We start from the raw sequence: 69,937 nt of genomic DNA on the forward strand, positions 1-69,937 counted from the left end.
TAAATGCCCCCTCCATGATTTTTGTATCCTATGCTTTAAGTTTGCTGCTCCATGCCACTGCAAAGTGCAAACCGTTGCTTCATCAGGACATGCAACGCCATGATCATTGTCTCATCCTTTTACTCCAGTCTCGATGCATTGTACCATTTCATCCTTTAGCATAGGAAGTATTTACCCTTTACTGAAGACATCCTTAGTTTCAGTTCTCCATGCAGCAATATTGTATCCTTTAATATTAAAGCATTGTTCATTGACATATCATGTCTTCCATGCTCACATCTCATTTTCCAGTAGTCAGTGTCAACATGTGTGAATAGCACGTTTCCTTACATGAGCACATGGATCAAGTTCAGGCCAAATGGATTGCTCAATCTAGGGGTGCTTGGTAGGCAGGTTTAGGAGGCTGAAATGGGAATGAAATTTGTTTTATTCCCATTCCTGGTGCTTGGTAGACGGAATCGGAATCAAAATAAGGGTTTGATACTCTTGATTTCATAATCCCCCTCCCCCTAAGTTATCACTAAACCCATTCCTTCCTCTCTTATTTTTCGGACAGCCCGGCCCCCAGCTGTCCGAGCCTCTTCTCTGCCCCTCTTCTTCCCCACCCGCACGAGCCGCTTCCATCCTTCTCCTCCATTCTTCTTCTCCTCCTTCTCTTCCTCTCGGCTGCGCCCCCTTCTCCCCTATTCTTCTCGGCGCCTATTTCTCCTCCACTCTGCTCAGAAGCTGTTGCCATTAAAGCTGCTTCTTCCCCTTCCTCCTCCCTTTCTTTTCCCCCCTTCCCCTTCTCTTTCTCCTCCCAACTGAAGCTGCTCCCAACCGAAGCTTCCTCCTCCATCGAAGCTTCCTCCTCCCAACCAAAGTTGCTGCCATTGAAGCTGCAAGCTGCTTCTCCCCCTTCCTTCTCCTCCCTTTCTTCTCCCCCTTCCCCTTCTCTTCCTCCTCCCAACCGAAGCTGCTGCTATTGAAAGTAACTGCAATCTGTAAGTAAATCTTTTTATCTGAATGAATTATGATTTTTCCTAAGTGAATGAAAATTATGTTTAATTTGTCATCGATTGTTATGTGATGTAGATAAACATGGCTTGCATATCGTCGAAGTAGGATTCATCAAATAAAAAGTAGGGAGGACAAACGAATTGCACGTGTGGAATGGATGTTCAACCTTACAAAAGAGAGTGATAAAATAAGTATTAGTGAACTTCGAATGGATAGGAGAACATCCAGGATATTGTGTGATATGGTACAAGACATTGGGGGTTTAAAAGCCACAAAAATGCCACCATTGATGAAATTGTGGTCTTATTTGTCTTCGTGTTGGCACATCATAAAAAAAAATTGAATGATGAGTTTCTTTTTTAAACAAAATCGTGAGACAGTGAGTCATCATTTCAATCTATGTCTTCGAGCAATTTTACAACTGCACAACTATTGCTCAAAAAACCTGAATCAGTACGCGATGACTACGAAGAAGATAAATGGAAACTGTTCAAGGAAAGAATTTTAATATCCCCTATAATTCTTTAGTTTAATTGCATTTTTATTTCAATATATAATTCTTTAGTTTAATTACATTTTTTAACATCATAAAAATTATTATAGGATTGTTTAGATGCTTTAGACGATACTTTTATCCAAGTGACACCTCCTAAAGAAGAAAAACAACGTTATCACACAAGAAGAGGGGTTGCAACAAATGTGTTGAGAATGTGTTGCCCACAAATACAATTCATATATGTGTTACCTAGGTAGGAAGGTTCTGCTCATGATGGTCGGGTACTTCGTAATGCCATCAGTAGACCATTTGGTCTTAAAGTTCCTCAAAGTAAATAACAAATACTTTTTTCTTTGAAGTTGAAATTATGACGGAGTTTCAAATTTCTGGAATATTTGTATTTATTAATTTAATTATGCCCACGATAAGGTGCCAAAAATCTTAATGAATGGGAAGATCGTCATCCCAAGACAACCGAAGAATGTTTTAACATGAAGCACTCTAGAGCTAGGAATTTTATTGAGAGGTGTTTTGGATTGTTAAAGGGTCGTTGGAAAATCTTAGCTTCCTCTTCATTTTTTCCAATGCAAACCTAAGTTCGTATTGTGATTCTTGTTGTTTGTTTCATAACTTGATTTGTAAATTCATGAGCCATGATCCTCAGGAGTGTATCCTAGATGAAGATGAATAAAGTGAAGATGATGACAGTGAACACGAGACTGAAACGGATTACATACGGACAATTGCTCCAACTAATCAGTGGATTGCATTTAGGAAAGCCATGATCCTCAGGAATGTATCCCAGATGAAGATGAATAAAGTGAAGATGATGACAGTGAACACGAGATTGAAACGGCCTACATACGGACAATTGCTCCAACTAATCAGTGGACTGCATTTAGGAATAATTTAGCACTCCAAATGTTTAACAATTGGAAAAATGAAGCACTTGATATGGAATGACTTTCATTATTTTGATTATCTTGATAAATGTTTTGATTTTGCAAAATTATTGACAGAATTGTTTAATATGTGACGATGGTTTATTTTGAAGATAATTATTGTATTCTATTATGTCTCTTGTATGTTGAAAAAATACTCACCATATTGCGTTTTTTTTTATAAAAAGGTTTTGTCCATAAATTTGTGTGATTATTTTTGTATTTTACTTATAAAGGTAAAATGGGAATTTTAACTGATTCTCATTCCATAATTTAAGGCAAACCAAGCAACAGTAATGGAAATAATACCAATTCTAATATCTATACCAAGCACCATCAATTCAGCGCTCATTCCCAGTGCCATTAACCCCTCAATCAAAATCCATTACCATTCCTATTGTCGAATGTATACCAAACGGCACCCTAGAATTTGCCAGTTCATTTACAGGAATTTGTTGTAGCTTTAGCAAAAAAACTAGACAACATTGGAAAACTAACCTTGCAGACATGAAAGCCATGCCGACAAATACAGCTTGGACAGCTTTTTTGTGGCCTGCATATTCAAATGCTAGAGGTAGCATTTCATGCAACGTGAGGAAAGCCATGACCCCGCCAACTGGAGAAATGATGGTACAGTGATCAGTTAATTCAAGCTCATGCTAAATAAAACTTGTCAGGAATAATAGATGAACCTGATCCAAGTAAGCCTTCAAGAACTTCAGGACTTAAACTTCTAGGGAAAAGGTAAGCTGCATCAAGAAAATAATTAGGAAGGATACTAACATACATTTATCAACAGAAATTATCATCCAAAATTTGGATGCAGTAGCACATGACTACTTTGAACATTCCAGAAATGGACTAGATATGTAAAAGCAGCACAATAAAAGGAAAGAAAAAAATGTACAGAAGAACTTCTATACAAAAAACTAGCTTCTCAGTAGGAAAAACCTCACCAGTATGAAGAGAAATGATCAAATTAAATCATAGAGAAGGAAAAAGTAGCACAGTTAAAGAAAAAACAAGGTATAGAAGAATCTCTATTAAAGGGGAAAAAAAACTAGCTTCTCTGAAGTGGGAAAAACTTGCAGTATAAACAGAAATTATCAAATTAAATCATAGTGAAAGGAAGCCAAGCCGTGTACAACCATCCTGGATATACACAGATGAGTGATAAAATTGCAATTTCATCTAACTGAGCCTGTACCATCAGAATAGGATATTACTTTTGCTCACCTACAAATATTACACCTAGAGGCTCAGCAAACCCTGAAAGTGTTGCCAATCTGAATGCCTGCCATTTACTGGATCAACAAAAAGAAATCGAGTTTAGACTTTCATTGTCACTTTCCAGAATGAAGTAGGAAAAGATGTGCTAATGTTTGCATAAAATGAAAAACAGGATAGGTAAGAGTAGTTTCATCTTTGACAAATCATATGCAAACAACTGTTCTATTCGAACCATATTATCTCATATTTCTTGGTGATAGTTTAAAGACAAATTATGTAAGTACCTTCGTGTGGCAAAATAGACAGGAAGTGCTACTGCAACACCCTACAAAATGTTCAAAAGAGAAATATCTAAGAAACAAGATGGATTAAGATTTTAATCGAATATCCATCAATAATACGATTAAACTCAGCCCACTCTGAGATAATATTTTGCCATCCAACTATTCAAATCAATGGTAAGTTTTGCCATTGGCTAATTTTGCAACTCAATACAAGTGAGAACAATGTGTAACTAGAGCTCAGGTAATTTTAGTTATTATACTGCTATTTAATATGATTTATGAGCTTCATCATTCTATCTATGCAATACATCAACTCTTACAAGGGATGCCAATGAATGTAGAATTAGGATCAAGACCTATGCAGTAACTTCGAGGATAAATGAGTAAATTGTAGCTAGTATGCAAACTTATTGATATGTTTTATTAAATTTTATCATTTAAGCAATAGTATCCTATATCTGACTATAATATCACATGCTAATAAGTGATATCTGTAATTACATACTATATAATGATCTTTGGATTGTAAACTGTATCATTATTAATATTTTTAGGCTATAACTTTTTCAATCAAGACTATAAAATCTTGCTCCAGTCAAAAATAGAAGTGATTCAAAAAATAGCTCGCATGAATTAATTATAAGCAAAGGATATCTCAAATAACAAATGTCAGAAAATTACTATAAACAATTGACTAAAAAACTTCCATATTAACAGACTAAAGATAATTGATTAAGAAAAGTTCAATATCAACAGTAAGTTATGAATATAGTTATTACAAGTAGGGATAAGAGCAAAACTACAAGAAAGTAGCATCATCTGTATTGCTAAAGATGGTGTGTCTAAACAATCATATAGCTATTCCCATTGACTACTCTGAATAATCATCCCTCCTTGATGAATTTTACTTATAGTCAGCATTTTAATGGTTAGAACCAAGGTTTAAAATTTTGACCCGTACCAATGTTTCGGTCTCAGATCGGAACGATAAGGTTTCGGTGTCCTATCATTCCATGCCGATACGGTTTTGATATTTTTTTATTTATATATAGTAATTATAAGATAAATATATTTATGGTGTATATAAAAATAAGCTGTATATTGATTTTGTATAAGTTCTCAATTATTGAACAATTTAATATTGCTAGAAAAAATAATTTTATTTAAATAAAATTGATATGTCAATAACTCGAATTAAAATGGATTTATCTATAATAATGAGTATATAAATTAATACAAGATCTTACTTTATATACAATAATTATATAAATTAACTATTTATTCATTTAATTAATTATTAATTAAATAATAAATATTTCAAATAGTAAAAAAATAATAAAAAAATTATCAGAATATAAATCTAGTTTATTAAAAAAATTATAATTTTTAGAATAAAAAAAATTTTAGAATTTTTTAAATTTTTAAAGAATTTTTTTAAAAAATTAAATGAAATTTAAAATAATAAAAAATATATTTGAATATAAATAAAAAATATTATATTTTTTAATGAAATTTAAAACATTAAAAAATAAATTTTCAGAATATTAATTAATAATATTTATTAAATTTATTTTAATTTTAAATATATTTTTTATATATTTTATTAGAATAATTTAATTAGGGTTTATAGAAGCTTGTTCAAAATCTCACACATCCTTAAAAATTGTTTAAATTAATTAAATAAAATAATTAATTCCTATCGGGAAAATAAACCACGGCCCGTGATCTGCCTTGGGGGTGGGGGGAGGGGGGATGTTCAACGGTACCGAAAGCCTCGTCAGATGTGTTTGGAGGCGCCGAAAGGGTCGTTGGACTCTTCCGACGTCGTTGGAGGCGTCCCGCGACTCCTCCGGCGCTATCGGAGCCATCTGCGACTCCTCCGGCGTCGTCAGAGACGCTCGTGACTCCTCCGGCGTCGCCGAGATGGGGATGCTTCCTGTGCCAATTTCGCGCACCTGGCGGAACAGTAAAAACCGTCTGTGCCGGACAACACGGAACAACATTTTATACATTGATTAGAACAACAATAGAGTTCTCATGCTATTAATATGTATTATGAGATCATTGTACAAACTTTATACTTTATGGATTAGATGTTCGGCTATTTGAAACCAACGCACACACAAAAAATGTAGTAGAGATGTGAATACTAAAGTGGATGCGGAGTTGCTAAAAAAGACACAATAATATTCAAGAGCAATTAGATCCCCTCAGTAATGATAAAATGAGAGAGCATAGATATTCTCAAGATGATAAATAGATTCTATAGCCAGAGAGTTGAATATATCATAGCGGAAGTTATAAAGGGTAGAATGACAAAAATAGTCCTTGTAATTAAGGAGGATTTAATTAATAAATATTACTAGTGAGATAGGCTTTTGATAAAATTCTTGAAGCCACCCTAACAGTAGGGGCAAACACAACTTGAAGAAGAAGATCAATAATATTAGGTATTATAGGTTCAAGTTGCCAAGAAAACCAGTACTTGATTATTAATAGCTATAAAAATCACAACAATATACCTATATCTGAAAAGATTGCATCAGAATTTTCGTTTTCATATATGAGTGACAAGGAGATATCATGTTTATAATAATATGCCCAGAACTATTCTGCACAATGTGACCTATTTCATTGCCAATCCAATATAGCACTGATTCAGTACCATTTCGAGCTGATACCAAAATATTAAACAGCGCTAAACTAACTGGCGAATGGAAAGAAATGAATGACTGCTACAACTTAAGAGCAGAAGTTACAGAAAGTGCCATTCATTTGATGAGAAAAAACACATAACTGGGAAATAATAGAAATGATAAATTAAGTAAATGATGAATCTTTAAAATCAATTCTTGCAGCCAAATATTTGAACAAAGAATTCCAATCATAGCGTGCATGAATTTGAACTATGAAATGACTACTACCTCAGGAATATTGTGCAGAGCAATTGCTAAAGCCAAGTTGATGCCAACACGAAGGCCCTGCAAAATAAATAGCGACAATATGATACAGGGATGGTAGATTGTTAAAGATAAAACTGCTAGAATTTTAATTGTCCAAGGGTAATACTTTTCTGTCAACATAAACTTACTATAAGCTTCAGAAAATCAGTAAAAGTAGCAACAAACACCACCATATCACCCTATGTCATCCATCCACACACACACAACTACACTCTCATAAATCCATATATAGATTATGATGACCACCACATACACAAGGTTTCTGCCGGTTGAAGAAAATAAATTAATTTCTAAAATCTCTAAGACTCTAAGATCCATCATTCATCATTTTAACTAAGTGTTCCAGCACCAATCAGTCATATTATTAAGACTAGAAGAAATGGAAGCACATAAACCATGGAGTTATTGCAAATATTAAAGGTTTTAGAATTTCATAAATCATAAAGGTTGCATATAATAGACCCTTCTCCGGGACCGGCATTGGCGGAAGCTTTGTGCACCGGACTATCCTTTTATAAAACCTCGGTATAAGTTAAAATCCAGAAGGGAGCCTTGGTGCAATGGTAAAATTGTTGTCGTGTGACTTAGTGGATAGACCCTTCCCTGGACCACACATTGACTTGAACTTCGTGCGATAGCCCTTTTTAGTATAAGTTAAAATCTAGATACAAAGTTAGAAAATATTGGTTCTAATGACTGATTTCCCAGGAATATTTATACCATTTTGAAAAGGATCTGAACATGTTATGAAGGCAAGGAGTCAATATTTATTCAGAAACAAGGAATACCTTCATTGATCCCAAAAATACTGCCATTCCTTCAGGAAAATTGTGCAAGCTAATGCCTGGACATAACATAATATCCATTTGAGAAAACCAAGACTGATTAAGGGATGAAATTTTGCATAGAGTAAGATACACTAAAGGTAATTTATAGAAAGAAAAGCATGAATGACTACGACATGAAAACCTTCTTCCTATAAGCCTAATTCATGTCAGTGCATTTTAGTACTCTTTCCTTGTTGAGAGAACATAAGTATTAAGCTTCATCTGATACATTAAAATCAATTGTTTATTTAAGTAGGTAGAAAAATTGTATCCTTTAAGTTACATAAAAACATGCTTTTGGCACTCAAACACTTTCATCACCTAGAATGCTGCAATCTGAAATTCATCAAGTTTTTTTGTCCTTCAAAGAATTTCTATGATGTGATGCACAAGATATTCACAAATTGAATACAAAGTCCCCAAAAATTTGTGGCAAATTATCTTCACATATAAATATACTTCCATATAATCTCACAATGTACAGGCTATTGGCACAATAATATGAAAAGAATGGAAGCAAGCAACCTAAACAAAGTTTAAAAAAAATAAGTGTCACAAACAACACATTAAGAAAAATACTTACCGACTGCAGTGATTATTCCACTAAATAGGATTTGGTGTTGATCTTTCGTGACCATACGCTTGGCTGATTCATCACCATTTTTCTACAGTTGTCCGACAAAATGGGACAAGCATAAACATTAGCAAGAAAACAATAGCAGTAAGAAACATGTTCTCTACAATATGGAACTAAGTTCACAAACCAACTTTTTCAGTTGTTTCAACAAATGATGGCTCTGGAATCAAATTGACTACAGAAGCAAAGAACAAAGCTCCAACAAAGAACTGCATAAAAATGATTCAAAGTCAAATATAAAATTATAAATGATATTGAGCACCTATGACCAAAAAAATAGAAAAGTTACTTAACACTATCAAGTACTACTGTTAATATGGAGAATAGCCTACCCAAATGTTGCCTTTAAAGAAACCAAGGGAGTTTAGTGCATTATGGGCCAAGTCAAAAAAAGATATGCTTAGCATAAGTCCAGCAGCAAAACCCTGTACAGATTGAAATAACCCTAAATGACGATTTTTACAGAATCGAATGACAGTGTGGAGAAGCAGTGATTGAACCTTCAGCAAAGAGGCATATAACCTGTAAAATTCCAAGCATTCTGAGGTCTGGAGCATCGCTCAGCACTACTAGAAAACCACCTGCTCAGGTACCATAAAGCTCATCAGAATTTGTAAAACCAACACGATCACTAAGATGAAACAACACTTTCCAAGATGCCCCATGCACAAAAAAAAAAGTTACACGTCGAATCCGATTCCCAAAATTGACATCATCTTTTCAGAATACAATTTCGAAAATTAATCTTTTTAACTACATAGCCATTGCGAAAAAAATAGCACTACAACGAGATCTAAGAATTCTAGCTACCTCTTCTGAAGAAAATTTAACATTTGGGACTACACACTTCAAGTTCCATTCAAAAAACGCTGATTTTATAAACATATAAATCACGGCTTTCAAAGCTACCCAGAAACATCAAAAGGAAGGCAGCACAGGCCCACAAACGAACTACAACTCCAAAGATGGAAAACATGAATAAATTTTAAAGTTACAAGAAGAACCAACAGCTGCAAGTAACCAAGATAAAACGGCGATAAATTCGATCCAACTTTGCGGGAGGAAAAAAGGGGATTGAAACATAAAGGGGGAGAGGCGCACCGATCGAAGTGCTGAATCCCCCAACGAGAGAGAGCGCGAGGGCGATGAGAATCTGGGAATCCATCGCCGGCAAAACCCTCGAACCGATCCTTTCTCCTCCCCCAAAACTATCGCGATTCGCGAGCGAGACAGGAAGGCAGAGGCTGCGAGTGACGAAAGCGGCAAGGAAATGCGTGCAGGCAGATCAAAGCTGTTCTCAGGATAATTCCTGCAAACGCCGTCAAATTATAACCCAAATATTACCAGGCAAACAACTGGTCAATGGGTCCTGAATGACGCGCACGTCTACTTCTTGTTGACTGGGAGATGTGTTGGAGTAGGTAGGGATTTATCAGATTCCAAGAGGATTTATTTACTTTTTTGCCCTTTTAATTTAATTTTCATGTTCGGATCTAAACTAACCTCGTTGAAAAGGAGCATTTTTTATATAAACAAAATCATTTTTAGACAATTGTTTTAAAATAATAATAAATAAAATATCACTTTCTTTATCGGGTGCGGGTCGGAACTCAAAAAGTGGATTTAACTCTGGAACGCGGTTTTGTAATATGCGTTTGGAATCCGAACTCTTGTTCGTTCCGCTGTCTCGAACCCTAAGGCCCTTTTCTCTCTCTCGACGATCGATCTCGCGAAAGGTTCCTCTATTTCTTCCTAAATTGCTCCATCGTGGTTGCTACTCGCGTCCGTTTTGAATTTATTCTGGGAAGATTGACGCCGAAGGGAAGCGAGAGTGGTTGATATCAAACTCATCAAGCTTTGTGCCTAGACGATCTGTTTAGATAGCGGTCTCCTCGGTACGTCTGCAAAGGTCGTTTCGTGGAAGTTTGCTCTTTTGTAAGAGTACATACATGGAGTATGGTCCTGATGATAGTAGCGGTAAGCGGATCAAACTCTTGTCATATTAAAATAGCATTTTTAGTTAAGATTACAGCGTTTTACTGGAAACTCACAATTGCTTGTTAAATTTTCTCTCCGGAGAGTTAGCATGGAGGTAGTTGGTATTACCTAAGAAATGAGAATGTAATGCAATCTTGAGAGATTAGGGTTTTAATCTTGATTTTCTACTTCTTACGTCTTGGGTTATTTCAAGTGTACAAAATTTACATGAAAGTTCTTCAATTTTCTCGTTTTCTAATGCTGAAGTGTTAAGTCAGATTGGATCATTTCATCAACGCGTTCGGTAGGTTGTTTGCTTGCTTCTGCCATGATGCGTGCTGCATTTTGGTGATGATAACCAAATTTGTTTTCATTTTGGCTTCTAACCTGAAATTAGATGGAATGATATGATACTTTTTAAAGGTTTTATATACATCTGTTTGATATTTTGGTACTAGATAGTACATGGACAAATTAACCACCTTAAGAATATTAAATTCACTTTGATGCAATGTGGTGATTTTATGGGATTAGTGGGTAATCATTTTGAGTTAACTATATGCAAAGAAACAGTGGAAACCTATTGTTCACTATATTTAAGTGACTAACCTTAATAGTTAATACTGATAAATACCTGTGATGCCAGTCTGAATTTGTCCATGCTTATTGTTTCTAGAATTATATTCAGTTCTTACAGACTACTTCATTTTATTCAGACATGTGATATACCATAACACATGCTAAAATTGTTGGAATTAGCCATTACTAGTAAGTATTACTCAACAAGGATATGTTGATGGAATTATCATTAATAATAACAAAAAATATGTGTGGTTGAAATTGAGAGCAGCTTCTAGAGCCTTATGTGACCATAGTGCATCCCATAGGTTAGGTTTTAAAAGAAAAACAGAAAAAATGTACTATGATCTGCTGTCAAAATATTGAATAGTGAGTGATCCTATTTGAAAACGGTGGAGATGGCGTACTGGGTAGGTGGCTCCGACGTTGACGGGGAGAAGACTCTGAAATGAGGGAGAGATGACACTGGGCCTTCCTTTCTGAGCACACAGATCCAACGGAACGTTAGAGCGAGAACCAGGGAAGAGGTCCCTGGCGCAGACACTTTGACACTAAGTACGATGGCCGAGCAAAAATGGAGAAGAACCGTAAACGCGTGACTCTGATGCCAAGTTTGCAGAAAGTGTTATGTAATAAAGCGTACCTCGCCAACGGAGAGAACCTTCCCTTTTTATATCACTTTTCATAACTTCCGCAATAATGAGGCAACAAGGAATATTCAGTGTTAGAAGATGTCGGGTAATGGAAGGTGTATAGTCTTCCTCTGAGGAATCTTCTGTTACATGCATATGAGCAGTCTTTTGTAACCTCCGTAATAATGATAGAAGTTGTATAGTCACCCTTATAAAAAGGCTCTGCTATAGGTACCTGGTGAATAGTTGTTATTCTCTGAAGGGCTATTGCGATTCTTTGATAATGTTGTCCCGTGACTATACCCCGGTTGGATCTTTAGCCGACCGAGGTAGCCTGGTCGGATCTTTAGCCAACCGACTGTATACTGAGATGTTTGTCTTTGAAGAGCAGGGATCCAAGCCTCAAAATATCCGATCGGCCCCATGTTATGGGACTTGCCCCTTAAATGCTCTTGGATCTGGAGGTTTGACCGGATCTATGTCCAACCGGGTTTGTAATGAGAATTATTTTATGCCTTTTTTTTTGAGTATACATATATGAGACAATAGCACTGAGCTGTGTAAACTTGACCGGCCTTATGACCGACCATCAATATGTAGGGAGACTTACACATAAGAAATGAATTGAGATTCATAGGTTCAACCGGTTATTGGGTCGAACATCTATATCTTGAGTTATACTGTGGCAGTGGGGAACTGTACCTCATATGCCTATACCTCATATGCTTGACCGATGCTAGGGTAATTCGAGTTTAACTTGTGCCTTGGGATTGAGCGGGGCGATAAGTTTCTTTAAGTTCGACTGTCTTAGGGACCGACTAACTATATGTTGTGCGACTTAACGAATAGGGAGTTGCCCCCTAAACTTAGATAAACCCAGTCGGCTTTTGGGCCGATTGCTATATACTGGCTATCTTGCCATAAGTAGAACACTAGGTCCCTCGGGTTTGATCGGCTCTTTGGTCGATCGGATTCATATTGAAGACCTTAGTGCTGGGGAGTGAAGGGCTAAGCCTCAGTGAGAATGACCCATTCCTCTGATTGCCACCTTACCTTGACCTTGACTTCCACGTCACCTCTGGATCCGCTTACAACATACCGTATTAGTGAGGATGCAACACATACAAAAATAAATGAAGTTCAAATGGGAATGCAAAGATTTATAGATAGGGTTATCATGATAGATTAAATAAAAAGCTATTTATTCTATAGCAATTAGATGTAGCTCTGGATAAGAAAATGAATTAAAATATGTTATCGGATGGACATGTTGAAAGGCATCTCACTTAACTGAGTTGAAGGAATAAGAGGTACAAGGAGATAAAAAAACTCTCATAGTTCCTTGATGTAGTGAAGTTATATAAATTGTTGAGAGTTAAATGGAGGGTTAAGATCTATATAGATGATCCCAAATAGTTAGGAATTACAGGGTTGATGTTTTTTGTGCTTTGCACACTTTAATCTTACATCAAACATCTATAAGGTACCTTTTTCTTAGAGAAAAGAAACAGTTTTCTTACCTTAGTGGATGCTGGATTGAGCTACTAAAGTTTGATTTACTGGTGTTCATGATTTTCATGCTTTCTAAATTTTTCACTTTGCATCAGACTTCTACAAGATGCTTTATCTAAGAAAAAAAAAACTTTTCTTAACTCAATCCCAATAGAGGATGCTGAGATTTGCTATTAGCTAAACTTCAATTTGCTGTAGTTTGTTTGTTTCTATAATATCTCAAGTTGGACAACAATAGATAGGCTGATTTTTTGTGTTTTAGTAAGAGGAAAAGTTTGTTCTATTATAAGTCGACTGTTAGATCAGATTATAAACACTGATGTTTGGGTAGTAAATGTATTAGAAACAAGAAAGGGAAGCAAGAGAATTAAATAGTATATTCTCAATGTTTATTATTGCAAAGAGAAAACATCCTGGATAATATTTAATAACTTTTCTTGTATAAACATCCCATAGCATGTTTTTTAAAGACATTAAGAGAGTAGAAATTCAGACTCACGATACGATTACTCATTTATGGTTAAAGATTTTACACTTTGTTTTTTGTTTCTTCAATACATGATATCATTATCTGTTTCTAAGTGAACACATTTTCTATATTCACATGAATAAACTTATCCTTCATAAGAAAACCATACTTAGACTTTCTTAATCCTTTAAAATAACATTGAACTTGAATAGAAGATAGTAGAGGGGAAATTTGAGGTCGAAAGCTTCTCACATTGAAGAAAGATAATCTTACAAGTTTGCCATTTGCCATCCTATAACATAGTTTATATGCCTTGTATTTTGTTTATATGGAGTCCATCTTCGGGGCGGCAACTATATGCAATTTTTTCAATATCTCAAACAGAAAATTGACCTAAACAAGTGTAAGTGCTTACAAATAACCGTTTATTCGATAAAACATTTTATTATCTGTTAAGCTTGCTTTACTAGTATTTTTTGTAGACACCTCTTTGAAATCCATTGGTTTACCAATTTTGTTGGTGCTTCATTGGATGCAGGAACTGACGATGATCTTCCACCATCTCATCATAATAGGGCTGCAAGAGGACCTATCGTTAGGAATGGAAGAACTATAGTTAGTGCTCTTCCATATTCTAGGTTACAGAATGGTATGGAGGCACAAATACATAGAATAGAGCAAGAAGCATACAGTTCAGTGTTGCGAGCATTTAAGGCTCAATCTGATGCCATTACTTGGGTACTAGTTCACATGCCTCTCCCTGTTGATATGTATCCATGGCAAGCTTGTATTCATCCCTTATATTCCTTGTGATTTTATATCATGAAAACTTGTGTCTTCAGGAGAAGGAAAGTCTTATTACCGAGCTTAGAAAGGAGCTGAGGGTCTCAGATCAGGAACATAGAGAACTATTAAACAGAGTTAATGCTGATGAAGTGATTCAGAGAATAAGGTTTGTATCATGTAGCTTTTCTTGATATACATCCCAACTTTGTGAAATTTATTTTCTTTCTTTTTTATTATTATGTAAACAACTAGGGAATGGAGGCAGGCAGGTGGAGTCCAAACTGGAATTGTTACTAATGCTCAGCCAGATTTAACAATACCTAGTCCTTCTGTATCAGCATCGCGAAAGAAGCAGAAGACATCTCAACCTCTACCTTCTCTGTCGTTAGGTGCATCATCTCCAGCATTACACTCACAATTTGCTGCTTCCATGCAGCCATCATCATCAGCTGTAAGGAAGGATGCTTCTCTAGGGACAAAAGAAAAAAAGCCAAGATCAGTAAGTAAAAATTTCTCTCTCAATCTGTTGTTCAATTTTTATCTTTTTTTACCACTACTATTATCTCTGATTTCTAGGGCGGGACAACTCCTGGTTCATCTTCAGCAGCTATGCAATACCTTGCTAGTGGAAGGGGCCAAGTGACCAATAGGAATACTTCTGGTTCTCTTGTTGCAGGTCAACCTGCTGAACCAGCATCTTTTGATCCACTAATTGGACGAAAAATCAGGACTAGATGGCCAGAAGATAATAACTTCTATGAAGCTGTTATATTTGATTATAATCCAGTTAAGGTGTGTTTTAGTTACTTAAAGTTTTTACGTATGATATATACTAGAAATGATCTTCATTTTGGATTCTTCTTAGGGTCTGCACGCTTTAGTTTATGATATTGGAACACTTAATGAGGCATGGGAATGGGTCAATCTTAAAGAGGTTAGTTAATTTTTTCTCTTGAGTAGATCTATTGACATGGAATGTTTTGACATTTTCAAGTCTTGACTAGTGTTATATGGAGCTTTTCAAGCATTTGTACTGATTATATTTCTATGCAACATGATACTCTGACTCTCCATAAATTCGACAAGTGTTTTTTGGTTAGATAAAGGCTAATAAGAAGTCCTTGTTTATGATTTATCTCCAAATTAACATTCATTGTTGATAATCTCACGTTTTTTAATTACTGTAAAAAGATCTGGTCCAAAATTCTCAGTAACTTCCTAGCATTGAAAAAGTTCAATTGCCTTGCTAGAAAATAGATACAATGTGCTGGTGATGGATTTAGGTTTACTTGTATAGCTAAATTAAGGACAGCGTGATCTAGGAAAGATAACTCGACCAAGCTGCATCCAGCTTTTTGTTGTTCCTAAATTTGGGGCATCACATGGATCTCACCACTCCATTGAACACGCAACTCATCTTATAGAATTCATTTATCGCTTTGAATGACTATATTACTCAACTTATTTTTTCATCATTTCATCATCTATTGGAGTTATATCTGATGTAATGGCAATCTATGTGATCATATGGAAAAAATTGCTCACCTAACTTCTGGAATTGGAGAGATTCTCTGAACCTTCCCATATTTTTTTTTATTGTTCTAATATGGGGTCTCTGTGAACAAGAATTGTATGAATTAATTCAGATTCAAATTCATCTTCTACCTGGCTCAGGAATATTCATATTGATTTTAACTATTCTATAAGTCAAACAATCTTTTTTGACAAATAGCAAGAAAGTTAATTTTCAAATTTTTTGACTGAGTTTTATGAACTCTTTTCACCTTATGAGAATTTGCGTTGTCGCAGATTTCCCCTGATGATATAAGATGGGAAGATGATGACCCAGGTATGTTTCATCAGTCTAGTCACGGTGTGCCCACTCGAGGGGTAAAGAAGACCATGGGCCATGGTTATGTACCAGGTGCAGGAAGAGGAACCCTGAGAAATCGGAAGAAAGAATTTCCTGCATCCCAAAATGGGATTGGCCTGAAGAGTGTCAGTGATATTGAAGCAATTCGCACTGACATTATAGTAACAGAAGTATGTAATTTGACATAGTAGACGTCATTGATTCTACCAATAATTCATGTTCATATTTTCTTTGTTGTTGTGCTCGTGCATCCCAGGTAGAGAGGCTTCTTAGCGCTAGTAATCCTGATCCTCAAGAGTTTGATAAGGCCAAGAAAATGTTGCAAGTATGCATTATAAGAGAATCCTTTGTCGATGGATCATTTATTTAGTCTGTAAATAGATATTCAAGTATGCCCGTTTCTTTGCAGGAGCATGAGCGAGTATTGATTGATGCAATTGCAAAATTAGCTCAAGTATCTGATGACGAAAATGGTAAATACTTAATCTGTTCAATTTTGCATGATTCTTTGTAGATAATACATTGAAGTTCCATCTTATTTGTATGAGTTATCATACATCCTTTACTTTCTGTCAGTAATACATTGTGAAGAACAAATTGAATGAACTGAAATTGAGAAATGTTCCGGTTATGGACATTGTGAGTACTTTACTGCATAAATCTGAACATAACTACATCATTTTGTTAATCCTTCCGATAGCTTTTACCAACTGATTGGTATGCTAAAAAGAAAGAATACTATCCTGAAAAAAATAGGAAAAGTTAAATGCTCATCCATGACTCCATTTATTGTTTTAGAGGTGTAAAAAGATTTTGGAAGCATTCATTAAGTGCTAACTTGAGTTTTTACAGAAGGCATCAAATAATTGGGTAGATGAAGTGAATGCTATCTTGTGTCTAATCTTACAACTGCAGCAAAAAATTTATATGGTGAATTGTATTGAATTTGCAGGTGAGGCGAATCGCCTGTTATCTCATGGCCAAACCACAGACCAAGATCAAGGAAGGAGGAATCAACAGAATGGTAAAGATACTGATTTAGCAGTCGAAGGAAGGTGCGGCATTGTAAGTAATGAGATGGTCACTGACGGTATCGCATGAGGCCACCAGCATGACGGGAACCATGACCTTTTCCTTTAGTTTTTCGATTGACAAGCATGTGTTATATCTTCTTTTCTTTAGGTTGTCAATAGGGTGGTCTCTGTTTATGTAAGATCTATTTGCTAGTGCTAAGGTTTCTTTCTTTGTTTTTGGCTGATATCTCTTGGATGGTAAGCTTGTCCAAAGAGGGAGCATGCTCGGTAAGTATGTGATTTTTAAAATTATTTTCGTGGATAGCATTTTTTCGTCGATCTATTTGAGTAGCTGTCTTGTCATATCACTTATCAGTCTTGGAGAGAGGGATCTCAATCTCAGCAGGTGTTTGCAGTCTTTGTTTAATTGGAGTTTTAAGGGATAAACACTGGGATTAACAGATTTTTTTAATCGAAACAGTGAAATTCTTATTCTCTGTTAATGAGAATAAATTCAAGAATGGATCTTCCTAATTAAATGCCCTCTTTGATTAATCTTTGCAATTTTGTCGTTGAGATTCTTAAAACAGCCACGTACGCTCATAGGCTCAACCAAAAGATCGCTAGCTGCAATTAGGTTTTTCTTCCCACTGGGAATAACAGCAAGGGGAAATTTTCATAAAAAAATTAAAGAAATGTTTTTCTTTTCTATTTATATAAAAGGTAATAATTCTCTTTTTAAAGTGGTGCCAATCGATCGCGGAGAATCATACGAAACTATAAAACATAACATCAAATGATTCTTGTTTTGGTCGTATAGGACGAGCACGTGAAACTAGAGAATTTAATATTAAATGTGCTCTCATAGGGAAAGAGAGAAATTGCACGGATCGTGTTAGAAAATTGGTCGTAATTGGTTGGCTCCAGTAAGGCTGATAAAAGCCCTAATACATTTATGATAGCTCAGAATGATAGACAGGGATGGTAGATTATTTTTCACTCGATCAAATTAAAAACCAGGCAAGCTAAATTGTTTCCTTCGTAATACTAGTACAAATAAGAATCCTTGATAGATTACTTCTGCCTCTTGTAGATTTTTTCGAGGAACGACTTCAACACATGCTGCACTTCTTTGCTTGGCTGGGCTTCAATAGAAGATATCAGTTTTTCGTAACTAGTCCGCTCATACTCAGCAAATAGTTTCTGGAAAAAAAAAAAGGAAGTTTTGTAGCATCAGATATGTCAGTGAATGGTCATGTGCGAAATCAGACTACAGTTTTCAGATTGCAAGAAGTGGATTCATGGAGGATGCATCTTAATCATCATAACCAGAAGAGATTTGTCATACCTCCAGGTTAAGGTCTTTGTAAAGGCTTTTCACTTTTTCAACACACGTTGGATCAGTTTTCCCGTAGTTGTCCTGAAGAATAGTATTTAAAGGCTTAGTAATGAGTTCTACATTCAGATACTTCAGGTTTGGTCTTACCGACAGAATCTTCAGTTGACTCTCATTAGCAACTTTTAGGGCTTGCACTACAAGCCAAGAGCACTTGAAGTCCTGAATATCAGTTCCAATCTGTCAAAATGTAACAGAAATCAGGATATGAAGTTCCAAGTAGCCTCAATATTAGAAGGGACAGCTCTATGGTATCACCGAGAAGATTAGGAAATGGTTATTTAAAACATTAAATGAAGTTAAATGCACTATCCTTATGCGTGCAGAAAGCAAATCATAAGAAACAATTTGCGCTTACCTTACCAATTACATCTGGATGACCAAAGCAATCCAGGTAATCATCCTGAAAAAAAAACTCCCACCATACGTTATTTGGAAAGGAATTTTTTTGACAATGTAACCCAATATGAACTATTTGATAAGTCCAGAGTTACCTGTATTTGGAAATACGTTCCCATTTCAATAAGAATGTCTTTCACTTGGAGAAAGTTGTCCAAGTTTTGGCCTGCCAATAGCAATGCGCATGCAACCTGTACATAGGAAGAATTTAAATTGTTCACGTTAAATATATGCACAATTATTTAAACGAATACAGTACGAGGTGTGTCATTTTTAAAGCCTCAAGTGTCATGCAAAAGCACATAAGGGTCATTTTTCACATATCTAAAATTCCTAGTACATATCAAGTTTTTGAATGAGATGTACTACAAGTAGGGATGTAAACGAGCCGAATAGTATTAGGCTCGAGCTCGGCTCGTTTAAGTTATATTCGGGCTCGAGCTCGGCTCGAGCTCGAATCGAGCTTTTATCACAAGGCTCGAGCTCGGCTCGTTTTAGAATTATCAAGCTCGCGAACAATTCGAGCTCGGTTCGTTATTAGCTTGATTATCAAAATTAACGAGACTAACTCGTAAAGCGAGCTCGGGCTCGTTTTCGAGCTCGTTTTTTGGCTCGTTTTAGAACTCGTTTTTTTGGCTCATTTTAAGGTTCGTTTTAGAGCTCGTTTTTTTGACTCGGTTTAAGGCTCGTTTTTTTTTGGCTCGCGAGCCTATAAACGAACATGTTTGCGAGCTCACGAACCGAATATCCTTAAGCTCGAGCTCGGCTTGATAAAACTGTCGAGCTCGGCTCGATAAGATAAACGAACGCACTGGAACGAGCTTTTTACCGAATCGAGCTCCGAATAGCTCACGAACCGTTTGATTCATTTACATTGCTAACTAGCCATGGAGCGGTTAAGTAGTAAAAAAAAATTCAAACATAGTTCATGCAGACTAAGTGGAAAATACTATTATGACAAAAAAAAAAAGTTATATTACACTGGTATTATAATCTCAATGGATCAATATGAGCCAATGGGGCAACCAAATTTATAGTTTAATCAATTTAAATTTATAATGAACTTCTAATTTTTTGCATACAACATGCAATTCAGACTCCATGAATCAAGCAAGGTTGTTGCATACAGATTCTTTAAGGTGCGTAATACAACTGAGTCATAGAAACTTTAGCCATGAACTACAAGAAATAAAACCTGAAAGTCTTTTAGCCATGTACTTTGCTATAATAAAGGACAAAAAAAATACTTTAACAAACACCATTTGAATGAGGAATGTGATAAAGAATAAAGCAAAGTCACACAAACTCATAAAGAATGATAAATGGCACGAAAGTGATAAAGAAATAGAAGCATATATGTGAAATTTTGATAATATCTACTTAATCTACAAAAATTGAATAAAGCAAAAGATTGACTAGTTTTACTAGATGGAAATAACAAAAGAATGACTAGTTTTACTAGATGGAAATAACAAGAATGAAGAGGAGACAATATATGTGAAATTTTGATAATATCTACTTAATCTACAAAAATTTAATAAAGCAAAAGATTGACTAGTTTTACTAGATGGAAATAACAAAAAATAATAATGATGATTTGGTTTAAGTACAGGTGAATAGCAAAAACAATCACAATGAATAATGACATTTGTTGCAAATCTGAATATTGCAGTTCATTTAACTTACTGGAAGATAGAAGGAATAATATGCAGTTTTGTACTGCACAATGCGATTGTAACTGCATCAAAGATAACAAATTGTGAAAATTCAATTAGTGACAAAGTGATAATTGAATTAGCATATGAAAGCAATCATTTTTACACAGCGAACTAGCATACGAAAGCAATTATGTTGGAAGTTGTTGTAATAGTAGTAAAATTCCTACCCATACGATATTAAAATGATATAACCTATTGAACATACACAGTGATATTGTATTTTGATAGGCTATTTTCTCCCTCATGGGTTGTAATGAGATCCAACAACTGTCCTGAAGCTGTCTGAAACTCAACCTACAAAAGTACAAACAAAATAAATCTAGCGGATAACTTATTTGAGTTAAAACAAACAGGATTGCTGTTACCTCATTAAACAGATCAAGGAGATCAACATAGTAAGGCTTTCCCTTAAAATACTTTTTAAGTATTCGAGGAATGTGATTGCGCAGTAAGATTCCATCATTTGCAGCAATAAGACCAACCTATTATGGTAACCAAGGCAATTAAATAAGTTGTTACTCATGTACTAGTAAATCCCAACATCAAACAACAAGAGACACTTATGTTGGGCAGGGATTTGCTAATAGTGTTCATTTTAACAGAATTATGATGAAAGAAGGAACAAAATAAGTCTCACCTAGCAATAGGACCAATGATAAATATAAATATACAAATATTATGTCAGAGCTTCTAGATGACTAGTTGGTGCCTAGCATTAAATGAAACTAATACTGAGATCAAAGGTTGATCAATGATGAAGTGATGACAATGATACCCATTTCTTTTTTTTTGCTGTTGTTGTTTGAAAAAGATCAATATTCAGATCCCAAATCACTTCTACATGTGTCAAAGTAGTATTTTCTCGGTGTAAATTCCATTGCCTTCACATTTTGCAAAAACAGAAAACAACAAACAGAATGAGTGTCACATAATGTTTAACATATCAACTAAAATTTTCAGGAATGATAATCCTATGTGTTCTAGAATGATAAGATATAACTTTATATTTCAGCTCAGTTATAAGAACTTCCATCAAGTAAAAAACTGGATGAATTAGAAAGACCAACCTTAGGAACCCTAAACCAACAAGGTTGACCACGCCTGGTAACTGAGCTATCCATAATATCATCAAGGACTAGGAAATATGCTTGAAGCTGCAATGTCAGAAAAAGGAAAAGAAAAAGAAAAAGAAAAATAATTATTTGAGGGTTTGGATGATAAAAGGATTAAGGTTTCATTGCAACAAAAGAACTATACCCATTCAATGCACCATCCAAGGACACCACCAAGAAAGAACTCAGTGTCAGTGAGTTGGTTTCCTGGTTTAAGCAACTTGTAGCTATCTACGACAGATAATCCTCGGTTCAACTTGCCTATAAAAAAGACTGTCAATTGCTTGTTTATGAATTTCTGAAGCATCTCCATTTTTTAAGGCCATTCACTCACCTCCAGGTACGTTGTAGTCCAGCATCTGTACATAGAATATGAATGCACAATTATAATAGAGAAACATATACATTACCATTTGTGTAGCATAAAAGAGAAGCATCCCAAGAATTATCAAAATATTCTATATCATCAAAGAAAACAAGTAAAATCAATGTGCAAAATATTAAGCCTAAAGAAATTTGAGTAAAATTAACCAATGAACATAACCAAGCTAAAAGGAGGAGTCTGGGCTCAAAAATAGCAGCCACAGTTCAAGACATCAAAGAGACTTCCAGCATACAGTGCTCTGTCTATGTCGAGAAGATAACCAGGAAACATTACAAGAAACTGACCACAACAAACATGAAGAATATCATCTCCATCCATTTTGGCAGAGCTTAATAAGGTCATTTTTTTCCTTTTTGGGTGACTTCCAATGGGCAAATTCCAGGGTTCCATGCCTTACAACGGCAATACAAAAGAAAATTTAGTTAGGCTAACTTATTTTATTTTGAACTGAACTGCTTCTATCTAAGTAACCGACCAAGACGATTTGACTCAAAGAATTTCTTAAGTCATAATGCCTACCCGGCGATGGCAACCCAGCAGTACTTCAAACCGGCTACTATCCAAGAATCATAACGAAAATAACGAACATCCATGAACCCCCTAAGTTCTCTTCAAGAATTTCTTTCCGGATTAAGCTACTCAGAGAAATTTGTTTTTTAGGAGGCGTGCAATCAAGAAAGTTCCAAAAGCAAAAAATAATGGTAAAAAAGGTCCATAACCCAACACGTATACAACAGAAATTCCTTCAGAAAGCCTACGGAATCGACTAGGGCATCTGACATCATCCCTAGTCATCGCATTTACGCTTTATCCCGCAAAGAATCCCAACCCAACGTCGATCAGAAGATACCCTCCCCTCTAAAATGAACACAAAACCTCAAATCTCACAGACCCCAACCGCCAAAAGAAAAAAGATTCACACAGGAACGATGCTTATTCCGATATCTTCCTACAAAGGAGCAAGATACGAGATACCTTCTCGATCCATTCGCGGGACTCGTCGGTGTAGTCAAAGGCGGGATCCCGCAGCAGATGCTCCTTAAGTTGAACATAGATCTGGAGGAAGGCCGCCTTCTGATCCCCACCTGCTGCGACCGCTGCCGCTCCGTTCGCCTCCGCCATCGATCACCAAGAAAACGACGATCCAAACACTCGAAGAATGGCACACATCCTCAAGGTCCCGACTCTCCCGTATATAAAGCCAAACACGGAAATGCGAAAAGACGTAAATGCCCTCATCGTCAATAATTCAATTTTGAAAATTTATTGAAATTGGGTGGACGTCTGCGGCCAAACCAGGTTCATTGAATCGAACCGGAGCTTTCCCTACTAATTCGGGCTTTATTTAAGCCGACGAAACTAAACCGGACCGATCAATAATTATATAAATTAATTTTTTATAACGATTAATTTATTCTTCAACAATTGTATTTGTGACGTCGTAACTTAAAAAAGTTTTTTATTTGTTTCTTTTATAATCGCATTCGTTACATGTGAGTTCTATAGCAATTATTTATCTCGGAATGAGTTTTGCTCTTATTTTTTTTATAGTCACATTCTGTAACATGTGATCTCTATAGCAATTTTTAATGTTTTTTAAAAATACTTTTTATGAAAAAATGGTTTTTTATTTTTAATGTGATTTCTATAGCATTGATTAATTAAGGGCTTAACCATCACACCATTGTCCCAAGACAACTTTCAATAATTTTTTCTATTGCAAAGATAGAAAGTGGCTCGTTATTTTGTATGGAAATAATATCTTGCACAACGATAATATGTTGAAGTTATATTTGAATATTATTTATATTTCTTAATTGCAAGAAATAGTATATTGCTATTAATACTATTTTGTGATTAAGAATTTCGATGCAAAAGTGAGCTTCAATAGTTGAGATAATAAATATTTTTTTATTGAAATTCTAGTATATTTAATAACATATATTTATTTCTATTTTTGATATTAATTATATATTATTCTATAATATTTTTCTGTTCTCGTGCCGTCCAGCTTTGCGGACCATTCGTGCAGACTAGGGGGCGTTTGGTTAAATGATGAAAATGACTATGGGTATGAGTTTGATAGTAGGGTGGAATGAGAATAGGAATATAAATTAAACTCATCAAGTTATATGAGTTTGGTTGATTCCCATAAATCTAGTAATAATTCTCAAATCCACAATCCAAACACTATCTTTTACTATCATTCCATTCCCTCATTCCTAAACTCATCAATCAAACACCTCCTTAATATAAATTTTTTAATATATTTTTAATATATTTTTAATTTATGGATATACGGATTTTACCTTAAAATTTAAGAATTAAATTATAATGTTATATATGTCATATTGGATCATGGGCCATATACCCATTCGGCCCAAATTAATGAAATTTAATTAGTAGATTATGAATAGGCTAGAGCTCTTTATTTAGCTTGTCTATTTATAGGCAAAAATTTATCTTATGGTGTTGAGCACCAAATTTTTTTTTTTTAGAATTTAAGTTTAAAATTTAAAGTCTAATCTTATGTAGGATTTGATTATAGTATTAAAGTTAAAAAAATAAAATAATTATAAAAAAACGTAGGATTTAATCAAATGGAGGTAATTATAAAATAATTAAGACAAAAATTTACATATTTTTATTCTAGTCATCATATGCGCAAAGATAAAAGATTTAATAGCAGTAGCTAGTAATAAAAAACAGGTCGATTCAGTCTGCATAAATCTTCCATAGTTTCATGCATGGGCCAAATAAATTATCAAATTCATCGGTAATTTATTTTTTCTGTATTAACTTAGGATTAGATTGATGGAAGTGCTGGGCGAAAAAAATCATCTTTTACCATCATGCATGGGCCAAATAAAGAATTCATAGAGACTCGATATGATTTTTTTTTTCTTTAAAAATAGTTGAAAATAATTTTTTTAATAAAAAAAGATAAAAATTAAAATGACATCTCAAATTTATCCTATCTTTGTTTTTCAAAAAATAAGTTAAAATAATGTCCCTCTTTTTAAGAATATTCTTACTTTTAAGGTTGTAGCAATTATAACTAACTGTAACATATAACAAGTAATATAATAGGGCTTGTAGTATTGTAGCAATGAAGTTTAAATAATAGCATTAGGATTTAGAATTTAAAATAAAAATTTTAAATTTTATAATGTACCTATAATTATATAGCAGCTACTTTCTACCATTGTATAAGGGGCATATACTATAGGACTAGGGGCATGCCCTCCTCTTGCTCCTTCGATTTGGGATCAATAAGCATGATGTTGGGTTTTTCGAACCGCGAAAACCATGTTTTCGCGTCGTAAAAACTCCGAATCACCCTAGCCAACGGATCTCGTGCGAAGAAAAGCTTTCAAAACAAAATTACGAGTACGAGTTTCTACTTAGATCTACTCCTAGATCTACATGAAAAGAGTTATACCTTCGGTGCGTGCCCTTTGCGTATCCCGCTCGTTCAAAATGCCGGATCTCAAGAATATCAAGATAGATACTCCTCTAGAAGTATCCACACGGACTCGTAGGTGGAGAAAAACACACAAAGAGGTGTGCTAGCACCTATGTGTGGTTCGGCCAAGTTGAGGAGGAGAGGGAGAGGGAGAGAGCTCCAAGAGGAAGAAGAAGGAATAATGCACTTGAATGAGGAAAATCAATTTCATTCCCATTCAAAAGTGGCCGACCACTTTCAAGGTGTAACTCCCAAAAATTGCATTAAGTGCAATTAATGTGAAGCTATTAAAGAAAATGGCTTTGTAACTTCCATGAGGTGACACCCATGATGATGTGGAGTAACATCATTGGTCCACATCAATGCCAACTTACCAATGAGGTGGCATAAAGTCAAGTCAAACTTGACCTTTTATCTTCCTCTCAAGTCAAGTCAAACTTGACCAAATCTCTTCCATGGTTGATCTAATCTAACCATTTGATTCAAGCCAACTTAATATAATGAATCTAATTCATTAAATTAAGTTGATTTAATGAGTCATAATCTAAATTAGACTCATTGAATACATGAATCCACTTGAGTCCAACTCAAGTTAGCCCAATTAGGATTACTCTTAATCCAATTTGATTCATCAAATGAATTTAATCCTCTTGGTTCATCATATGAACCTAATCTCCATCTAATTGTCCTTAGTGTGTGACCCTATAGGTTCTTGTAACGTTGGCAATACCTTAAACCCATTTAGGAGCATAAGTAATGAGCGGTATCTAGCAACACATCATTACTACCCAAGTTACAAGAATGTTGAGATCCAACATCACCTTGTGACTACTAATTGTGACTCCTCACAATATATGACAAATGTCCTTCTATCTTAGACATCTAGATTGATCAATATGAGGCATAGACCGTGTCATCCTCTAATCAATCTAAATCTTGAACTCCAAGTAGACACACTAAATCAAATGAGCTCAATATCCTATATTGACTCATTTGGGCATGACCATGCACTTCGTGGTCTCACTCTATCAAGAATACCGATGTCACTCCCGTCATATAGGAGGGATAGATCCCATCAACATCACTCACATCCCTCCGCATAATTTGTTACATACCTAGTAATCGCCTTTATAGTCAAACCAAAGTACATAACTTCTTATGTAGGGAACCATGGTGACTTCAGGTCTAAGGACTAGTAGTCATACTAATAGTCACATGAGAAAGTATATGACACTCATATAACGATCCATGATACTTTCTCATGGCGGGTCATTCAGTATACATTCTCCAATGCATACCCATGTGTCAACTTGATATCTCTATATCCATGACTTGTGAGATCAAGTCATCGAGTTGACCTACATGCTAGTCTTATTGCATTAACATTGTCCCTGAATGTTAATACTCGACTAGGAATGATTAAGAGTAGCGTTTCCTATATCATCTCACTATCGGTTCAACTAACCGATTGATATAGGTGAGAACCGTCTACTCAAGGACGTTATTATACTTAGTTATTTGGCACCAATACAAGTAAGTATAATAACCAAAAATCAAATGCCTTTATTTATATAGAATATGATACAATAAGTCCAAAATATAATCATCAAATGATTGGCTCTAGGGCTCTAGCTAACACATGAAAGAAGGAGAAGACTTTTTGTTGCAGAGAAAAGAAGAGAGTGATGGTCTAAGTAGTGTTAGATTACATTACTATTATTATTATTATTATTATTATCATCATCATCATCATCAGGCTTTTCTATTTATTAGTTATTAATGATAGATTAATCTTTTTCTTGTTTTTTTTTATTTAAGCTAACTATATAAACATGTGTGTAACTTTTCCTGATTTGATGTATTTAATAAAGTAAGCCCAAGTTTTCTCTTTTTGATTTTACATTGTATTAAAGCCTTTATCTTCATAGTTTTAATAGTTTGATTGAAGAAGTGTTAATCACATCAACAACTTTTGCCAATCAAATTTGTTACGTCCGTATAATTTTTCGTTCTAAACCTTTTGATTGGGTTTATTTTATTTGCATCAACTTGATTTTATTTACTATTTGGCTATTCGTTAACACTATTTTTTATATCACCATGACTAATTATACAGATGATTTACTTCAATCAATTAGTGTCCAACTGCATGAAAAAAATTATTCGTATTAGGGATATATTATGAAAAACTTCTTACAGAAATCTATGTGGGGATATATTTCAGGTGTGTGAGTTAAACCTACGGACAATAAAACTGCAGTTTACACAAAGTCGTTGGATGTTTGGGAGGCTAATAATGTGAAGATTATTACGTGGATCAATAATTCTATTACACACTGCATTGATTCTTACTTGGCTAAATATGAGATTGCCAAAGAGGTTTGGGATCATCTAGCAAAATTATACAAATAGTCTAACTTGCCAAACAATATCAATTGAAAGTAGATATTCTCATACTTTGGCAAAAAGATATGAGCATCCAAGATTTTTATTATGTCATGTCAAAACTATAGGACTAATTGACACTCATAGAATCCTCAGAATTACGAGCATTCCCAACTTATGTGACTCATAGAGAAGAACAATGTCTGGTCCAATTCTTAATGGCTCTTCGTAATGATTTTGAAGGATTGCGTGAGACAATTTGCATTGTAATCCTCTTCCTTTTGTTAATTCAGTGGTACATGAATTGTTAGCTAAGGAGAATTGTTAGCTGAAGTTTGCTGAACGGGTATAAGTGCGCTCCTTCTATCTGATCGACATGACGGAGGTTTGCACTTGTTAAAAATTTTCGGTGGAATGCCTCGAATGAGCGCGGGCTATGCTGACATCACCTCGATTTCTTGGGAATCATGCAAATCCTCTCTCATTAAGGTAGAACAGGTTTCCATGCCTACATTAACTGCCAACCCGTGATAGCATGTCATGTGTCACGCCCACCACCACTGCACGTCTGACGTGGCAGGCTTTGATTACGACACTTGGCGGTTTGAATTCAACAGTGAGATCTCGTCCTAGGTTTCCGTGACTTAAATCGGACGACTCCGGTTGGCCGAACCCGATCCTTATAAGCTCGTTGCGCCGCTTCCTTCTCACTCTGCGTGTGAATTCCTGGTGCTCGAGTTCCTGCTTCCTTCGCATATTCCAGCAATCTTCGGTGCTTCCTCTCCGGCGATATTGGTTTTTCCGGTGACACTTCTCCCGTAAGCTCTCTCCCTATCATGCCTACCTTTGATCTTCTTTCGGCATTTCTCCCTGTTTCGACGACATTCTCGCAATCCTTTTGTATCTTTTCGATCACCTTTCCTCCGTTTTGCATCTATTTTTGCGATGGACAGCTCCTCACATCCATCGGCCTCCATCCCTGGGCTCTGGTATACCACCATGGAGTCCAGGTTCGATGAGAGCGACGTCGAGGGCCTTAGGAACGCTTTTGAAATTTCGCTTGACCACAAAATCATCCTGCCTTCCTCGTCCGATCGGTCAAATACCCCGCCAACCGTATGTATCTGCATGTTTAGGGATCATTTCACCGCTAATCTGCGGTTCCCCATTCACCCCTTCATTCTTGTCATCTGTAAATACTTTCTCATTTCCCTTCCCCAACTTGTGTCGAACTCTTTTCATTTGTTGTGCGGTGTCGTTATCTTGTTCCGGCTGAAGCAATATGAACCAGGGACCTTCCTGTTCTAGTCCCGGGTCGGTTTAGTGTTTTTTGATAAAATGTCAACTTCCAACAAACATTAGAGGAAGTATTTCTTCTTCCTGCGTCTTCCCGAGCGACCAGATTTTTCGACCCATTGGCAGCTCAAAGTGGCGCCTCAGCCCCCACTGAAGAGTTACAAGAGTCGATCGGACTACTTGAATGCTGCGGTGATGTTGGTCGGTTAGAAGTATGACATCCACAAGTTGCTGCTTAAGGATGTCTTCTACATCTTCGGCCTGAGTCCAATCCGCACCTGATTGTCGACCAGCCTAGGTAAAAAACCTCTTTACCTCTTCCTTTGATGCTAATTGATTTTTCTTTTCCTCCTGCAGCCGAAGTCATGATGCGAGCACGAATGACCTATAAGGCGAAGCTTACAGACACCGCGATCGAGGCGGCAGCTACTGAAGAGCTGGTGAGTCGAGGTCTGCACTCGGTCGGCTCCCACGAAGATCCACTCAGCTTGAGCGAAGAGGCGCCAGTGGAGGTGGGCGAATGCGAGGCTAGCCATGCGCCGAACGGAGGAACCATCCCAGGCTCATAGCCTCCGGCAGAGCAGCCCCCATTATTCCCGTCGAGGAACCATCGGGCTCGGCCTCCTCTGACATGCCACTGACCCGGCGCAAGAGACGAAGGGCCGAGCTTTCTGCTACATCGGCGGCGCAGTCGACTGAGTGGGTCGAAACTTTGACTTCGGCGCCGCTTCCATAAACTGTGGAGGCTTCATCGTCCGATCGAATGCTCCTCCCTGGCAGAGCTACCGCAAGGGGTCGTCGATGCATCGCTCGTGGCCTTCCTGTCGCCACCACCGAAACCCCTGAAGCTTAAGCGGTCTGGCATCTTACTGGCTTCTGGTCGGGAGGCCTCAGCTCACTCAGCCCTGAGCGGTCGACGGTCTGTCACGACGATCCTCCATCTGTCAACGAAAGGCTATAGCGAGCCCGAGCGCTCAATCTCGAACCCTCGAGCACCAGATCATCATCCAGGGGTCGCTCGCCGAAGAATAGAAGGATGCCCTAGCCCGTGCGGCGATACTACCTCCAGACGCCCTCACCAACAGTCACACCCAAATGGCCACCGACGTAAGTATTTTAATGTAAGTTCATGGCTTACCTCCGTTTGACGCTAAGCTTTTTCTGTTTATCCGCAGTACTGGGTAGAGAGCCTGACTATGTGCCACAGACTCTCATTCTTGGATGATGAGTTCAAGAAGCTCAAAGTCTCGAGCGGCCCCTCCTCCTCCCAAGGGACACCGACCTCTAAGGTCGAGAAGTTGAAGGCTGACCTGGAGAAGAGTACTAAACTTTTTGAGGTCGAGCGGGGCATGCAAGAGCGCGGAGCAGGAGACGCCGGTGGCTCGGCTGAACAAGCAGGTCGTCACTTTTGACAAGAAGATTGAATCGGGCAATGCTAGGAAGCAACGACCCATCGACGACCTTGAATTGAAGAACAAGGAAGTTCGAACTCTTGCCCAGAAGCTAAAGGAGCTCGAAGACTTCCTAGCTGTTGAGCGGAACAATCGCTCGGTCGAAGAAAAGTCCCTCCGCGATCAAATTGCCTCCAAGGATGTCGTGCTAGCCATCGCCAAGGATGAGTTGGAGGGATCCCGTGCAGCGCTCACGATTTATCAGAATGCCGAAGGGAGTAGGTTTGAAGCCATGAAGCAAACCTACATCCGTTCGGACGCATTCTGTGACAAATTCACCGATCGGGCCCTTCAACTATTCGACTTGGCGATCGAAGGGATGATCAATCAGCTTTGCGAGGGAGGTCACCTGCCGACCGCTCTGACCAGCAAGGTCATAAGCCAGGACAAGCTTACAGTCGTGCTGCCCAACGACGTACTAGATTACCTAGAGTGAGGCCAAGAACTTTATCTTTATAATCTCCCCCCATGTAAATTTTGAAGTATCAATGCATGCTTGGTCATTCGGCGGGGCTTTTTCTTATTGTATTTGCTTTTTAATTTTCCTTTGGTCGTATTGTAGCCCCATAACTCCTCCGATCGGTCATGGTTTATATGCACGTATGCTCGATTCACTTTGCTTTCCAAGTTGCGGAGCTTCAAGTATTTTGCGGAGCTCGTAGCCTGCCGTCGAATCAACCAGTTGATGTTTCCTGGGTAGTGGATAGAAGTCTTTCGAGCAGGCCTTCTTGAGGTCGCGGAAGTCAATGCAGATTCACCACTTGTTGTCCGGCTTGGAGACTAGCACAACATTAGCTAGTCAGCTCGGGAATTGGACTTCCCTGATATGGCCAACCTTTAATAGCTTCTTTATATTCGCCCAGATGATCACATTCTGCTCTGCGCTGAAATCCCTTTTTCTTTATTTGACCAGCTGAGCATCCGATCAGATGTGCAGCTCATGCTGGGCCATGCTCGGGGAGATGTCGGGCAACTCATGTGTCGACCAAGCTAACACATCGTGATTCTATTTGAGCCAGGCGATCATCTATGCCTTCTTCTCTTCTTCTAGGTCGGCGGTAATGAAGGTCGTGGCTTCCAACCGACTCGGATGGATCTGAACCTCCTCCTTTTCTTCATATACCAAAGTGGGAGGTTTTTCGATGATAGCATTTACCTCTAGCCGTTGAGTCTTCAGAGCGACCTTGGCCTCGGTCTTGACCATTTCCATATAACAGTGGCGAGCAGCCAATTGGTCGCCTTTGATCTCGCCCACCTGATCGTCTACTAGGAGCTTCACCTTCTGACAGTAGGTCGACACTACTGCCCAGAACTCGTTGAGGGCTGGTCGACCTAAGATGACATTGGAAGCCGATGGCACGTTCACTACTATAAAGTTAGTAGTTCGGGTTCTCCTCAACAACTCTTCTTCCAGTGAGATGATCAATCTTGCTTGGTCGATCAGCAAAATCTCATTGCCCATGAATCCGTAAAGTAGAGTTGTCATGGGCAGCAGCTTGCTGCGATCGATCTGCAGCTGATCAAATGTCTTCTTAAAAATGATGTTCATCGAACACCCAGTGTCAACGAAGGTCCGGTGAATTGTGTAGTTGGTGATCACCTCTCGGATGATCAAAGCATCATTGTGAGGGATTTTGACACCCTCCAAATCACTGTGCCCGAAGCTGATCTGAGGTCCTTCGGCCTTCTACTTGCTGCAGCTTACGACATGGATTTGCAATCGCCGGGCGTATGATTTCTTGGTACGGTTGGAGTCGTCGCTGGTCGGCCCTCGAGCGATCATGCCCATCTCTCCCCGGGAAGCGTTGTTCCTGTTTTCCTATTCTCGGGCAGACGACCTATTTCGCTCGATCGGGATCCTAGAGGGATCGATTTCCTCCCTCCGCTGATGGTGGTGGCGCTCGGGCTTTCTTCTTTCTTCTTGTTGCTCGGTCGAGCGGCGACAATCCCGTTGATCAGGAGATGGGGAGCGACGGCGATATCCCCTAGGGGTCGGTTGGCTGACGATTGACGTCAGTCCTTGACAGTTCCATGTGTTGTGTGTCGCTGACTGGTGGAATGAACAAAACATAAGCGTCCATACCTTACCCTTTGATGCCTTGGGCCGACCGGATGTCATATGCTGTACGACGTGTGCCTTGGTCTCCTGGTGCAGCCATACTCCTTCAGCCCTTGTCCCTTTAGGAGGTTGATGGCTGCTTAACGGTCAGGGCTCAGCTGGCGCCGAGTGCTGGGTCGACGCTTCCTTTCTTCTGGCCGCCTGAGCCTCCTCCACATTGATATATTCGTTGGCCTTCTTCAGCATATGGTCGAAGTCTCGGGACGACTTCATGATGAGTGACCGAAAGAAGTCCCTTTCGGCAAGCCCCTGGGTGGAGGCATTCATCATGGTCTCGGATGAGACCGAGGGAATGCCCATGACCACTTGATTGAAGCACTGGATGTACACTCGGAGCGCTTCCTTGGGCCCTTGTTTCAGGGCGAAAAGGTCGATGCTCGTCTTCTGGTAGTGTCGGCTACTGGCAAAGTGGTGCTAGAAGGCGACTCGGAAGTCTTTGAAGTTTCGTATCGAGCCATTCGGCAGTCTTCTGAACCAGCGCGACGTTGATCCAGAGAGAGTCGTAAGAAAGACTCTGTACTTTACTCCGTCCGTGTACTGGTGCAGCGTAGCTTCATGGTCGAACTGATCCAAATGATCATCTAGGTCGGTCGACCTATTGTACGTCCCAATTACCAACGGGGTGTAGTGTCGAGGCAGAGAGTTTTGTAAGATCTCCTTTGAGAACTATCTGTTGATCTGTTTGGGGGGGACGCGATGCTTTGGGGCGCTTTCCTTTCCGCGCATCCCGAATGGGCGCCTCGTTGGAAGATGATCACCGCTCCTGATGCGCCTGGGCTATCTTCGAAGGGGTTTAGAACAGAGCTCGATGGAAGGGGATCGGCGCGGGCGGCGCTTCCCCTTGGGTGCCGGTCAACCTTTGGTTCTGCCACCATATGGAGAGTTGCTCTGCTCGGTCTTCTTGCCCCACTCGCCTATCGACCACCGATGTTGCAGGTTGCAGTGCTGGTCGATCAGCTAGCGCTTGTTGTTGTTGTTCCATCATTTTTGCTGTTCATGCTTGCACGAGCATCTCCAGCTCCTTTTGAGTGAGCATCATGGTGGTTAGTCGTCCAACATCTTCCATCTTCTCGGCTCGAATTCAGGTGACATTCCTATAAATGACACCAAATATGATCCTGTCCGAAAGTCGAAGAGACGAATGCTGGGGACGTGACGCTCTTGCTGACCTTCGGTGGACTTCGCTCCTACCTGCAACATAAGCAGCGTCAGTGCCGAGCCAGGGAAGGGGTCCCCGATGATGACCATTCGACGCTCAAGTCAGTATCTAGCGAAGCAAAAAGAAACAAGAAGCGAGAACTGTAGCGTAACAGTAGAAATCGTGTAAAAGCATACTTCCGCCGATGCCTGAACCCCCCTTTATATAGGGCTCCTGTAGCTTGTGCACACACTTCTTAAAGTAGACACGCTTTCCCAAACTTTTCCTGAAAAGACATGTCAGTAAAGTGTTCCTGACACAGTACCTTAACGGGCCGAGCATATCTTTGAAGTGACAGTGAATGCTTCCGCCGTACGATCCTTTGTCTGACCATACCGCTTGTCAGTGGCACTAGCTCCCAAAAGGATGTCAAAGGATATCCCGTTATGTCTGTTGCTTGACCAAGCAGAATGACCGCTCGGCCAGAATTCTGATATCCCTGTATTATCTGCTGCCACGCTGAGTGGGATAACTGCTTGGCTGAAAGTCCACTGTTGCGCCGAGCAGTAGAGCCGCTCGGCTGAAAGTCCTCTGTCGTGTCGAGCGGGAGAGTCACTCGGTTGAAAGTCCTCTGTCCGTGTCGTCCGTCATCGAGCCGAGCGGGATAGCCGCTCGGCATGAAGTCCCCCGTCCACATGCTGGCGAGTATCTCATTGTCTGCGTGCCCAGCTGATGTCAAGTCTGCTGTTAGGCCGAGCAGGGGAGCCGCTCGGCTCGGCTTCTACGCGTCCCTTGAGCGTCGGTTTGATTACTCCCTGTGCCCAAGACGATGGGTCGGTGCTCAACCCCCGATCGGCGTATAACTTGCCCGATCGACCAACAATATCCATCCGTTAATCATCTTAACTTTGACTTACACGCGACAACAGGATGAGGCCTCGCTTAATCACCGCATCACTTATCGTTTAATAAAATAGATATATTTGGCACTAAAATATGGCATCAATTAGCTATCTATACGGTTGGCATGTAGCCTGTCTTGTTTAATACTTTTGTCTCTTTTGTACCGCAATCACCTTTTTATCAACTTGTTTAATACTTTTATCATCTCAGCTTATTCATGCTAAAGTTTTTTCATAATATGTAATTAGTTTCTGTTAAATTTCTCAATTTAAATTTTTTTTTATCAAACCTAGCACAATTAATATGCATTTATCAAATTTAGCATGATTAATATTTTTTTTTATCAAATCTAAATAAATCCTAGGTTATGTGAGGTATAGGTAAAGAAAAAGAACCATTATTCTTAGATTTGTTTGTTGCTTAGCTTTATCTTTGGGCATCTTCATCTAACAAATCAAATAACTTATGACAAATGTTCCCTATAGTATTAAAGGATGTGATTAAGATCCGACTCTAATGCCGTTTGAATCAGACTTAACTTAGACTCATAATCAGGTCAATGAGCTAGTTACCTGAGCATGCCCCAATCTATACTCCTGGATCCACACCTTTGATTGTATAATAGATACTTAGTAGCTTTTATAACGGTTTTAAAGTGATTTTAATCTACTTAATTTTTTTTAATAAAATTTAAATAATTTTGATCAAGTTATAAAGAGTTTTGATATAATGATATTTTTTTTATAATAATTTTGATTAAAATGAAATAATCAAATTTTAATAGCTACTCGTAACACTAAAAATGAAGATACTATAAAAAAAATGGAGATGTCTTTTTTTTTAATTAATTAATTAATTATTTTTAAATGGGACGTGACTTCGAAGATGTTTTTGATAAATCTGACCCACCCTTTTAATCTTTGAAATTTTAATTAAAATTTTTTTTTGTTGGAAATTTGCGACGAATTTTGATTTTCGTTGGAAATTTGTGATGTATTTTGATTTTCGTTGGAAATTTACGATGAATTTTCATTTTTGTTGGAAATTTGAGATGAATTTTAATTTTTGTTGAAAATTTGTAACGAAATTTTTGTTCGTTACAAATTTATAACGACTTTTTATATTCGTTATAAATTTACAACAAATTTATAATTTCCTTACAAATTTACAACAAATATATAATTTTTTTTAAATCTGTGACGAATATAAATATTCATAGTAGATGTGTAACGAATATGGGTTTTCATCGCAAACTGTGATGAACTTATTTTTGCGTTACATGAATTGAATTTTCTATAGTTGAATCTGTTTTTTCATCACGGTTGCGACGAATATATTTTCGTTTTAATTTTTGCAATGAATCATCATTCATTACAAATCTACAACGAAACTTCATTCGTTATAAATCCACAACAAATGCACTTTTTGTTACTCTTTTTGTTACTAAATTTGAGATGAATTGTATTTTTTCTTCAATACTTGAGATAGAATATTTATTTTCGTGATGAATCATACAACAAATATGATATTTGTTGTGGAATTTGTAACAAATTTCTATAGACGCCTGGTCACAAATCTCGTCGCAACTATATTTTCTAACGATTTTTTTTTTTCAAAAAAATTGTTGTAAAACTTATCCCTACATAACTGTATTTTTGCGGTGGGAGTGGACCACTGAGACAACAAGGCAAAAGGCATGGCTTTTCTTTTCCAAGGGACAATAAGACAGTGGAAAGCCAAGCAGAAAGGGACCCTTGAACTGCGATTGATGAATCAATGAATGAACGAATGGATGAAAGAATGCAGAAAAAAGAAGCAGAAGGAAGAAAAAGAAGAAGAAAAATTGCAAGTAAACAAGTTGGCACTGCATAGCTTTGCTTTTACCTTATGATTCCTGGCTCATCATCTCTTCTTGATAGGGAAGCTTTCTTGCTGTTGGTTCCCTACGCCATGGCCCCAAATGAGTTCAAATACTGCAGTTCATTGCGTCGTTCAAAGATTGGTGAATCATATGCACAAGTGAAAAGAACAGAGAATGATTTCAGAAAGTGTTTCTGAATTTTCATGCCATCTGAATGAACTGGTGGCCGTGTTTTGGAGTTTCTGTTAATTAGTGTGCCACTGAGACTGAAATGATTTAACTTTTGAACGCAGACATAAGAAAGTTTCTACTGCTGTCATTGACTTCATGATCAGTATGCACTTTGGTGTTCGACTTTAAACAACCTCTTTATGCAGGCAGCAGGAGTTGCAGTCGAGACATACTAAATTTGCTCATGCACTCATGGATCTCTTAAGGCAACAGCAACCCTAATTGGAATAATTCCAAGTGATATTGTGCCATCAACAGTTCAGCACTATGCTGCCTTTTCTTTTAGCCATTAGGAGTTCAGCCTTTAATCTGCTACCTTGATTTTTAAGCTTCCTACCTGTTTATGAAAACTTTTAGCCTTTTGCATTTTTTTCCTTTTCCTTTCAAAAGCTACATATCACCTCAAAATAATTAATAATAATAATAATAATAACAACAAAGAGAAAAGTCTAATCATGAGAATTTCTCTTGTTTTTCATGCAGGAATAATTAAATGATGGGTGATCTTTTTAGTTGAAAACTTGTAGCTCAAGGTAGAAAAGATTGCCCAAAGATTAAAAGTCCATCAGTTGATAGTTACTTCATTAGAAGAAGAGTATGTTCATGCAAGTGGATTACAGTTATGGATTTGATACGAGAGATCTCCATGCTGATCTTTGTCTTAAGGTACCTTTCCTTCATGCAATAAGTTACAATGATGGAAAAAAAAGATATGGAGAGGAATCATTAGTTGGTAAATAAAGGTCAACAGCTAATCCTCTGATTCTTGTGTTGCAGGGAAAAGAAAAGTAAGGGAGAATTAAACCTTTGTCAGTGTGAATCATGCAACTAATCATGGCTAGGAATGACTCCATATGGATTTCCAGAAACGCCAAGACGTTTCATTTTCCAGATTCCAATGTTAATCATGAGTTCTTAGAACTTGTGGCAGACTTTTCAATATTAATCATGTTGGTTTGGAAGAGTATGGAGTTGAGCGTAGAATAACATATCTGAACATGTTCTTGATACAAATATTTGCCAACATTTAATTTGCATGTGCATTTTATCTACAATGTCTTTTGATAAATCTCATTAATACACTCATGATATGGTAGACTAATCATGCAACTTAGCAATGGAACAAGAAACCCTAAACATTAATTTTTATGTAGCTCTTTGCTTTTGTTTACTTCAAAGAGGAGCCACCATGATGTTTCCTTCTCAAATGAGGAACACACATAAATCTCAATCTTCGCGTAGCATATAAGTTCTTCGAGCCCACATCTAAGGATCCTTCACAAATGAGAACTTAGCACCTATGTTAGTATTAGATCATTTTGTTTAATCCTCACATATTTATTCTCATATAATGTGGCAAAACAACAATAATAATAAATTCTTCAAAACCATTTTATGGTTCATCTCTCCCTGTCACAGACCTAAGATTTCCTGATGCCTACAGTAAGTGTTCAAGGAAAATCACACAAACATAACTTTCATCTTCATAAGCAGCAAATTGACAGGAACTGCAATGGACCATCATTAAGTGTAAACTGCTGCTCTCTCCCTCATCATTGTGATTGCTGATAGATTGTGCCATTTGTGACAGTCTAAGCTAGTAAAATACATGGATACATGTACAGAAATAAGCAGAGTAGATGCATGGATGAGAAATTTGAAGCTGAAGCATAATTCTAGTTTTTGCAGAAGTCATATAATCATCTAGAATTTAACTATAACAACTCTGTGTCAGATCAACTCCAACGTGCTCAGTTTTCATGAGAACAAAATTACTTTGACTATATTATCAATGTACCATGTTTTTCTTTCTTTCACAGCCTTTACTCCTAGTGAAAGTGTCATTTCCCAACTACCCAAAAGAAGCTTACATCTTTCAGGCTGAAGCCTCTCAACAGTTGTTGCCTTTTTATTTTTATTTTATTTTTCGTCTTCTTTTAAATTAAATGACTGTGTTCCTCCTACCACTTGGAGGGTATCTTAAATCTCAATCTATAACAATGGAAGGACAAGAGGGACTTGCTTAAGACCCACTTGATCGCTTCACCTTCCTCTTCTTCTTACTCCAAACTGAGTTTGTTCTTTGCTCTCCAATCTCCTTGTGACTTGAGCCTTAAGCATATTGAAAAATTCTTAATAAATTCAGCTACTAAATCTTGATAAATCCTCTCCACATCCAACAACCCTTCATCCTCAAGCACGCAAGTGGAGGAATGGGACGGCATTCTTGCTGTCTCAAGCAGAAGCTGAGGAAAGGCTTGTGGTCTCCTGAAGAGGATGAGAAGCTCTACAACCACATCATCAGATATGGAATTGGCTGCTGGAGCACTGTGCCTAAATTAGCAGGTATGCATTCTTCAACTCTTACTCTCTTTTTTTCTTTCCTTCTTCAATCTGAACATTAAACTCATTCGATTTTTCGTGCAGGGCTGCAGCGGTGTGGCAAAAGTTGCAGGCTCAGGTGGATCAACTACCTCCGGCCGGATCTTAAAAGAGGCAACTTCTCACAGCAAGAAGAGGACTTGATCATAAGCCTGCATGAAATTATGGGAAACAGGTTAAGGAGTTGCTGCAATGCAGCTAACTAATTCATTCTAGTGCCGAGCTTTCTTTCTCATGCTGAATTCAGATGCAGGTGGTCACAAATTGCATTGCAGTTGCCAGGGCGAACTGATAATGAGATCAAGAATTTCTGGAACTCAAGCCTGAAGAAGAAGCTCCGGCAGAGGGGAATCGACCCGAGTACCCACAAGCCCCTGAGTGAGGTAGAAGCAAAAGGGGAGGCTACCAGAGCTCTTTACTCCAATGCCAACAAAGGTGATGCTGCCGTTGAGCAGTTGCCATTTATGCCGGGCTTCGATCCCTTCCCGTTGCTCGAATTCCATACTTGTTTGGACTCCCTCGACAATGTTAATGCCAATATCTACACTCAATTCCAGCAAAACATGGTTGAACCAATAGGGCAGAGTGAGTGCTTGGCCAATCCAGGGTTATGTAGCTATAGCAGGAACATCTTAGATGGTTCAGATAATTTCGGCTATGGAGAAAGCTCAAGTAACAGCAGCAACAACTGGAACTGCAACATCAACCTATCAGATGAAGCCCTGAATTGGGCATCTGAGAGCAAGGTTAATGAGGTGGAAGCTCCTGAACACAAGTTCAACCCTTGGCAAGAAGCTTGCTTCAATGTGTCTCGAGGATCAGTGGCCAGTACTGAATTCAATCTTGATTTGTTCTAGAGTTCCTGTTTTTATTCAGATTGGAAAAAGGAAAACACTCTGGTTTTTTAGGCTTGTGGATGGCTTGTGTCTAATCACAATTTTCTTTTGCTTTGTTGTTGCTCTACGATATGAATGCAACTGATGACTAATAAGATTGTTAATTGCTCATCAATTCCATAAAAAGATAACATTTTTTATTTTCATTTTCAATTGATCTTCACAGAGTAGAAAGGTTTGAACTTTGAAGCCATCGTTTCCCACTACAAAACGGCCTGTTTGTTGCTATACTGTAGTTATTCGGCACGTCTGCATGCATGGAGCTAACCTAATTTGGACCTCGTGCATGGCTGTGAAACTGAAAGTGTAAATCTTTAAGCTCACTGAAATTTGTCCTTTGTGGAACCATTACTGAAACTGCATGCATGATCAATTAACAGTGGCACAATAGATCAGACCAAACTGAATCGATTAAACAGTGGCAAAGGATCATAGATCAATCTTATTGATTTCTACAGCTACAATTCACTCAACAAAGATCAAACAACGACGACAACAAGAACAAAATAGAAAACTCACCGACGCAAACGAGGAACACAAACAAATTACCACCACGAACGATGCAATTGACGCAACCATATATCCGTTTCAACTGCTGATGATTAATTAATCTTCCTGCAATTGTATCTGATCTCCCCCTTGCTCCCTGTCAGCGGCGTGATGTTCCCCATCTTCACGATCGACTTCACGAACTGCGCGAAGAATGCTCCGGCGTCGGCCGCGTACAGCTCCACCAGCCGCCTCGTCTCCGGGCTTCCGGTGAACAGGATCTCGTCGGAGCTGAGCAGCCCCTTCCCCACCAACAAGTTCTTGAAGTAGAAGTTGTCGAACCGGGCGGGGCTCACGAAGTCCGTCGGGAAGAGGTTCTGGTCGCCGCCGGAGCGCGGGCACCCGGCACGCAGCCGGGCGGCGTAACCTCCATCGAGGGTGAAGTCCGGCAGCCCGTTGCCGGTCTGGTTGTACAGCCTCTGCCTGAAGCTGGTGCACCGCGAGAACCCAATCGTGTGACTACCTAAAAAAACACGACAAAAACGATTAATAATGCGATAAAATTATTTAAAAATCGAATTTTGGATACCTAAGAGGGTGACAAGGTCGACAATGTCGAGCCCCTGGAGCTTGAACTTGGTGATGATGGTGGGAAGAGTATTGTTGGGAGCTGGAATATTGCGGTTGGAACCCTGAATGCTTGCTCCCAGTGAGTCCCTCCGACCAAGGGGAACCTCCCAGAACGGTCCCCCAGCCTCCACAATCATATCAATCCACGAAAATTAGTAATTAAACATCGTGAAATCTCCGAATGCATTCATTATATTGTTGCAGTTTGCATGAGTACAGGATGTACCAAGACGGTAGAGTCCCTGGCGGCGAGGGCTAAAATGTCAGCGCAGGAGACAGTACGAGGGCATTCCTTCTCCAGCGCCGACTTGATCTCGTCGATCACCTCGAACCCCCGTATGGAGTTCCGGTTGGGGATGGATCCCTTCTCGCTCACGATGCCCTGGCTGCTATCCAGCAGAATCGACGCGTCGCATCCCTGCAAAATTATAACAGCGCAGTTGATTATGTGGAGCATGCGTGACGAGGGGGGATTGGGATTGGGGAATGAGCATATGGACCTTGACGAAGCAGTCGTGGAAGTGGAGGCGAAGCAAAGAAGCAGCCATCCGCGCTTCCTTCGCGACGGCTTTCGCGACGATGGATTGGACGATCTGGTGAGCTTTGGGGCAGGAGTGGTCGTAGAACTGGGGATACAGGAACGGAGCGCCGTGAGGGAAGGCGAGGCAAAGCGGGGACAGAGCGAGGGGGAGGAGCAACAGGAGGAAGTTGATTGAATAAACAGCCATGTCTTGCTCGAGTGTCTTGGGCGTCGATGGAGAGGAACAGACTTGCTTGGGGTACTTATAGAGCGACGATGGCAGCGTGGTGAGGTGAGGGCAGTAAGCAGGGTTTACAGTTTAAAATTTGAGTCCCAATCTAAAGTGTAAAGAAAGGATAGAAACAGTTGTCAAGCACATTGCAGAGAATGTCAATGATTGGAACAGCTCTCCGGCACATTGCCGACCTCCAAAAACACACACATCCATCAGATAATTGCCTCAGAAATTGGAGTATGCAGGGGTATTGGGAGCAGATGAACTCATACCAACCTCATTGACCAAATCACCTTTTGGCGTGCTGCTCCAGATGTCTCATGCGTTTGACTCTAGTCTTATCTTCTCATTTTGGAGTGACAAATTCACTAACTCGCATAATGAGTTTCAATGGAGTAAACATAAGGTCGTAAACAATGATGATGAATTTGGCATCATTGATCATCATTCAGCACGCAGACCTTTTCATAACATATTGTTTTCGTGAAATGGATGTGTTGATTGATGCATAGTAGACTAGGAGTAGTTGGAGTGGATATGAACACAAACCTGCTTCTTCTTGCTGTGGCTCGACTAGGAATTGGCCACATACAAGGATTGCTGCTTCTTTTTCACTTGTGTTCATTTGTTTGGTTCTTTGACCAAACATTCTGCATGAGTCATCTGCGATGACTCATGCTGCCAGACAATGGTATATGTTATCAGAGTGTTAGAAGTCAACTGCTAGGTCATTGAATATTTGGATGACACAGTGAGGCCGAAGAATGATGAGAGCTACATGACAAGGAGGGAATGAACCACTCTCGAGCAGATTGCGACCAAATATTTTGTACCAGTTTTGATTGGACAAAAGCTGCCTTGCCATGTGACATTAGTGGCCATTGGTGCGCGTGATGATGGAGGAAAGCTTCTTTCTTTTCTTTTCTTTTATTCTTTTCACTTCTTTTTCTTTATTTCTTTGGTGATTTGTTTTTTTGCACGTGATTTCCTTTCCAAAATCGCTTTATTTATATTTATTATTATACTAAACAAATAAAGTGGAGAGTGAAAGGCTATAAACATGATACTAGTTGGGCCTATTTGCTTTAGCCCGGCCCATCTTATGTCTAATGCTACTTCGCCACTTCGTCCCTTTCGCTTTCTCCTAACCGCTCCGCCTCGGCCTCCGCCGTCGTTCGTGCCACGCTCCAATAGCGCGCTCGCGATGCTCTCCCCTTCTTCCTCCATGTCCATCGGCGCACCACGTCGCCGAGGGTTGGCAGATCCTTTCCGTTGTCTGGCGTGGCTTCATCTTCGATCTTCCTCAAGTACCGTCGCTGCGGCTTACTCTATTAAGTCATCAAGGTATTGCGAAATTGTTACACGACATTGGAACTCCTTCGTTAATATTTGCGATTGGGAAATAACCATCAATGATCGAGTCCACTTTCTCAATGATTCTCGTTCGTGACTAATGCATCTGTAGTCATTCAAAGAAAAATGAGAATTATATCTCGCAGTGTTCATTAATTCGAAAAGGAAAATTGATGCCTGAATACAATCTGCCTAGGAAGAAGTGAATTCTCACCGGTAAATTACTCCTGAGCATGGTGCATTCAATTTGACTTGCATATTCGATCCTTGCGATTTGAAGATAAGAGCATCACTTGATAAGTTGGTGGTTTTTCTCTCTAATCATATCCATTTTTGTTGCAGCAAAACTAAATACAAACAGAGTTCCAATCTAGAACAGACCATGCAAATCTTAGCTATATACGGAAAATAACTCTGATAAAACTATGTCTACCCAATTTTCTCCCTTATAAAAAGTTTGGAAGCTCCAAAGCTGCCCATAAATAAAATTGTTTTTTTAATCTTTCCTCTATTCAGAAAACATTTTCAAGAATTGCTGGTTATGCTTTTTCATTGCCTTTAGTATGCTGTCTGAAATTTCTTTACATGCTTTCTGATCTTATTTTAAAAAGCACGACAGAGGATTTCATCATACCAGCACCCTCAGATGGAGGTAGATTCTTTCTATCTTACGTAATACCAGTTTACCCACTTTTTTTGTCTTTTATTTTAAAGCTATTGTTTCAGCTAAGAGTGGTCAAGAAGAACAATTAAAAAAAGATCATAAGACACTTCATCTAATGGTTGAAATGGTCCATAGGAAGGTAACACCTTTTCCAATATTTGCTTACCTTGTGGACATGCATCAGCTTATCTCATCTTTTACTATTACTTGTTTTAGAAAAGGTACAAATATGTAGAGCGGTAAATGAGCTAAACGTTCATGAAAAAGTTTAGTGTTCGGTTTAGTAAGAGCTTATTTATGTTCGTTCAATATACACAAGATCAATTAAATAAACAAGCTTGAACAACTCCTTAAACTAAACAAATAAGCTTGAACACATATGTATTCAGCTCGTTAATGTTCGTGAACAACGTTCGTGAAAATGTTAAGCATGTTCATTAATAAAAAAAACTCTTGTTAATATGCTAAATAAATAAAAAAATAAAATAAAATAAATAAAAAGTTTGAATTATCAAGCTCAATAACCAATCAAATAAGTAAAAGTTTCAAACAATCAAACAAGCTTGAATTGAGAGCTCAATAATATCTAAACGAACCAAACTCAAGCCAAATTTCAAACAAGTTCAAGCTCATAAAAAATAAACTAAGCTAAGCTTCAAACAAGCTCAAGCTCATAAAAAAATAAATTAAGTCAAGCTCGAATAATCATTTCAAAGACTTGGTTCATTTGAAACTTGGCTTGACTTAGCTCGGTTACCTTATCAAATAAATTTGAACACCCTAAAGCTCAGCTCGGTTCGGCTTGTTTACAGCCCTACAAATCAAAGATGGTTAAACATAGGTGCATGATGACAGATGTAATGCTTCTCAGTTAGAATATATTGTAGCATATAAAAGCAGGCAGGTTTTGAAACGTTTGTTTGATGCATAGCATACTGATGAAAGTATGATGAAAATTATCAAAAAGATTTCCATGAGCGACAACGCAAAATAGAATGCATATCATCATTTCTTGAACTGAAATAATGCATCCTTGGTGCTTGCATTCTCATGCCTACTTGGAGTAGAATACAAACTGAGGGATGTCTAATTTAATTGTAATTCTGTCACGGTCTTCCTAGTAAGATACAATTTAACGCTTGTATAACAGGGAAATAGGATTGTAAGAAACTTTATTTACTCTATTTGGTTGACTACTATATTTGCAGTTAAAGGGTGATGTCTGCAGTTGGCCAGATAGGAGGTACACGTAAAGAATGATCTAATATGAGGTACATGCGTAAAGAATGATCTAACATGAGGTACATGTGTTGAATTCAATAGCAGAAATCTTTTTTTTTCACTAGTCATTCTCAAATCGTTGGTTTTATATATTTCACAGCATAGCTTGCCTTAACTTCATGCAATAACAAACAGGAGAAAATGATTGTATGGTAGAAGACAATGGAGTGATTGTATTTTGTGTGATTTCAATAAGCTAACCATTCATTTTGTTCCTTTGTTGGAAAACATTTAGGGGTGCCAAAGAAATTGGATTCAGATTGTCATATTTTACCATTTAAACAACGTTGATCTTTTTTTTGCTACTGATAAGTTTTAGTACAGGGAACTAAATTAGAGTCAATTATTGAGCCTTGAACAAAAAAAATGTGGTCCTATGCATGCAGATGTGGGTATACTATTAGACACTGTTAAGGCGTGCATTATTCTAACAAGCTGGCTTGCATATCTGAATCTAGTATAGTAAATGCATGAAACAATAAATGTATGATATATATTTTCAATAATAACAATAAAGAAATGAGAACTCTTAGTAAAAATGAATAAATTTGAAAATCTTGTAATAATTTCAGATATTTTTGGACTTAGTTTTCAACAGGGAGATATCAATGAAAGTATGACTAAAAGGAGAATATTATAATATTGTGATATGCCCTGTCTATGGTTTGAAGTATTGGGCGATAATCTGAATATTAACATCTGAATATCCTTACTTAGAGATCAATAAAGGGATAAAATTATTAGAGTTGTCCCTAAAAAGTTGAGACCTGCTCAATGAAGAGATAACCCTAAATAGTCGAGACTAACACATCTTGATCATGATGATGTTCATTTGCCAGTGCTGGCCAACAAGATCCAAATTGAAATTTAAAAAGAAGAAAAAAAACGTAAAAGGCAATCAGCAGCAATCATACAACTAGCTATATTTAAGATAACTTATTGATTGAGATGCCTATTCTCTTTCTTACATCCGTTCATTGCAGTAAAACAGTGATTAAGTTCATCCTAAATATTCTGTCAATTATATAAAAAGAGATAAATAACTAAACTTATACCCGATATGCCATACTTTCATCATCAACCTAACTATTCTAGTTTTTTTAATGAACTCAAAACAAATCACATAGTGTTGCTTTGTAAACGCACAAATATGCATGCATGTATAAGTAATAATACTTCTTAGACAAGTCTGCACCTGTGACCAAAATAACTCCATAGGAATCTCACAGAATACAATTCTGATCTACATACACATGTCACTTTTTTTCTGCTACCTCTAGAAACTGAAATATTTTGATCACTTGTGACATACAAGCTACAAAAGAAGTAGAAGACGACCCACGGAAATATTTAGTAGTGAGTTAATAGCTAGGCCCCCTTTTACAACATCAGTGGCTGCTTATCTGTCAGTAATACAGCATGTCTGCTGAAGCCGTGATGGGATGGTTCATGCACAAGTTCCAAGGGTTGGTAATGCTATCATTCATCCAAGGGCCATCATGTCGGAGGCCACTGGATTCATTCAAACAGTGAAGGATCTCGTTAAGATACTGCAGCCTGTTGCTGAGTTCCATCATCTGGGTCCTTAGGACAGAGTTCTCAGCCTCCATTACGAAGTACTGCTCTGTGGTGAGGGTTAAGTAGGCCAAGGATTGGCCGTTCTCCTTCCTCAGCTGGTTCACTTGTTCTGTCAGACCATCCAGATGTTTCTGCTTACGCATCCTTGATCGTCTTGCGGACTCACGGTTCGATATCATTCTTTTCCGCTTCTTCTGGTCCATCAGTGCCTGTAGATCCTCTTCAGAGCCCGAGTTTTGCAGCAGACTGGAACCATATGAAGAAACATAGGGAGAATCCATGGAAGCTTTGGTACTCTTGCAGTAAAATGATTTATTTAACAATTATCTACAGAAGTTTAATGCTAGTGCTTCAGGAAAGAGTAGATCCTGGTAGCTGAATTATAGATCTAGCCAAGGTAGGTATTTGGATGAAATTAACAGACAATGTATTTAAAAAGGACTAGAACGCCCGGGATTTCAGATCTCAGAACAAGTTCATGAAAATACATAGAACCAGTAGAGGAAAACAACAGAGAAGGATTGAACAAGATGAGTCCTGCGTCGAATACTGGAATCTATCATACAACCAGAGAGTAGGATCTCACTTATAATAGGCAACATAGATTATAAAGATGAGAAGAAGACGCTGCATGTGAAAGAAAATAAATAGGTTCTGTGCCCAAAGATCAGAATTTGAAACCAAGAGTTCAAGGATATCTCAGCGAGGTGGCAGTTTTGCACCAAAGATTCAACAAAGGTCAAGAACTGGATAATGCTTCTTGACCTTGAAACACTTTTTTCAGAGGAAATTTGGCAGAATTTCCCCTGCATATGACTCCGTATAGAATCAAAAAACTTGTTAGAACAGATCGTTTGAAGGAGTATTCATCACTACAACAAGAGCAGCAGCAAGCACAATATTTAGCTGCTGGATTCTGATTGTTTAATCAGAGCCCAAGAACACTGCAGGAGGAATTCTAGAAATGCAAAGAAAAAAAAAAAGACAGCACAACTTTCAGTAAGCTAAGCAAGGCAGAAGAACAGAGGAGGAAAGGGAATTGTAGCCTTTGCGAGAGGTGGAATTTATAGAACAATTTCCACCCAAGCAAGTGGACACCAACATGGTAATTCTGATCAAAAGAGATGGCGTGAAAAAGAAAGGCAGCGTGAACCATGGAATCTTTTGTTTGTGGTAGTTGAGAAGAGGGATTCAAGGGCAAAGATGGGATTGCAAACCACCGCCCAGTTGACTGATGCACGCCACTAACCAATCTCTAATCTCTAATCTCTAATCTCTAATCTCACCCTCACCCTGACTTTTTTACTTGGAATTTTTATTTTTATTTTTAAAAAGCATCATCTTATTGAGGTTGTTATGAAAAGCATGAACCAGAAAACTAGGCCTTGCAATTAATTAATAGATTCGTCATTTGTTTAAACTCTTGGTAACTGAAAACTGATTCTGCCAAGAACAAATTTTCTTTTAATCTACGTTGCGATTGATTATTTTCCGCTTGATTTTAGATCTTTAGCAGAATAATTTTGAGAAGCAAAGACTGAAGCCTTCCAATTTGCCTAAGTAAGCATCTAGAGAACTCCAGGGACTGTTGCTAGAGAAATCGAGTCCTTGGGCATGCATTTACCGTGCTTTTAGGTCCATTTGTGATCTGTGGTTCTCCTTTCGTGCAGTAATTATCAAAGACAAGTTGATATGACAAATAAGACACGGATTTGTACAGTGGAAATGTGAAATTTCCATAACTTAGTCTACTCTAAACGCATTTGTTAATTTAATTTTTCATTGTAGCAATTAATACATCTTGGACTTTTGTATGAATTCTTACAAGTCTAATTCAATAAGGTCAAGCTCAGGTCTAAGGTCCATGTAATGTTAAAGGAGTTGTGAATTCTTAAGCAATTTGGACAAAGAAACTAAATACTTGTCTCTATAGGGACAAAGCTTTCCCTGTCTCTATGGGGTTGTTAATTTCCAGTAACACCCTCGCTGTCATATGTTGCAGGTTAAAGAGAAAAAGTATTTAACGAATGGCCGTGATTGCTTTCCCGACCAGTGGCACTTTAGCAACATGGAAAGCAGATGGCAGCAGCAGAAAGGTATATTCTCTCCGCTAAAAAAAAAATGTTTATAACACGTTTCAAGACTAGGTTGCGTTCCATTTCAGACCTCAGCTTTAATTTATTCCCTGATACATTTCCTTTAACTCACTTTTGCGTGATGCTGTTGATATCATAAATGATGTGGTGACCATTGCAACATACTGTGCTTGGCTAATATTAAATGAATTTTTTAACCTCCTGAACTACTCTAAACCTTGGTTTCTTTACCCTGGAATTTCTGAATGACTATTGCCTTAATACTTAGAGGAGTTCAAGTTCTAAGGGCAGAAAATGACCTTAAGTTATTAATATTGTAGCAGAAGAAAACTTGTATTTGATGTCTTTGATGGTATTATACAAATAACGTGTTAGAATGAATGTCTTCCTCGCAAAGCCATTGGACAGAGCTTCAACTTTTCTTTCAATAGGTATCGAATTCCAAATTTACTGGGAAAGAAAAGCAGTTGAAAAGTGAATGCATAAAGATTAATTTGCTGGTTCTCTTCACACGAACAGTATTTAGGACATTTCAACCACTTGCACCTGCGCCAGTCTTGATGTGATCTTTAAGTGCCCTTCGACACCCTTCCACTACAAGCCTCAGAGATAATAATACATGAGATCTCACTTGTGAGGCTTTCTTTCTAAACAGGAAGGTTTTTTAGGTTACCTGTCCGTTTAAGTTAATTTGTTCATTCATTATAGTTTAAAAGGAAAGGAAGGAGGTGAAAGACACGGCCAAATGCATAGAAAAAAAAGTAAGATGTCGACTAATCCAATTTGAGTTTGCGTTAGGATACATCTATTTAGCTAAACTGAGACACCCAAAAGAAAGATTTGTTGATAGAAGAAAATATTAGGAAGTATTTGTAGATGTATGTTTTTCTGGTCTGACTTCTAGATTTAGGAAAAGTTAACTATGATGGAAGGAGACCACAACCAAAGGGCAATCATTCCAAGTTCTTGCATTTACCTTTCTAAAATAATTATTCTATTTATTGATGTCTAACATGAGAAAAGGATACAAACATACGATTGAACACAAGACTAGAAACAACCATTCCATTTATTTATTCTATTCCTTCTGCATTTCATTTCATTGTATCAAACACACACTTCTATCTCGTAGGTATTCCTGGAATTAAAGATTTTTGTAGAGTTATTTCATGAGACAACCATCTTAGTTTTAGAAGGAGAAAATTCACAAGCACAATGATGCAACAATTTGTTTTTGATCAGGTTAAGCATGCATGTAGAATGATTGCAGCTAAGCAAACTCTGGCCTCTGTTCCTCTCAAGGGAATTTATTTCTATATGTTTTTTTGATCTTCCTTTCTCATCTTCCTTCAACTGGAAAGCAGATGCACCACCACCATGAAGGCATAATCTAGCTTTTGGCTATATCTTTTGACCTCATATCCCACTATAATTTCTCCCTTGCCAAATTTCTTTTAAGAGCATGCACTTATCAAAAAGTTTCACAGTTACTTGTTTAACTTTCATTCTTTTCAGAAGCTATGCGCCACCATCGCCACCTCTGTCCCACTTCAGATAGTGACCATCATGTGCCCACACAGACGAAGGGCTATGGATCACTGGCAAGCGCACTTGTACACTTATGGCCACCTTGGCAATTGGCCATGCTTCAGTGTCTAATGTCTTGAGGAGCCCTAAAGGGTATGGCGCTCCTTTCACCTTTTCTAAAGGAGAAATGGAACAAAATCTTCGCGGCTAAGTTTCGAGCAGAGCTAGGTAGCAATAGCACATCGTGGATTGTAAGATTCACCCGTGCACATGTGGTGCCGCGTCTCGAGTGGGTCCTTGTAGTCGTAGGTATGACTTGGCACCAATGATTGCGGCGTGACAGTCTGCTAATCGATTATGTTATAAGAGAATCACATATGAGAATTTTTCAAGTTGAATATTGTTAGAATTCTTGTTATATCGATTGAAAGTATATGATAAAAGTGCAAAGATTGATTTAACTTTAGCTCAATGAAAAGCTAAAGACCTTTTCTTATGGGTCCTTTTCTGCAAACGGTCATAGGCCAAACTCGGGCATCCCACATGATCAGCTCTACGGTCATATGTAAAGAGGTAAATTAAGAAATTGAGTAAACTATCATATAAGAAGGTATTTTTATTGACTTCGTTAGGAATCAACTTTACCTTCTCTTATGGGTCATTTTTACACTTTCTACAAAGTTTTTGAGCCCTCGCTCTATTATATTAGGAGGGAATAAATTAGGAAATTGAAATTAGTCATCACATGAGAGGATAATTCCTCAATTCTATAAATTTATCATGTGCTAACCAACTCGACTATATCCTGGGACCTCCTCTTATGGGTCATGTTGGCAAAAGGCGACTGTGCTCGTCCCAACACTCTCGACTATTAGTTCTTGGAATAGTGACTGACGCATGAGGGAGACATTTACCTCGGCTATGTTGAGATTCGAACTCCATACCTCAAGTTGGTAGCATCTCATATGCTAACCACTAGATCGTTCCGAGGGGACTCCTAATCTTATTTGTTATGATAAACTTACTTAGTCTCATTGACTAGACTTGCGGTGACTGGCCCGGTCTTACGAAATTTTTCCACCGGCCATTAGGGCAAATCGGGAAGCACTCGCGGCGGCGGTCAAGAAGCTCAGCATTCTTTAGTTGCACGTCTCATTTGGAGGAAATTTTTTACAAATTCGTCATAACTAAGGATTAAATCATGGGTACCTAGGTGGTAATTTGGATGTCTTTTTTTTTTAATCTTATTTGTCATTGTGGCAAAAGGCGAATACGCTCGCCTTCATCACCCCCGCCAACCCGTCTCAAGGTCAACACGGAGAAGGTAAATTACGGGCGGCTACTAACTTTTGGAATAATGACTAGCATATAAAGGATATATTTACCAATCTTATTTGTCATGAAGCTACAAGACGAGGATCAATAGAAAAAAAAAATTGAGAGGTAAGCAAACCATTGAAATGCTATGCCGTTAAGAATGAAATAGTAAATTATTATAATAATAATAAGTTTTTATTTCACTATGATCGACTATATTATATTAATGTGTGTTTAAAAATTAGTAGAGGAGCGATCTTATGGTGTTGTGGTGTTTTAGCCTTCTTTTGTTTGTTAGTCGGTTATAATAATTAAAAAATAATAAAGTTAAATACCAATTGACATGTGTAATTGAATACATCTTTTAGGTGCACAAGTACACTTCACCGCGTGAACAATTTGATGATTAGGGATGAATATTAGAAGTTAATTTTTAAATATGTACAAGTTGTGATTTAGATTTATGCAATTCAAGGGGATTCCGTTTCCTTAGGATTAAAAAATTATGAAAAATTATGACCGCATAGGGTCCATTGTTAGTGAAACCATTTAATTTCTGTATATTTTCTAATATTTGACCATGGTACATCTGATCTATTAGAATGGACAATTAATGAATTATATTGGATGCTCTTCCTTTTAAACAACCGACACGATATCAATTATTTGTGGTCAACAGAGTGAATGATTAGGTGCTCCTATCAGCCAAACAATCGACCGCATAAATACGTCGGTGAGCAAAGGATAGATCGAGAAATTAGAGTTGGGGTGGATTATAACTCAGGACAGTTCTTGCCCTAATTTAAAGTGTTAAATATGGATTAATTTTTATGTCATTTTAATCTTGCTATATGATAATAAAGGCCGTCTCAAGGTTCCATGAGACCTTAGGTAAAAAAAAAAAACATTTAGATCTTTAATAATTTTTTTTTAAAAAAAATTCCCATCCTTTTTCATTCGGATTTGGGATGGATAACGGTGGGTTTAAAATTTTTTTTAAAATAAAATATTAATTTAAAATAAATTTTTATGGAAAATTTAATTTTCTAATGTTTTGAGATGTAAAATTATTAATTAAATTTTTATATTCAAGTTTTGATAAATTTTTTTTCAATTGATAAAATTATTAGATTATTTAATTTTTTTTGAGACATTGTTGAATGTAAATAATGTTGGATCGTAGATTCGATAGAAGAGAGGGTGAATATCGATTAAAAAGAATTCTCGAGTAAGCAGTGGAATAAGAAATGTGAAAAAAATAACACAAGTAATTTTACTTGGTTCGGAGCCTGTGTCGACTCCTACTCCAAGGTCCGCACGCAAGGGTGCTTTCGATGGACAATTCACTAACGATTCAAAATAATTGTTTACAACTTAAAGTACACGAAAACTAATGAAAAAAATAATACTGACAAGAAAAAGAAGAATGAAAAGAGCAGAGCGTTATTAGACTGTCTTTGTAGCGTCGCAGGTGTTGGGATCTTTCGTACTTGGCTAGAGAGGGGGGGTGTGAATAGCCGACCCCAAATTCGCTTTCTTTCTACAAATCGAGTTAGCACAGCGGAAAATACAAAGAAACGAAAGAGAAGAAAACCAAACCTTAACACAAGGATGTAACGAGGTTCGGAGATTAGGGCTCCTACTCCTCGGCGTGTCCGTAAGGTGGACGAGTCCAGTCAATCCGTCGGTGGATGAGCCCCCGGAAAACCGGCTAATAGATACTCCTTGTGGGTGGAGAAACCTCGCCACAATAACTCGCAACAGCAAGATAGAATACAAGGAATACAAGAAGTAAATACAATGAATGTAACAATACAAGCTTGCCTTCTTGTCGTCGACTGAAGTCCTGGAAGCAACAACTTCACGGACGAATGCCAACAAGCAGCTCAGCCGAAAGAAGCTCACGCGGGGCTTCGGAAGTGAGCTCAACAAAGCTCAGTCGAAGCTCAAACTTCAGCAGCAGAACAAAAGTTCTAAGAAGGAAAAAGAAAGAGAGATATCTCACAGAAGATGCCCTCGTCTTCTTATACCTGCGAAGAAGAAACAGCGAAGAAACTAGCCGTTGCGTCACAACGGCTAGAACCCTGATCGGTCTGTGGCCGAGAATATTCTGATCGGTCTGGTGACCGATCAGTAACACATCAGTAGCATACTGTGTGTTAACTGATCGGTCTGGTGACCGATCAGGAGACGATCAGAAGCCGAACAGGAGTGAGGCGCAAGAGGGGCTGATCGGTCCCCGGACCGATCAGGAGGTTCCCTGATCGGTCCATGGACCGATCAGGGCCGGACCAGAACCGAAGGTTATCGCTACTGATGTGTTACTGATCGGTCACCGGATCGATCAGAATATTCGAGGTATCACCGGATCGATCTAGTTCATGGTTTTCGCCCAAACCAAGTCCAAACCAACATCCGGTCAATCTTGACTTGTTGGTACTTCATTCCTAGCATCTGGTCACTCCCTTGACTTGCTAGAATTCTCCGCCAAGTGTCCGGTCAATCCCTTTGACCTACTTGGACTTTCCTCAACACGGATGTCCGATCATCCCGATCTATCTGGATTTTCCTTGCCTCGCTTCACTCACCCGGACTTTCACCTGGCCTCACCAGGATTTCCACACCGCCTAACATCCCAATTAGGACTTTTCACCCTGGCTTCACTCACCAGGGACTTTCACACTCACCAGGATTTCCACACCGCCTAACATCCCGTTAGGACTTTTCCAGCTTCACTTGAACTTTCCAACCGCCTAACGTCCAGTTAGGACTTTCCCACCGCCTGGCTTCACTCACGGGACTTTCCACACCGCCTAACATCCCGTTAGGACTTTCCCAGTCAGGCTCACTCACCAGGACTTTCCACACCGCCTAACATCCAGTTAGGACTTTCCCTCGTGCCAAGCTCCCTGCTTGGACTTTCCGCGTGCTACCCGCTTGGACTTTTCCCGTGCCAAGTCTCCGTACTTGGACTTTTCGCGTGCCAAGCTCCTGCTTGGACTTTTCCAATCACGGTCAACCAGGTCAACTTTGACCTAAGGTTGCACCTACAATCTCCCAAACACCTATTCTTGTCAAACATCAAGAATACAACTCTCTTCTCGTCAAACATCGTCAAATATCAAAACACAACTCGAGTCAGGTCAACTCGAGTCAGGTCAACCAGGTCAATCTTGACCTAAGATTGCACCAACAATCTCCCCCTTTTTGATGTTTGACAAAATCCAAAATCAAGTTAGGTTAACCCGATAACCTAACTTAGGTTTTCCAATGTTCTTCCTTGAACATTCTTCCAAAACCTACACTCTCCCCCTTGGGACATCTCTCCCCCTTTTTGACACACATCAAAAAGAGGGAATCAAGGTCAAGAGTTTCTTCCTAATGAAAGTCCCATACCTTTCATTGAAACCCTTAATTTCCCCCTTGAAACTAAACTCAACACTCAATTTAGTGATAATCCCATATCACTAATCCTCGAAAGTCTTAAGGAGTAAAAACTCCCCCTAAAAGTCAACTCCCCCTTGACAATTAGGTAAAACTCCCCCTAAAGGTCAACTCCCCCTTGACCATTGCACCAACAATGTCTTGGAGAGTTTCAAACCTTTAGAAACCCGAAACTCACTCCCAAAAACTGAAATTTCAGACACCTGCTGAAAATCAGCACGCACTGATCGGTCCTCGGACCGATCGAAGCCCCATGGATCGGTCCCCAGACCGGACCGATCACCGAAGCGATGGATCGTCACCGATCGGTCACCGGACCGATCAGGCCTTCTGGATCGGTCCGGTGACCGATCCGACCTCTGAATTTTCTGATTTTCTCCTGAGGAGTTGAAACTCACAGAAAATTACAGAAAATTCCAAAAATTACGAAACTTTGAGGATACATTCCTCATATCATACACTATCAAGGAAAAATAGTTTTCTATGAAAATAGTTTCCATTTTTCAATCTTGATACAAAGTTCAAAAACTTTGAAATAGCTCAAGTTTAACTCAACTTTGTATCACAATGTTCAATGATGAATGCTATCACTAGGAAAGCTTCATCAAGGTTTTTCAAATCAATTTTAAAATGCTTTTAAACCCTTTAATTTGGGACCATAATCTTAGGGCTAAATGTACATGACTTGTACACAAGCTTTCCCTATGATCCCCCATTTAGAATTAGGCTCATCTAGGTACAAGAACCATGCACCTTGATCCTAACTCATCATCCTAATATCTCACACACATCTAAGGTGTATCAAACACATTCAAGTCAATTTTGATGTGAGATATGTGTTTAGGTTAGCTTAATCTAAGTTCTCATGCATTTTTCTAAAACAACAACTTGATCTCCATATCAAATTGTGTTGTTTATCCTTAGATCAATTTCATTGATTATAAATGCAAGAAATGATGACATGGCATAAAATGATATCATACATAATAACATGTGCCAATGTCATGATGTCATGGCATAAAGTATGAAACTTTAACTAAGACATGACATATAACTAACCTAAGCATTATCATGACATTTTAAATGATCATAAAATAAATATGATGTCATGACATGGCATATGACAAACAATACATGGCAAATAGCATATAAAGGTATAGAAAATACCTAATTCTAGTCTTAGTTGTAATTTTTGATAATTTTGATCATTTTGCCATAAATTCTATATTCCTAAGTGTAATGGACCTAAAATCAAATACAAAAGATTTTTAGATCACTATGTGCCAATTAGATTGACTCTAGAAAACTCCTTAATTGAGATTGGCACATCCTAATCACCTTAGGAATAATTTTTCATTTCATTTTCAAGGCTTGATTACACCTTGAAAATTCCTCAAATGCCACCTTTTGCTATGAATAGATTAACTATCTATCCAAATAAGGTTGGCACACTCTAATCCATCTAGCGTGATGAAATCACGCTCCTAGGAACCCAATACCTATTTGAGCTCATTGGGTTCACTAAATATTCACTAGGGATGACTTCCCTAGCAACCCTCCTAATGACCCTCCTAGGCTTTAAAGCCTTGGTCATTTGGGACTCATCAAGATCAACTCTAGGGGTGACTCCCCTTGTGACCTTGGTGATGGTCTTCCTAGCCCTAGATTTTGTTCCATAATCGAATGGAACATTATGATAAGTGGGCTTGACCACTTGGGACTTAGGTTTGTGACCCAAACCTTTCTTGTCCTTGGATATTGGTTTTTGACCCTTAAACCCTAGAGATGACTTCTCCAAGTTCTTAAGAGTCTTTTCCAAAGTATCAAGTCTTAACCTCAAGACTTGATTCTCCTTCTCTAATACCTCAAACTTTAATTTATCATTTTTCTTTGAGGTATTCCTAGGCATATGTCTAGATGATTTGGGATTTCTACCTAGGTTATCCTTAACCTTAGATGAGTTGATCCTAGGGTTGGCTTTCCTAGTGTTATCCTTATCTAGGCTCACATGTTTGGCACCTAAGCATGTGTATCGATTTTTATAATTATCATGCTTATCATTATTGTCAATTGCAATCAAACTACTAGCATGCATCTTACTAGTATTGCAATAATGAGCCTTAAAGGTTACCTTAGGGTTTGCCTTAGCTCCCCCTATCGATGTGCTCGTCTTCTTGTCCTTGTGAGGTTGCCTCCCCCTCGGACATTGACTCCCCTTCGCTTGCATTGGAAGCACACCACGTGCTCCTTGCCCTTGCGTGTTGGGACTCCGACTTCCTTGACCTTTGGCGCCGGTGGAGTCTTCCTAACCCTCCTTGGACACTTACTCTTGTAATGTCCATACTCCCTACACTCAAAGCACATTATACGTAATTTACAAGAAATTAAATTGCTTGAGTTACCTAGGGTTGAGGATGGTTGAACGCTCTCTCCTTCATCCCTTCCGGAGGTAGAAGCTTCTTCTTCTTGCTCCAAACTTGAAGAAGAACTCTCCTCCTCTTCATCCTTAGATGTTGAGTGACCCTCAACCTCTAAATCCATGCCTCCATGATGTGAGCGACTTGACTCACTTGACTTCTCTTCATGGCTTGAAGTGGAGTTCTCCTCATGGAACTTAGCCAAGTTGTTCCACAACTCCTTGGCATTGTTGTATCCACCTATCCTACACAAAACATCATTAGGTAAAGAAAATTCAAAAATTTTCAATACCTCATCGTTGACGGTTGATTGGTGGACTTGCTCCTTTGTCCACTTCTTTTTCTCCAAAAGTTCTCCTTCTTTATCCAATGGAGGAGTAAAACCTAATTGAACACAACTCCAATTCTCAAGGTTAGTCATAAGAAAATATCTCATTCTTACCTTCCAAAACGCGAAGTCGTCGCGATCGTAGAAGGGTGGAATCGTGATGTCTTCTCCGAGTTGATCCATCTCTAGCTTGTGCTCCCTCGGATGTTAATCCGGCGAAGAGCGACCTCGCTCTGATACCACTTGTTGGGATCTTTCGTACTTGGCTAGAGAGGGGGGGTGTGAATAGCCGACCCCAAATTCGCTTTCTTTCTACAAATCGAGTTAGCACAGCGGAAAATACAAAGAAACGAAAGAGAAGAAAACCAAACCTTAACACAAGGATGTAACGAGGTTCGGAGATTAGGGCTCCTACTCCTCGGCGTGTCCGTAAGGTGGACGAGTCCAGTCAATCCGTCGGTGGATGAGCCCCCGGAAAACCGGCTAATAGATACTCCTTGTGGGTGGAGAAACCTCGCCACAATAACTCGCAATAGCAAGATAGAATACAAGGAATACAAGAAGTAAATACAATGAATGTAACAATACAAGCTTGCCTTCTTGTCGTCGACTGAAGTCCTGGAAGCAACAACTTCACGGACGAATGCCAACAAGCAGCTCAGCCGAAAGAAGCTCACGCGGGGCTTCGGAAGTGAGCTCAACAAAGCTCAGTCGAAGCTCAAACTTCAGCAGCAGAACAGAAGTTCTAAGAAGGAAAAAGGAAGAGATATCTCACGAAGATGATGCCTTATACTGCGAAGAAGACAATGAAGAAACTAGCCGTTGCGTCACAACGGCTAGGCTAGGCGTGGACCGATCAGGTCCAACCTGATCGGTCCACCCAGCAGGAGGTTCCCCGATCGGTCCATGGACCGATCGAATCTCCGATCGGTCCACGCATCGATCAGGAACTCTGATCGATGCCGGGACCGATCGGGCTTTGATCGGTCCCCGGCCGATCAGCCCCTCTGCGCCTCGCTCTTGTTCGGCCGATCGACTCGATCGGTCACCGGACCGATCGTTATCACTGATGAGCTCGATGTGTTCCGATCGGTCACCGACCGATCGAATATTCGAGTATCCGGATCGATCACCAGATCGATCTAGTTCATGGTTTTCGCCCAAACCAAGTCCAAACCAACATCCGGTCAATCTTGACTTGTTGGTACTTCATTCCTAGCATCTGGTCACTCCCTTGACCTGCTAGAATTCTCCGCCAAGTGTCCGGTCAATCCCTTTGACCTACTTGGACTTTCCTCAACACCAGATGTCCGATCATCCCTGATCTATCTGAATTTTCCCTTGCCTGGCTTCACTCACCCGGACTTTCACCTGGCTTCACTCACCAGGATTTCCACACTGCCTAACATCCCAATTAGGACTTTTTCACTGCCTGGCTTCACTCACCAGGACTTTCACCTGGCTTCACTCACCAGGATTTCCACACTGCCTAACATCCCAGTTAGGACTTTTTCACTGCCTGGCTTCACTCACCAGAACTTTCCAACTGCCTAACGTCCCAGTTAGGACTTGGACTTTCCACACTGCCTAACATCCCAGTTAGGACTTTCCCACTGCCTGGCTTCACTCACCAGGACTTTCCACACTGCCTAACATCCCAGTTAGGACTTTCCCTCGTGCCAAGCTCCCTGCTTGGACTTTCCGCGTGCCAAGCTACCTGCTTGGACTTTTCCCCGTGCCAAGTCTCCGTACTTGGACTTTTCGCGTGCCAAGCTCCCTGCTTGGACTTTTCCCGAATCACGGTCAACCAGGTCAACTTTGACCTAAGGTTGCACCTACAATCTCCCAAACACCTATTCTTGTCAAACATCAAGAATACAACTCTCTTCTCGTCAAACATCGTCAAACATCAAAACACAACTCGAGTCAGGTCAACTCGAGTCAGGTCAACCAGGTCAACCTTGACCTAAGATTGCACCAACAGCAGGAGCACCAAAGAGGGAATCGTGAGTTGTTGTTTTGAGCTTCAGCTTTTACCCTCCTTATATAGGAGGTTCTGAGTGCCTAGAACCTCTAGGGCGTCCTGAATATGACGTAGTCGAGCCAACCAGGGCGCTTCGCGTGGCGAAATGACGTTGTGGATAAAAGTTCACCTCCGGGCGCCCGAAACCATCCTAGGCGCCCAGACCCTTATTTTCCAGGCTTCCAGCAGATTCCTTCCTGCAAGAAAACGTTAGTCAGGAGGCAAATATAAGATATATATACTGCAACACAGAGTATTAGCACAATTTAAAATCAAACAGAATATTAATTAGATTTCGTCTCTCCGAGACCGGAATCTAGTCAAGATCTCGACTTAAAGTTCCGAAATGATTCTAAGTCGGATCGATGCCTAAGTTCCCTTCTCGAGAACGCGTCCTCACAGTCACTCCCCTCTAGTGACTTACCTTCACTTACCTGCCAGACGTTCGGTCAGACTTTCGACCTGTCTGAGCTTTGTGTCAGCTATTCGGTCAGCCCGTCGACCTAGTTGGACTTCGTGTCAAACGTTCGATCAGCCCGTAGACCTGTTTGGACTTCGTGCTAGCTATCCGGTCGGCCCGTCGACTTAGATGGGCTTCGTGCCAGACATCAGGTCTGCTCGTCGACCTGTCTGAGCTTCTCCTACACACTCGGTCAGAGTGTTAGATAATAACAAAACTAACTTAATCTATTTTGTCATTCATCAAAACATGAGTTAGACCGTTAATGCTAACTGCACCAACAAATAAGACTTTATTAATTTTATTTTGAAAAACTTCTTTTAGCTGAAGTTACACTAACAGGTATAGTTAATAATATTCTATAAGTTATCCATGCATTAGGAAAAAAATTTAATATTTTTATAAGGTTCAATACATCAAGTGCGATTTTAATTCTGGATTTATTATTTCTTTTAAAAATTTTAATTTTAAAAATAAATCTAAACCATCAATATCAAATAACATGTTATGTATTAAAAAGTTTTCAAAATTTAAACATTTTATCTTTAAAAACTCATCATCCAACAATTTTAACTTTTATACATCATATAAAAATTTAAATTATCTTTATATATTTTAAATTGTTCAAATCTATTGAAGAAATGACATGGTCAATAATATAAATAAAATAATTAATTTTAAAAGATTTTTCAGGTGAAAGTTTCACCTCATTAATTTTATTCTTATCAAATCGTTTATTTCTTCTAATTACACATTTTTATGAAATTTTGGTTCTATATTCATTTCATTTGCAATCTCTTTAGGAGAAATGGAGATGTATCTAATGTAATAGCAATGTTCATATCTTTATATTATAAAAATTTACTAACGGTATTAACAGCAAATAATATATCATACCTAATAAAAATTTAAAATTTTTAAACTCATATGTTGCTAAAGAATTTGCTTCACTTTTTGTTTTAGGATCATCACTAGTTTCTGCAAGTTTATATAAAACTTCTTTTATCTGTGGAACTTGATATTTTATTGCTTTAACACTTTCAAGATGACTTTCTCAATGTGTTTATGATAATGGTTTAAGAGTTAAATTAGAAATATGGTCTTGTAAGATTTTTCAACATTTTGTAGAAAAATAAAATAATGAGTGAATACGTTGTATCACACCAAAAAATGTTATAGTACTAGGACAAGAATTAGCTATATCATATAGTACTAAATTAAGACTATGACAACTACATGATGTATAAAAAGCCTTAGAATTTTTATTTAACAATCTATTTTATATACCTTGTTGTTTACCTTTCATATTAGTCTCATTATCATATATTTGTCCTCTTATGTCATTTACATCCAGTTCAATTTTCTTTATTATATTAATAAGCGTATTAAAAAGACCTTTTCCTGATGCATCATCTATTTTTGAAAATTCTATAAAATATTCTTCTATTTTGATTGGACTTGTTGAAATATCTACACATCTTAATATAAGAGAGACATTTGTTCTTGATGACTCGCAGCAGGAGTACAATCAAGTATAACTAAAATGTAGTTTGCTTTTTTATTATTTTAATGATAATATTATTTACTTCTTTCCCTAATATATTTCTTAACTCATTTTGTATATTGTGACCAAGATAATGATTATGAATTTTAATACGTTTAAGGTGTTCTTGCATTATAGGATCAAATTCTGTAATCATTTCAATTAAACCTAAAAAATTTCCATTGTTATCTTGATAAATTTTATCATTTGTACCACGAAATGTCAAATTATTTTTTACAAGATTTTTAACTATAGCAATAATTCTTATTAATACATTATTCCAATATTTTTTTCCTTATTTATTTATTTTTTGTAAATTTTGATCAATGGTTTTATTTTTAAGCAATCTCACGTCAATATCAAACCAATTATTCATATTTATAACATGTTCACTACTTGTTTCATGACTTTTAAGCTTGACACTAAGATTTTTCCAATCACGACACCATTCGTTTGCTAATTGAATTGTAATTGATTTTTGACTAAATAATTTACAACAAAAATAAAATACTTTATCTAATTCTTTTGAATATATTAACCATTTTCTAATGTTTTTCTCCATTTGGTAATTTTTGAATGTAATGAATCATAGAAAAATATCCAAAATTTTCATCATTTGAAAAAGAAATATTGATTTTCCTAATTTGACCCTTTTCAACTAATAAATCTATTAAATTTATATTTATATTTTTCCATTATGTTGAATCATATATATTTTGAATAATATTTTCATCAATATTATTAAACAAATTATGTTCATGATCTATTAAGTCTTCTTCTGAATTATAATTATTTTTTTCATTAATATTAATATTTGATGAATTTGATTTGTGATCATTAGAAAATTTTTGATAGATTTCTTTATTTTTTTTGCCCCCGAGGCTATGGTGCAGCGGCAGGGCATCCAAGTTGTTACCCAGGCATCCGCGGTTCGAGCTTCAGCTATGGCGAATTTGTAGAAATTTTTTCTTCAAATGGGGCACGCAATTAAAGGATGCTGGGCTCCTGAACTGTCCGTTGTGAGCGCTTCTCGATTTATCCTGATGGCCGGTGGGAAACTTCCGTGGGGCTGGACCGGTCACCCATGCTCGACGTTACCTGACCTGGTTAATCATTTTAATTTTATAGATTTCTTTTTGTCCTAAAGTATTATCTTATGGTAAAAATTCAATTATTTTTTCATTTAAATTTTTAATTATATTATTTTCTGAATTTTGATTTTAATTATTAATAATAAATTTATCGAATGTGTCTTTTTTAGATTGAATAAATTCTTCTATTTTTTTTTTTTTTTTATGCTTCATATATCCAGAATTATATATTTTCATAGACATATTTATATTATAATAATAATAAAAAAGATAATGTAAGTTGTTATTATTTTATCAAAATAAAATTACTTAAAATTAAATGAACAATAAAACCGGATTTCCCGGTGTAGTTTTAATTTGATAATATTTTAAATTTATTACTGATTATTATCTGCACAAATATAATAACAAATACAAAATATTAAATTTGATTTGAATCGATTAATTTAAATGATTTATATTTTATAATAAATTGTACTTAACAAATATATAATAAATCAGATAACTGCACTTAAATGATTATTAAAAATATATGTGATCCGGTAATAAGGATGATGGACCTTCGGTAGCGGGGGTTAACGACACGTGGAGGTCAAGGGTCAAGAGGGTCAACACCAAGGTCATGCCGAGCGGACTGGCGGACCATCCCTGGACATCCGGCTGACTGGGCACCCGACCTGGGTCTCCCAGGCGGCCGAACGAGAGACAACCCGACCATGGGGCGGGTTTCCGATGCTCAAGGTAAAAGAGTCTTTAAGCCGAGCTGCAGGACAGTAATCCGCAATCCCAGCCGAGCAAGTGCCGGTCGGACAGGCGGCCGCTCGGCCGAGCTGCAGGACAGTAATCCACAATCCCAGCCGAGCACGTGAATAGGGCTTCCTGGAGGACATGAGCGCCGAACGGCTGTTCCGCTCGGCCCGGGAACAGATAAGAGCGCTAGGAGACAAAAAGGACAACTGGTAGCTTCGTCCTCGAGACACCTACCACCGACAAACAACATGGTCGGCGGTCGGAGCGGACAGAATATCGTATGGTAGAAGTTTCCACCGTCACATCCGGGATATGCTCGGACGATTGCGGAATGACGTCAGACATACTTTTCTGACACAACCCTACTGAGGTATGTTTGGGGAAGCGTGCACGCATAGAAAAGTGTGCTCACGCCTCCCCGGGGTCCTATATAAGAAGAACCCCCAGACTTCGACGGAGGTATGCAATCTTGACCACTGTAGCCACAGTAACGTTACTCTGTTTCTTCGTTGCTTGACTTGAGCGTCGGAGGGTCGTCGCCGGGAAATCCCTCCTGGCTCGGCTTCTTGCAGGTTCGCCGGAGGTCCACCTCGGCACCAAAGGACAGCGGAGAGCGCCACATCCCCAACGTCTGTCGACTCAGAGCTCGGACAGGATCAATATGAATCATATTTTATGAGTTTTAAGTGCATAAATCAGGTTTGTGATAATAATTTGTTTGCGTTGAGAGAGGAAAAATGAGAAAAAAAATTCATACAATTGCTAATAATCTATTTTTCTAATTACATTTGGATCCGTTTTATCTATAATTTATTATTTATACAGAACAATAAAGAATATTTCAAGAATGAAGAAAAGATCGAAAAAAAATTACACGGCGATTGAGGAATGCAAAGGACATCTTGTCGTATTCTGAGACTGAAAGAATCATCGATAAGGTAATAAGGGACAAATAATACAGATTACAGAGGATGCGACTTAGAGAATGAGAATATGAGAAGAAGAATGTGATGAAAAAAAAATCAAATTCTATAATGATAGTTTTATATAGGATTGTAGAAGAATATAATAATTATAATTAATATATAATTAATTGAAGTTTCGTTTCCTGTTGGAATGGATGGCTGTGCAGTGTGCACTGTTGTGCATGGCAATCGAAATGACATTCTTAAAATTGAAGCGTCAATACTAAATAACGGTTCTATACAGAATTAAGTTTCAATTATTAAATTTATTTAAAATTTTTTTAATACTTATGGATCTTAATTTTATTAGGGTCTTAGGCATATGACTTATTGGGCAATGCCTTCAGCCAGCGTGTGATCATGTCTAAGATATGTGGAGATGACGTACTAGCTAGGTACGGTGAATGAAAAATTGATCGTCAAAAGACCTTTCTCTTCCAAAGAAATTTCTTTGATCTTGTACACATAGAGACGATCCAACAAAATGTCAACGTCTTAAAACCAAGGGGGAGTCTCTGGCGAAGACCCTCCGACACTCAAGTCAGTCTCGATCTGAGCGAATGAAGAATAGTAAAAATGTGCACGCGATAGTAGAGTTGCACTTGTCAGTGAGCGTACATTCTTCACAGAGAGGATTTCCCTTTTGTATCCTATCTCACATAACCTCGGCAATCATGAGATGACAAAATATATCAGAGGTTGTTAGGTAAAGAAGAGGGTACAACCACAGTCGCCCAAGGAATCTTCTCCTGACCCAGGTGTATACTCCTTTTGTCATTTATAGTTTTTGTTATCACTGAAATGATCTAAGGAATATGTTGTTATAATTGGTTTGCTGATGGGGGACACGATAGTCCTTGAAGAAGGTTTCAGAAGGATATTTTCTGACACATAATTATTAGTACACTAGGTTGTTTGGATGTTGTCCGCTGAACATGTCTCAACCGATCGTTAAGATGACCGCTCTGTTGAGATACTGTTATCGATTGAATGGAACCTGACCAGTCCTTAAGTTGGTCGCCCTGTTAGGATGATGTTCATGACTGAATAGGTCTCGATCGGTCTTTAAGCCGGCTACCCTATTGGGTTGATGTTATTTGATAAGTATATCTCAGTCAGTCCTTAAGCCGACTAGTTGATTAGAATATTTGCTAAATATATCTCAGTCGGTCTTTAAGCCGACTGATCCGGTAGTAAGAACAGGGGACCCCGCCCTGTAGAGTCAACGCCACGTGGAAGCCACAGTGGCAGTTGTTCGCTCGGAGAGGGTCGAGTCCGACCGGATGACCGGCCGGCTGATGGATTCGAACGCCCGGAGAGGGGTGGGGTCCGATCGGCTTGCCGACCGGACGATATTCGGTTGATGGTTAAAGGCGCCCTGTCGAAATCAGGGTTCCGGCGCTCAGTGGAAAAGGTCGTGGGCCGAGCGGACCTCACGCTCGGCCAAAGCCATAAGGTAACACTGCTAATAGTCCCCATAAAGCACGTGAGGGAGGACCTCCCCAAGTAAACCACCGCATATGTCCGGCCGGATGTTGAGGGAGCTGTCCGCCCGGAAGCCAGATTTGGAGCAAAGGGGAAAAGGACAAGGAACATCTTTTTCTGACAGCAGGTATGTTTCACGTGTGGGCCATGCTCCAAATCTTGTGACAGGGGATTCCGCTGTCCCATCGAGGACATGCTGGGACTGTAGCAGTATGGGTCAGGTAAGCTCACTGACAAGTCCTTACTGGAGTATGGGCCATGGACACGTGTACACCTCGGTAAGTGTACACTCACTTCTTCGCTGCCCTATATAAAGGCCCTCATTCTTCGCCGGAGGTACGCATTCTACCAGCTTTGGAGCCACCTTCTTTACTACTTGCTTGCCTGACTTGAGCGTCGGAGGGTCGCCGCTGGGAACCCCTGCCCGGGCCGACTTCTGTGCAGGATCGCCGGAGCTTCGGAGGCCTGCGTCATCGGCTAGGAGAGCGCCACGTGCCCAGCGTCCTTTGGTTTGGCGATTCGGACAGGATCAATTTGGCGCCGTCTGTGGGAACGCACCTGCATCCGAGCGGAAGACCGTCGAGCTCGGACGTTAAATATCGAGAGACGAGCCGGCGTCTATAAACGTCCGAGCGGAAGACCGTCGAGCTCCGACGTTAAATATCGAGAGACGAGCCGGCGTTTATAAACCCTCCGAGCGGAACACCATCGAGCTCCGACGTTAAATATCGAGAGACGAGCCGACGTCTATAAACCCTCCGAGCGGAAGGCCGTCGAGCTCCGACGTTAAATATCGAGAGACGAGCCGGCGTCTATAAACCCTCCGAGCGGAAGACCGTCGAGCTCCGACGTTAAATATCGAGAGACGGCGGAAGGCCGACGAGCTCCGCCGTTAAATATCGAGAGACGAGCCGGCGTATAAGCGTCCCAGCGGAAGACCGCCGAGCTCCGACGTTATCGAGAGACGAGCCGGCGTCTATAAACGTCCGGCGGAAGACCGTCGAGCTCCGGCGTTAAATATCGAGAGCCAGCGTCTATAAACCCTCCGGCGGAAGACCGCCGAGCTCCGGCGTTAAATATCGAGAGCGGCGCCGGAAACCCTCTCGGCGGAAGACCGCCGAGCTCCGGCGTTAAATATCGAGAGACGAGCGTCTATAAACCCTCCGAGCGGAAGACCGTCAAGCTCCGACGTTAAATATCGAGAGACGAGCCGGCATCTATAAACCCTCCGAGCGGAAGACCGTCGAGCTCCGACGTTAAATATCGAGAGACGAGCCGGCGTCTATAAACCTTCCGAGCAGAAGACCGTCGAGCTCCAACGTTAAATATTGAGAGACGAGCCGGCGTCTATAAACCCTCCGAGCGGAAGACCGTCGAGCTCCGATGTTAAATATCGAGAGACGAGCCGGTGTCTATAAATATTCCGAGCGGGGAAAAAAAAAAGGGGGGGGGGAGACTGCAAGTGTCCGAGAAGTTCGTCGCCAATATCGTTCGACCGACTCTACGTTCCGCTCGGCCCAGGGCCCCAAAGGTTCTTGTCGGCTTATAGCGAGTGATCCTTGCTAGCAAAGCGGAATGTTACGCATCCGGAATGTTTGCCCGAGCGGAAGGGCATCGCCCAGTACTAGCGGGCAACACACATATTAATTAGCAAAAGGACAATGCAAAAAGATGGAGTGCGCGAAAGGAAAGCATTGCATTAAAAATAAAATCTCAGGCCGGGCGCCCTAAGTACAAAAGGGATCATATTTAGCCAAGCGGCCAAATTACAAAAATTACTCCATATAATCGTAGAGGGTCTTGGGGATGGTATCTAGGAGCGTCACCTGGTCGCCGGCCGGAATATTGGTGGACTCCGGAAGAAGGCCCTTCGACTTCAGATAGGTCATAGTGGCAGTCATGGCCAAGTCGAAGGCTGAGTACATCCGCTCGTAGATTTTATCCGAGAATTCGGGCGATCGGATGTAGCTCTGTCGTAGAGCGGCGACTCGGCTCGGCTCGGCATCTTGATATTCTTTGAACGCCGCCTGGGAGCCAGTAAGAGCCTCATTCAGATTCTGAATCTTAGCCGCGTCGGCCGAGCGGCCGGCCTTCTCCCGGTCGAGCTGCTCTGTCAATTCCTTTATCTTCAGCTCCAGGCCCCGAGCCTCAACGTTCTTCTTCTCCAGATCGGAGATAGCTGTATTCTTCCGAGTGGTGGCCAGGGCTATTTTCGTGTCAAGCGACTTGACTTGTTGCTCGGACTCGGCCAAGGCATGGGCCTGGTCGGCTGTCTTCTTCTGTTCGGCCACCAGCAGAGTTTGAGCTTTCTTCAGCTCCTTTTGCAGTTCGGAATAGGAAGGGCCCTGAAGGCCGGACGGACCAACTGCGGCCTTCAGTTGTCGCAGCTCTTCATCCACCAAGGCCAAGCGGTTGGAAACCGCAATTTCCTCCACCCATCTCTGGCAAAAGAAAATTATAGTTATTAGCGGCCGATCGGAAATAATGAACACCAAAGTTGGTAGATTACAAACTTACCCCAGTGGCCTGCTGCATATGGCTGTTAGCCAAATTTCCGATGGGTATCATCGCAGTGCGGGCCCGAGCATCGGCCCACATCTCAGCTAAGGACCCTTTCAAGGTAATGGTGTGCTCGGGCGCAGATGGACGGTCGGCTTCTGGAATCAGCTCTTCAGTCGGGAGATGAAGAGTGACCCGAATCGTGCGGCCATGACCAGGGGTCGTCTGACCGGCGGTCGGAAGAGGATCAGAAGCCGGCGTAGAAAACTGGGAATGAATGGTCGAGCGCTGGACAGAATGGCGAGCGGGCGGAAGGGTGCTGATTGGAATAGCCTCCATTGGCGCGGCCGGCTTTTCCCATTCAGAAGGTGTCCGGTCGGACGAGATGGTTTCGGTCACTGGCGCCTTGCCTCGTGCGGTTGCAGTGACCCGCTCGGATGGTTGGATCGCGGAGGTCGCTGACCGCAGGGGAGTCTCCCCTCGGCGCCTCTTCTGTAGAGGCTGCTCCTCCTCCTGAGCGGAACCTTCCTCGGGAGCAGTTGATTCTCCATGAGTGGCTCCGCTGGCCACGTTTTGTTGAGAAGCGGGAGCGGTCGACTCAGCCTGAGTCCCGCTCTCTCCTTCGTGGGATCCGACCGGCTGGATATCCAAAGCTTCCATTTCTCTGGCCGCCGCGGCTTCCAGAGCGGCCGCCTTTCTCTTCAAGACACCGGTCATGACCGAATCCATAACGATGTCCGCTGCAAAGAAAGGAAAAGAAATCAGTTAGCAATCAAAGCAAATGCCCAACCAAAGTTCTTACCGAAGCCGGCCGGAAGAGGAGTTCGTATAGGACTCAGCCCGAAGATGTACATCACTCCCTCGTGGAGAAGTTTGTTGATGTCGA

General features: G+C 39.2%; 7 protein-coding genes and 1 long non-coding RNA gene across 15 annotated transcripts in view; 3 read left to right on the plus strand and 5 right to left on the minus strand.

The window, feature by feature from the left end:
• LOC122053210 (zinc transporter ZTP29-like) overlaps positions 1 to 9,661 on the minus strand; it is a 10,631-nt gene extending 970 nt beyond the window's left edge. The window contains exons 1-11 of one of the 2 annotated variants that reach the window (XM_042615150.1): positions 9,479 to 9,661; positions 8,900 to 8,958; positions 8,710 to 8,802; positions 8,509 to 8,586; positions 8,324 to 8,405; positions 7,702 to 7,757; positions 6,875 to 6,931; positions 3,951 to 3,991; positions 3,673 to 3,740; positions 3,129 to 3,185; positions 2,935 to 3,052 (exon numbers count right to left, since the gene is read on the minus strand). In XM_042615150.1, the coding sequence (XP_042471084.1) occupies positions 2,935 to 3,052; positions 3,129 to 3,185; positions 3,673 to 3,740; positions 3,951 to 3,991; positions 6,875 to 6,931; positions 7,702 to 7,757; positions 8,324 to 8,405; positions 8,509 to 8,586; positions 8,710 to 8,802; positions 8,900 to 8,958; positions 9,479 to 9,542 (773 nt within the window). In that variant the 5' untranslated portion in view covers positions 9,543 to 9,661. Of the gene's footprint in view, positions 1 to 2,934; positions 3,053 to 3,128; positions 3,186 to 3,672; positions 3,741 to 3,950; positions 3,992 to 6,874; positions 6,932 to 7,701; positions 7,758 to 8,323; positions 8,406 to 8,508; positions 8,587 to 8,709; positions 8,803 to 8,877; positions 8,959 to 9,478 lie in introns of both variants that reach the window. The other variant, XM_042615151.1, reaches the window with a different exon arrangement.
• Positions 9,662 to 10,009: 348 nt separating this feature from the next.
• On the plus strand, positions 10,010 to 17,465 carry LOC122053211 (protein EMSY-LIKE 3-like). Its single transcript, XM_042615152.1, has 10 exons — positions 10,010 to 10,354; positions 14,085 to 14,284; positions 14,389 to 14,498; positions 14,585 to 14,831; positions 14,909 to 15,124; positions 15,198 to 15,266; positions 16,142 to 16,375; positions 16,462 to 16,530; positions 16,615 to 16,678; positions 17,158 to 17,465. Exons 1-10 carry the CDS (start codon positions 10,327 to 10,329, stop codon positions 17,304 to 17,306), a joined length of 1,386 nt encoding a protein of 461 aa, XP_042471086.1. The 5' UTR covers positions 10,010 to 10,326; the 3' UTR covers positions 17,307 to 17,465.
• Positions 17,466 to 18,151: 686 nt separating this feature from the next.
• On the minus strand, positions 18,152 to 23,415 carry LOC122053212 (farnesyl pyrophosphate synthase 1-like). Its single transcript, XM_042615153.1, has 12 exons — positions 23,204 to 23,415; positions 22,178 to 22,202; positions 21,989 to 22,104; positions 21,799 to 21,885; positions 21,097 to 21,213; positions 20,937 to 21,025; positions 20,700 to 20,751; positions 19,109 to 19,204; positions 18,973 to 19,017; positions 18,705 to 18,794; positions 18,567 to 18,638; positions 18,152 to 18,421 (listed from the first exon to the last, which is right to left on the minus strand). The coding sequence occupies exons 1-12, from the start codon at positions 23,348 to 23,350 to the stop codon at positions 18,293 to 18,295; spliced, it is 1,065 nt and encodes a 354-aa protein (XP_042471087.1). The 5' UTR covers positions 23,351 to 23,415; the 3' UTR covers positions 18,152 to 18,292.
• A 15,648-nt stretch (positions 23,416 to 39,063) lies between these two features.
• On the plus strand, positions 39,064 to 40,444 carry LOC122053214 (myb-related protein Hv33-like). Of its 2 annotated transcripts, none has more exons than XM_042615155.1 (3): positions 39,064 to 39,424; positions 39,506 to 39,635; positions 39,708 to 40,444. In XM_042615155.1, exons 1-3 carry the CDS (start codon positions 39,292 to 39,294, stop codon positions 40,315 to 40,317), a joined length of 873 nt encoding a protein of 290 aa, XP_042471089.1. In that variant the 5' UTR covers positions 39,064 to 39,291; the 3' UTR covers positions 40,318 to 40,444. The 2 variants fall into 2 exon arrangements, with proteins under 2 accessions (XP_042471089.1, XP_042471090.1); XM_042615156.1 differs by having other exon boundaries at positions 39,065 to 39,424; positions 39,714 to 40,444.
• A 323-nt stretch (positions 40,445 to 40,767) lies between these two features.
• Positions 40,768 to 42,567, minus strand: LOC122053213 (peroxidase 72-like). Its single transcript, XM_042615154.1, has 4 exons — positions 41,976 to 42,567; positions 41,702 to 41,893; positions 41,435 to 41,600; positions 40,768 to 41,368 (listed from the first exon to the last, which is right to left on the minus strand). Exons 1-4 carry the CDS (start codon positions 42,201 to 42,203, stop codon positions 40,959 to 40,961), a joined length of 996 nt encoding a protein of 331 aa, XP_042471088.1. The 5' UTR covers positions 42,204 to 42,567; the 3' UTR covers positions 40,768 to 40,958.
• Positions 42,568 to 43,214: 647 nt separating this feature from the next.
• LOC122053218 lies at positions 43,215 to 43,938 on the minus strand. The gene is made up of 2 exons (XR_006132176.1): positions 43,798 to 43,938; positions 43,215 to 43,689 (listed from the first exon to the last, which is right to left on the minus strand). It is a non-coding gene; the product is annotated as an uncharacterized LOC122053218 (long non-coding RNA).
• Positions 43,299 to 51,167, plus strand: LOC122053216. 6 transcript variants are annotated; one of them, XM_042615159.1, is made up of 5 exons: positions 43,299 to 43,574; positions 44,171 to 44,235; positions 44,310 to 44,386; positions 45,456 to 45,548; positions 48,623 to 49,100. In XM_042615159.1, exons 1-4 carry the CDS (start codon positions 43,333 to 43,335, stop codon positions 45,498 to 45,500), a joined length of 429 nt encoding a protein of 142 aa, XP_042471093.1. In that variant the 5' UTR covers positions 43,299 to 43,332; the 3' UTR covers positions 45,501 to 45,548; positions 48,623 to 49,100. The 6 variants fall into 6 exon arrangements, 3 of the variants coding, with proteins under 3 accessions (XP_042471093.1, XP_042471092.1, XP_042471091.1); XM_042615158.1 differs by lacking the exon at positions 48,623 to 49,100 and having other exon boundaries at positions 45,456 to 46,044; XR_006132174.1 differs by lacking the exons at positions 43,299 to 43,574; positions 44,171 to 44,235; positions 48,623 to 49,100 and adding exons at positions 49,109 to 49,202; positions 50,718 to 51,167 and having other exon boundaries at positions 44,264 to 44,386.
• On the minus strand, positions 46,727 to 48,231 carry LOC122053217 (bZIP transcription factor 44-like). Its single transcript, XM_042615161.1, has one exon. The coding sequence runs from the start codon at positions 47,385 to 47,387 to the stop codon at positions 46,935 to 46,937; it is 453 nt and encodes a 150-aa protein (XP_042471095.1). The 5' UTR covers positions 47,388 to 48,231; the 3' UTR covers positions 46,727 to 46,934.
• Positions 51,168 to 69,937: the final 18,770 nt, after the last annotated feature.

This window comes from Zingiber officinale, chromosome 3A, assembly GCF_018446385.1.
Source record: "Zingiber officinale cultivar Zhangliang chromosome 3A, Zo_v1.1, whole genome shotgun sequence".
In the NCBI taxonomy this organism is placed as follows: domain Eukaryota; kingdom Viridiplantae; phylum Streptophyta; class Magnoliopsida; order Zingiberales; family Zingiberaceae; genus Zingiber; species Zingiber officinale.

Coding starts and splice junctions, on each gene's coding strand:
- LOC122053211 (XM_042615152.1), top strand. CDS start 10,327: ATGGAGTATGGTCCTGATGATAGTAGCG. Junction 14,499..14,584: donor GAAGTGATTCAGAGAATAAG/GTTTGTATCATG, acceptor GTAAACAACTAG/GGAATGGAGGCAGGCAGGTG. Junction 16,376..16,461: donor CTGACATTATAGTAACAGAA/GTATGTAATTTG, acceptor CGTGCATCCCAG/GTAGAGAGGCTTCTTAGCGC.
- LOC122053212 (XM_042615153.1), bottom strand. CDS start 23,350: ATGGCGGAGGCGAACGGAGCGGCAGCGGTCGCAGCAGGTGGGGATCAG. Junction 22,105..22,177: donor GGACTACAACGTACCTGGAG/GTGAGTGAATGG, acceptor TCTTTTTTATAG/GCAAGTTGAACCGAGGATTA. Junction 18,422..18,566: donor ACAAAGACCTTAACCTGGAG/GTATGACAAATC, acceptor TTTTTTTTCCAG/AAACTATTTGCTGAGTATGA.
- LOC122053214 (XM_042615155.1), top strand. CDS start 39,292: ATGGGACGGCATTCTTGCTGTCTCAAGCAGAAGCTGAGGAAAGGCTTG. Junction 39,425..39,505: donor CACTGTGCCTAAATTAGCAG/GTATGCATTCTT, acceptor TTTTTCGTGCAG/GGCTGCAGCGGTGTGGCAAA. Junction 39,636..39,707: donor CATGAAATTATGGGAAACAG/GTTAAGGAGTTG, acceptor TGCTGAATTCAG/ATGCAGGTGGTCACAAATTG.
- LOC122053213 (XM_042615154.1), bottom strand. CDS start 42,203: ATGGCTGTTTATTCAATCAACTTCCTCCTGTTGCTCCTCCCCCTCGCT. Junction 41,601..41,701: donor CCAGGGACTCTACCGTCTTG/GTACATCCTGTA, acceptor ATGATTGTGGAG/GCTGGGGGACCGTTCTGGGA. Junction 41,369..41,434: donor CGACCTTGTCACCCTCTTAG/GTATCCAAAATT, acceptor GTGTTTTTTTAG/GTAGTCACACGATTGGGTTC.
- LOC122053216 (XM_042615157.1), top strand. CDS start 43,333: ATGTCTAATGCTACTTCGCCACTTCGTCCCTTTCGCTTTCTCCTAACC. Junction 43,575..44,170: donor TACTCTATTAAGTCATCAAG/GTATTGCGAAAT, acceptor ATTTCTTTACAT/GCTTTCTGATCTTATTTTAA. Junction 44,236..44,309: donor ACCAGCACCCTCAGATGGAG/GTAGATTCTTTC, acceptor CTATTGTTTCAG/CTAAGAGTGGTCAAGAAGAA.
- LOC122053217 (XM_042615161.1), bottom strand. CDS start 47,387: ATGGATTCTCCCTATGTTTCTTCATATGGTTCCAGTCTGCTGCAAAAC.